The 72,089-nt window shown below is 45.1% G+C and overlaps 4 protein-coding genes across 4 annotated transcripts; all 4 read right to left on the bottom strand.

Moving 5' to 3' along the window:
* Positions 1 to 41,861: 41,861 nt before the first annotated feature.
* LOC123452060 (protein TsetseEP-like) lies at positions 41,862 to 42,640 on the bottom strand. Its single transcript, XM_045128633.1, has one exon. It carries the CDS (start codon positions 42,539 to 42,541, stop codon positions 42,095 to 42,097), a length of 447 nt encoding a protein of 148 aa, XP_044984568.1. The 5' UTR covers positions 42,542 to 42,640; the 3' UTR covers positions 41,862 to 42,094.
* A 4,442-nt stretch (positions 42,641 to 47,082) lies between these two features.
* LOC123452059 (protein TsetseEP-like) lies at positions 47,083 to 47,857 on the bottom strand. The gene has a single exon (XM_045128632.1). It carries the CDS (start codon positions 47,774 to 47,776, stop codon positions 47,321 to 47,323), a length of 456 nt encoding a protein of 151 aa, XP_044984567.1. The 5' UTR covers positions 47,777 to 47,857; the 3' UTR covers positions 47,083 to 47,320.
* A 4,721-nt stretch (positions 47,858 to 52,578) lies between these two features.
* LOC123452062 (protein TsetseEP-like) lies at positions 52,579 to 53,248 on the bottom strand. The gene has a single exon (XM_045128637.1). The coding sequence runs from the start codon at positions 53,182 to 53,184 to the stop codon at positions 52,777 to 52,779; it is 408 nt and encodes a 135-aa protein (XP_044984572.1). The 5' UTR covers positions 53,185 to 53,248; the 3' UTR covers positions 52,579 to 52,776.
* A 7,018-nt stretch (positions 53,249 to 60,266) lies between these two features.
* Positions 60,267 to 60,988, bottom strand: LOC123452061 (protein TsetseEP-like). Its single transcript, XM_045128634.1, has one exon. It carries the CDS (start codon positions 60,897 to 60,899, stop codon positions 60,474 to 60,476), a length of 426 nt encoding a protein of 141 aa, XP_044984569.1. The 5' UTR covers positions 60,900 to 60,988; the 3' UTR covers positions 60,267 to 60,473.
* Between the last annotated feature and the right edge of the window lie 11,101 nt (positions 60,989 to 72,089).

The raw sequence follows: 72,089 nt of genomic DNA, 5'->3' as shown, positions 1-72,089 counted from the left end.
GGTCTCTCTTCCACATGTTATTGGAGAGTGAGAAGAGAAGGTGCCCTCGCGCACTCCTCCTCCCCTGCCCGCCGCGTCGTGCCGTGGGAATGAGCTGAGCCGAGCTCATACCTACGCGCTTATTTTTGCCGGTCAGGAACGGAGAATACGTAACGGACAAGGCACGATCCGAGACGTCGGATCGTGGCCGTTACCGACTCGGACGTGGGTTTGGCCCACGTCTCTCCACCCAGCCGCCTTTATAAGCACGCGATTGCCTACCCTAGCCGTCACAAAAATCATATCACATCTGCCTCACGCGTTCGTTCCTTGAACTACTGCTGCCGCCGGCGACTCCGTCCCGTTTAGCGCGTACACGGTCGACGGGAGAGCAGGCCTCCGAAACCTCGCCTCTCCGGTTCCTGTACGGGAGAGGGGCGATTAGGTTTTTGGGGAGCGATCACGCGACTGCTCGCCTTCGTCCGTCTACTTCGTCTACGTCCGCGTCGCCCTCGTCATCGCCATGTCTTCACCAACCGAAGCTGACCGTCTCCGCGAGGAAGCCGAGAAGAAGACGGCAGAGGATACTGCCGCCGCCGCCGCTGCTGCTACGGCCAACTGGCCGATTGGAGGGTATGACTCGTTTATCCTCATGTTCGTATTCATCCTAGCAGTACTACTTGTTAGCATAGATGTATCCACTATATGCGTAGTATGTGCTAGGTTAGCTCAACATCAGTATGTCATTAGTCTAGTCAATGCCATGCTAGTTATTATTTCGTGGATTAATATACTCGGAAAATTGCCTATTTACTCAACAATCCAAAAACCTTATGTCTGTAGGAATTTTTTGAGTAATGGTTTTGCTGCTGCACTGAAACCGGATAAGTTTACCGGTACTTTTTTCAAGCGTTGGCAAACGAGAACCACCTTATGGCTCACGGCTATGAACGTGTTCTGGGTAGCCGGTGTCACTCCTACGGAAACTATCACTCCTGAACAGGAGAAGATGTTTAAGGAGGCCACCGTCCTATTCCTTGGAGCAGTCATTAGCGTGATCGGAGATAAGCTGGTTGATGCATATTTACATATGCATGTTGCCAAGGACTTGTGGGAGGCGCTCGAATCTAAATTCGGGGCCACCGACGCTGGGAGTGAGATGTATGTTATGGAGCAGTTCCACGATTACAAGATGGTTGACAACCGTTCTGTATTGGAACAAGCTCATGAGATAATATGCATAGCTAAGGAACTTGAGGTTCTTAAGTGCAATTTGCCGGGCAAGTTTGTCGCAGGCTGTATAATTGCTAAGCTCCCTAATTTCTGAAGGAACTTTGCTACTATTCTGAAACATCAGAGGCGTGAGTTCTCAGTAGAGGACATCATCGGCCATCTGAGTGTTGAGCAGAACTCGAGAGAAAAGGACTTCAATGGAAAAGCGGTGGAAAGCTCTTCTGCTGCCAATATGGTACATCAGAGGAACTTCAATTCTCACAAGCCCAAGGGAAAGAACTCTGTCCAACAGAATACCGACTTCAAGAAGAAGGGGAAGAAGCCCTTCAAGAAGAATAAGAAGGGAGATGGCTGCTATACTTGTGGTTCAGAGGAACATTAGGCGAACAAATGCCCAAACAAGTACAAGAAGCCGGCGCAGGACTCCAAGTCTGCAAACATGATTGTGGGCAACAATGAAAGTGGTGCATCTGGGTACGGTAATTTACTTACTGTATTTACAGTTTGTCAGTCCACCGATTGGTGGGTGGACACGGGTGCAAATATTCATGTGTGTGATGACTTATCATTGTTCTCTTCTTATCAGGCCACCGGTCGCGGGTCCGTATTGATGGGGAATGGCGCGAGTGCTTCTGTTCTTGGTGTTGGCACGGTCGATCTGAAGTTTACTTCGGGAAGGATCGTGCAGCTGAAGAACGTGCAGCATGTCCCCGCCATCAAGAAGAATCTCGTTAGTGGCTCCCTTTTGTGTAGAGAAGGGTTTAAGTTGGTGTTCGAGTCTAATAAAGTAGTAGTTACGAAATATGGACTTTTCGTTGGAAAAGGTTATGAATGCGGAGGTCTGTTCCGCCTTTCTCTAGCAGATTTTTGTAATAAAGTCGTGAACAATATTCATTCGAGTGTTAATGAATCTGAAGTTTGGCATTCACGTCTTTGTCACATAAGTTTCGGTGTTATGTCGCGGCTAGCAAAACTGAATTTAATCCCAACTTTCACTTTAGCCAAAGGTTCTAAGTGCCACTCGTGTGTGCAAGCAAAGCAACCTCGCAAGCCTCATAAGGCTGCAGAGGAGAGACATTTGGCACCATTAGAACTCATACATCCTGATCTTTGTGAGATGAATGGTGTGTTGACTAAAGGTGGAAAGAAATACTTCATGACATTGATAGATGATTCCACTAGATTTTGCTATGTGTATCTGTTAAATACTAAAGATGAGGCTCTACACTACTTTAAAATCTATAAGGCAGAAGTTGAGAATCAACTTGAAAAGAAAATTAAACGAGTCCGGTCTGATCGTGGTGGAGAGTACTTCTCAAACGAATTTGATTCATTTTGTGCGGAACACGACATTATTCATGAGAGGACGCCTCCCTATTCACCCCAGTCAAACGGGGTTGCCGAGCGGAAAAACCATACTCTAACTGATTTGGTTAACGCCATGTTAGATACATCGGGTTTATCCAAGGCATGGTGGGGGGAGGCTATATTGACCGCGTGTCATGTCCTGAATAAAGTTCCTACAAAAGATAATGAGGTCACTCCCTACGAGGAGTGGTCGAAGAGAAGGACGACACTCTCGTACTTACGTACTTGGGGCTGCTTGACGAAAGTCAATGTACCGATCCCCAAGAAGCGTAAGCTTGGACCAAAGACTGTGGATTGCGTTAATTTGGGATACGCTAAGAATAGCGTAGGCTATAGATTTCTAGTAGTGAAATCTGAGGTACCTGACGTGAAGGTCGGTACAATAATGGAGTCGAGGGATGCTACATTCTTTGAGGATATATTTCCCATGAGAGATATGCAAAGCACTTCTAGACAGGAATGTGAGATAACTCCTGAGCCTGCCATTCCTATGGAATATTATGAACAAACACATGATGAAAATCCTGAGGAGGATGACGAGGAAGCCCGTGGTAGGGGCAAGAGACAAAGGACTGCAAAGACCTTTGGTGATGATTTTTTCGTATACCTCGTGGATGATAATCCCACTTCTATTTCAGAAGCGTATGCTTCCCCAGATGCCGATTACTGGAAAGCTGCGGTCCGTAGCGAGATGGACTCCATCATGGCTAACGGGACATGGGAAATCACTGATCGTCCCTATGGTTGCAAACCATTGGGATGCAAGTGGGTGTTCAAAAAGAAGCTTAGGCCCGATGGTACGATTGAAAAGTACAAGGCTAGGCTTGTGGCCAAGGGCTATGCCCAGAAAGAAGAGGAAGATTTCTTCGATACTTATTCACCTGTGGCTAGACTGACCACCATTAGAGTACTACTCTCATTGGCGGCCTCTCATGGTCTTCTCGTTCATCAAATGGACGTTAAGACGGCTTTCCTGAATGGAGAGCTAAATGAGGAAATCTATATGCAACAGCCAGATGGCTTTGTGATAGAAGGTCAGGAAGGAAAGGTGTGTAAGTTGCTGAAATCTTTATATGGTCTGAGACAAGCACCTAAGCAATGGCATGAGAAGTTTAATACAACTCTGACATCTGTTGGCTTCGTTGTTAATGAAGCTGACAAATGTGTATACTATCGCCATGGTGGGGGCGAAGGAGTTATATTGTGCTTGTATGTTCATGACATACTGATATTTGGAACCAACCTCAAAGTAATTGAGGAGGTTAAGTCTTTTCTGTCTCAAAACTTTGAGATGAAGGACCTTAGGGTGGCTGATGTTATCTTGAACATCAAGCTGTTGAGAGATGATGAGGGTGGGATTACACTTCTGCAATCCCACTATGTTGATAAGATTTTGAGTCGCTTTGGATATTCAGACTGCAAAATTTGTCAAACACCATATGATCCTAGTGTGCTTATTCGAAAGTTTAAAGGCACAGCTATAGATCAATTGAGATTCTCTCAAATTATCGGTTCACTTATATACCTAGCTAGCGCAACGAGGCCTGACATCGCGTTTGCTGTGAGCAAACTTAGCTGGTTTGTTGCAAACCGGGCGATGTTCATTGGCGTGCTGTTGAAAGAATTATGCGCTACTTGAAAGGTACTGTCAACCACGGGCTTCACTATACGGGATTCCCATCGGTACTTGAAGGGTATAGTGATGCGAATTGGATCTCTGATGCTGATGAGATGAAGGCCACTACTGGGTATATGTTTACTCTTGGGGGTGGTGTTGTTTCCTGGAAGTCTTGCAAGCAAACGATCTTAACAAGATCGACAATGGAAGCAGAATTAACAGCATTAGACACATCTGGTGTCGAAGCAGAATTTCTTCGAGATCTTTTGATGGACTTACCTGTGGTTGAGAAGCCGGTTCCGGCTATCCTTATGAACTGCGATAATCAGACGGTTATTGTTAAAGTGAAGAGTTCAAAGGACAAAATGAAGTCCAACAAACATATAAGAATGAGATTGAAGTCTGTCGGACGTTTGAGAAACTCCGGAGTGATAGCGTTGGATTATATCCAAACGGCTAAGAATCTGGCAGACCCATTTACTAAAGGGCTATCACGTGTTGTGATAGATAATGCATCGAGGGAGATGGGTATGAGACCCACATGAGTTGCCATGGTAGTAACCCAACCTATATGATCGGAGATCCCGTGAAGTAGGACCTGGGAAAACAAGCCAGTGGTGAACTGAGGAGAGTAACTTTACTAACCCACTCCGTTGGAGATGCAATACTCTCGGATACTGTACGGTAGGATGACTACTGTCTTAATGTGTTCTAAAGCTTATATGTAAGCAAGATGCTGTACTACAGAGCGATCTTTGGAGGAACACACCTATATGAGCTTGACTGCTGGTCACAGTCTATGAGGTTTGGGTGATCTCTAGTAAACTCATGAATAGGCCAGGAGTGTGACTAATATGCTCCACCCGAGGGGTCACCTTCGGCAGTCTAGTACTAGTAAGACTTGTGGTGAAGCTCTTTTACGCCAAGCTGACAATTCAAGGCATAGTCCATTGTTCAGTTGTAAAGGAGTGTAGCTACTTGTTCTAGGTGAAGCTCAACCTTAATAGGTCTTCACTGAAATGCTGGTATATTAAAACAGTGATTGGAACGAGGGAACACGATGTGCCCTTGAGATATGGTGGGGATTGTTGAAATTTGGAGGTGGGCCTTAGGCCCACTAGAGAATTTTAGAAAAATCTACAAGGGCCCATGTAGGTGGTGGCATGACAAGGTGGTGGGAGTTTAGTCCCACCCCGCTAGTGGAGGAGAGTTTGGACCCCTTTATAAGGGTCTCTCTTCCACATGCTATTGGAGAGTGAGAAGAGAAGGTGCCCTCGCGCACTCCTCCTCCGCCGCCCGCCTCGCCACGCCACGCCACGCCACGCCACGCCTCGTCACGACGCGCCGCGCCGCGGGTTGCGGGAATGAGCCGAGCTCATACCTACGCGCTTATTTTTGCCGGTCAGGAACGGAGAATACGTAACGGACAAGGCACGATCCGAGACGTCGGATCGTGGCCGTTACCGACTCGGACATGGGTTCGGCCCACGTCTCTCCACCCAGCCGCCTTTATAAGCACGCGATTGCCTACCCTAGCCGTCACGAAAATCAGATCACATCTGCGTCACGCGTTCGTTCCTTGAACTGCTGCTGCCGCCGGCGACTCCGTCCCGTTTACCGCGTACACGGTCGACGGGAGAGCAGGCCTCCAAAACCTCGCCTCTCCGGTTCCTGTACGGGAGAGGGGCGATTAGGTTTTTGGGGAGCGATCACGCGACTGCTCGCCTCCGTCCGTCTGCTTTGTCTACGTCCGCGTCGCCCTCGTCATCGCCATGTCTTCACCAACCGAAGCTGACCGTCTCCGCGAGGAAGCCGAGAAGAAGACGGCAGAGGATACTGCCGCCGCCGCCGCTGCTGCTACGGCCAACTGGCCGGTTGGAGGGTATGACCCGTTTATCCTCATGTTCGTATTCATCCTAGCAGTACTACTTGTTTGCATAGATGTATCCACTATATGCGTAGTATGTGCTAGGTTAGCTCAAGATCAGTATGTCATTAGTCTTGTCAATGCCATGCTAGTTATTATTTCGTGGATTAATATACTCGAAAAATTGCCTATTTACTCAACAGCTGTGAGCTCCCTTCCTTCTCCTCTCTCCCATGGCTCTCTGCGTAGCCGTAACCGCCGCTACCACCAGAGCCGGAGCTCAGCTTTGTCGCGCTGCTCGTCGCCGTCGTTGTTGTCGCCGCTGTTGCACTCGGCACAGGACATAGACGCGCTCAGCGTGTCCATAGGAAGCTAATGCGCACGCGCACGCCTTCCCTCGTGCACCATAGTACCGTCGCGATGCACCTCGTCGGCGCCCTCCGGCCCTACTCGTCGCCGGCGACGAGTCCGACCACTCCAGCCGCTGCCATCACCGCAGGTCGACGTCCGGTGAAGCGCACGTTCGATCCCGCCTAGTCCCGTGCCAAATGACCCTGTATGGCGAAATTCTGGCGAGGCACGAGGCCGCTCCGCCGTAGAATTAGTGGCCATAGTTGTTCCCGCGCCACCCGTTGACCTTGGTGACCTGGGGCCACCCCTAGGGTCGCTCCAGGTGGACCCCTCGGCGCATGTTGACTGGGTTGACCCCAGTCAACTGCTGACTGGGCATCCTTGAGTCACTGACTGGTGGCCCCTTCACTAATTAGCTATTTTAGTTAATTAAAATAATTGATTTAGATTAATTATCATATGGGCCCTCTTAGTTAATTAGTTAATTAGATTAAAATAAAACCCTGGATTAAACCCGTTGTCTATGACACGTGGGGCCGAGCTGTCAGGTTTGACACGAGTCAGCTCGGTTGGTTGGTGACATCATGCTGATGTAATAAATTTTTAAATTTAATTAAATCTGCAAATTCTAGAATATTATTAAAACTTTGAAAAATCATATAAATTAATTTATAACTCGGATGGAAATATTTTATATATAAAAGTTGATCAAAAAAATCCAAAAAATCTTAATACATTATCCGTTCATCTCTCACATGCCTTTAGCATGATGACCATGTAACTTCTTCCTCCATTCATGTGTTCGATAAATGCCTCAAACCCGGGAAATATCTTCGGATATTTTTCGATCCATCTGCAACGTGCAATACTGCTTTAGGTCACCCCTAGCTGTGCATATTTTCATGTCATGCATTGTGATGCATATGTTTGCTTTATATTGATTGTTTCTTCCCCCTCTTCTCTCTGGTAGACACCGAGACTGACGCTGTTGTCGTGTATGACTACGCTTGTGACGTTCAGCCACTTGCAGCAGAGCTACCAGGCAAGAAACCCCCCTTGATTATTCCGATCTCGCCCAATTCTTTCGCCCTCGTGCTTGCATTAGAATTTTGCTATTGTATTTGATTGATTCTATTCTGATGCATAGCCTGATTTTGAATCCTCCTATTGATACCTGCCTGCTTATCCTATGTTCTTAGTATAGGTTGGTTAGTGTACCATCGGTGATCCCACACTTTGTCCCTGTTGCCCCTGCTTCATCATCGATGACTCGATCAACATGATCGACGTCCTGATCCCGACACATCACATCAGCCCCCCTTAGTTGTAAGACTCTGCTGAGTTACTATCGAGTGTCGAGGGTGATACCTCGTTAAGCATTCCCGATGACAACTCCATAGTGTAGCTAGTCGGTCATGGATTACGGAGGGTGATCCTTCCTTCACCACTCTCGACAACGACACTGTCGTGCAACACCTCAAGGTGAACCCTCGGGGGTGATTCCTCCTAGGTTACCTTGAAGGTTACATCGAGTGGGATCCATCGAGGGTGATTCCTTGGATTCTCCCATGATGACTGCTACTGCAACAAAAGACCTTCCAACGGCGCCAGAAATAGGTGTGTTGACGGCACGAGGAATCCTTCTGCTACAGCTATGCCTTAAGGGACTTCCTAGGCAAATATGCAAAGGATTTCCCCCATGGCCTTGGAGCCTTGCGTTGGTGTTCCCTCGAAGCGGAAAGGGTGATGTAGCACAGCGGTGGTAAGTATTTCCCTCAGTTTGAGAACCAAGGTATCGATCCAGTGAAGGAGTATCACAAGAGCGTGCACAAACACAAAAAGCTTGCTCCCAACACTATGAAGGGGTTGTCAATCCCTTATAGATTGTTCGCCAAGTGAGAACTGAAAGCAACAAAGTAACAAAGCAAAGTAAAAGCGAAAGTGGAAACGATAAGTGTGAATAGACCCGGGGGCCGTAGTGTTTACTAGTGGCTTCTCTCATGAAAGCAAGTAGACGGTGGGTGAACAAATTACTGTCGAGCAATTGATAGAACCGCGCAAAGTCGTGACGTCATCTATGGAAATGATTATATCTATAGGCATCACGTCCAAAACAAGTAGACCGATACTTTCTGCATCTACTACTACTACTCCACACGTCGACCGCTATCCAGCATGCATCTAGTGTATTAAGTCCAAAAGAATAGAGTAACGCCTTAAGCAAGATGACATGATGTAGATGGACAATCTCATATCTACGACAGAGCCCACCTTGTTACCCTTGATGGCAACTACACGATGTGTGCCTTGCTGCCCCTACTGTCATTGGGAAAGGTCACCACACGGTAAGAACCCAAAACCAAGCACTTCTCCCATTGCAATAATCATATGTGACGTGAATGTTCAGATCCATTAGATTCAAAACAATAGTTTGCTATTGACGTGGAAACAATAATAATTCAAGCAAACTAGCAAGGTAATCATGAACTTTCAAAATAACAAGGCCAAAAGAAAGTTATCCCTACAAAGGCATATAGTCTGGCTATGCTCTATCATCATTGCACAATGAATTTAAATCATGCACAACCCCGGTATTGGCCAAGTAATTGTTTCACACTGTTACTTTCTCAAACCTTTTCAACTCTCACGCAATACATGAGCGTGAGTCATGGTTTTAGCACTATAGATGGTGTGGAGTGTGGTGGAGGTTGCAAGACAAAACAAGGAGAAGATGGTCACATTAACTAGGCATATCAATGAGCTGTGGAGATGCTCATCAATAGATATCAATGTGAATGAGTAGGGATTGCCATACAAATGATGCACTAGAGCTACGAGTATGTGAAAGCTCTTAAAGAAAACTAGTGGGTGTGCATCCAACTTGCTTGCTCACGAAGACCTAAGGCAATTTTGAGGAAGCCTATCATTGGAATATACAAGCCAAGTTATATAATGAAAATTTCCCACTAGCTATATGGTGGTGACAAAACAAGAGACTCTCAACCATGAAGATCATGGTGCTTAATATGCACAAGTGTGGAAAAGTGGTAGCATTGTCCCTTCTCTCTTTTTCTCTCATATTTATTTATTTATTTGGTGGGCTCTTTGGCCTCTTTTTATTTATTTATTTATTTTGGTGGGCTTCTTTGGCCTCTTTTATTTCCTCACATGGGACAATGCTCCATCAATGATGATCATCACACTTTCAACTCAAAACTTAGAGCAACGATGACTCTATATGGAATGCCTTCGGTAGTGTACCGTGGCAATGATCTAGCATGGCATAGACATTAATGGAAACATCATGCTAGCTATCTTATGATCATGCAATGGCAGTGTAGACGTGATGGCACATGTCATGGTGGTAGTTGCATGGCAATATATCTCGGAATGACTTTGAAAAAGCCATAGTAGGTAGGTATGGTGGCTATTTTGAGGGAGGCTAATGGTGGGTTTTGTGCACCGGCGAAAGTTGCACGGCACTAAGAAGATAGTGATGTTGGAAAGTGAAAGTGCATCTAAACCATGGACTCAACATTAGTCATGAAGAACTCATATACTTGTTGCAAAAGTTTTATTAGTAATCGAAACAAAGCATTCAACGCATACTCCTAGGGGAAGGGTTGGTAGGTATAAACCATCGTGCGATCCCGACCGCCACGCAAAGGATGACAATCGATAGAATAATCATGCTTAGATTTCATCACACAGCGGTTCACCATACGTGCATGCTACAGGAATCACTAACTTCAACACAAGTATTTCTAGATCCACAACACCTTACTAGCATAACTTCAATATTACCAAAACCACAACTCAAAACTAATTGAGATGAAACAAACTTCTCTAACTATTCAATGCACATGAAGGTGGTAGTTTTCGTATCCCTTTGGATAACTACCCCTTTTGAGACTACTTCAAAGCATAGATCAACTACCAAGCCACGCACCGCTGTGCTCTAAAATATATAAGTGAAGCACATAGAGAAAAAGTATCTAGCTCAAAAGATATAAGTGAAGCACATGTGAGCTGAATTGTCTACCAAAAGATATAAGTGAAGCTCGAAAAAATCACGGTGAGTGCATGTCTCTCTCTCTAGGTGTGCAGCAAGGATGATTGTGACACAACAAAAATAAAAGACTCCTACGATACAAGACGCTCCAAGCAAAACACATAACATGTGGTGAATAAAAATATAGCCCCAAGTAACGTTACCGATGGATTTGAAGACGAGAGAGGGGATGACTTCCCAGGGCATCCCCAAGCTTAGGTTTTACGGCATCCTTGAATCTCTTGGGGTGCCTTGGGCATCCCCAAGCTTGAGCTCTTGCCACTCTTTATCTCTTTGTCCATAAGAACTTCACCCAAAACTTGAAAATTTCACAACACGAAACTTAAACAGAAACTCGTGATAACATTAGTATGAGAAAGCAAACCACCACTTCCTTAGGTACTGTAGCAAACTTAAATTCTACTTATGCTGATGTTGGGTTACTGTATTTTCAATCTTCCATGGCTAATACCCCCCGAGACTATCCATAGTTTCGTCAAAATAAGCAACCAACACAACAAAAATAGAATCTGTTAACAGCAGGCTAGTCTGTAGCAATCTATATATTTCGTATACTTCTGTTACTTCAAAAATTCTGAAAAATTATGATAGTCTGAAGAATTTGCGTAGCAATCAGGAGCAAAAAGAATCAACTCAAAAGCTCTTACAAAAAAAATGAAAATTCTTTTCGTGAGTAGAAAATTTCTGTCTTTTCTAGCATGACCAAACGATCGTCCCCAAGACTAATCATAACGGTTTTGCTTGGCACAAACGCAAAAAGAAACACAAAAAACACAATCATAACATAATTATGAAAGTGTGGAAAACACAAAACAGAAAGAAAAAGGATAGATTCGTTGGGTTGCCTCCCAACAAGCGCTTTTGTTTAACGCCCTTAGCTAGGCAAAAGGTGATGGAATCACGTATAGTCATCTTTGGTGCTCAAACCATAAGTAGCCCTTATCATAGATTCATAAGGCAATCTTATTTTCTTTCTAGGAAAGTCCTCCATGCCCTTCTTTAAAGGAAATTGAAATCTAATATTCCCTTCCTTCATATCGATGATAGCACCAATAGTTCTTAGGAAAGGTCTACCAAGAATAATGGGACATGAAGGATTGCAATCTATGTCAAGTACAATGAAATCCACGGGTACATAGTTCTTATTTGCAACAATAAGAACATCATCGATACTTCCCATGGGTTTCTTGACAGTAGAATCCGCAAGATGCAAATTAATAGAACACTCTTCAATCTCATGAAAACCAAGAATATCACATAAAGACTTTGGAATCGCGGAAAAACTAGCACCCAAATCACACAAAGCATTGCACTCATAGTTTTTGATCTTGATTTTGATAGTAGGTTCCCACTCATCATGAAATTTTCTAGGTATAGAGACTTCTAGTTCGAGCTTCTCTTCAAGAGATTTCATCATAGCATCTACGATATGCGCGGTAAAGGCTTTGCTTTGGCTATAAGCGTGTGGAGAGTTTGCAATGGATTGCAAAGAAATGCATTCAAACAAGGAGCAATTATCATAATTGAATTCCTTGAAATCCAAAGTGGGAGTTTCATTACAACCCAAAATTTTGATTTCTTCTACTCCACTCTCCACACCTTTATCATCAAGATGGGTGGACTCCAAATCATTGGGGCCTCCAAATCAACTTTCAACCAAAGTGGATTCATATCCAGCCCCTCCATAAATAGGTTTGACCCGCGAAAACAAACATTCAAGAGGAGACACACCAAGCACTTTAAGATCTTCGTGATTTGCATCACTAGAACGCACCCTTTTAAACCATTCATGCCTAGCGCGAATTTGGGTGGTTCTTTCTTTGATCTCATTCATGGAGACACGCATAGCTTTCAAAGTTTCATCCAAGTTGACCTTGGGAGGAGCGCATCTAACTTTCAAAGCATCAATATCACAAGACATCCTATCAACGCTCTTAGCCAAATCGTCAATTTTGAGTAATTTTCCTCTATGGACGCATTGAAAATCTTTTGAGAGTTGATGAACTCTTTGATATTACTCTCTAAATCAGAGGGTAATTTGTTGTGATTTCCATAAGTGTTGTTGTAGGAATTGCCATAGTTGTTAGAGGAGTTACTAGGAAAAGGCCTAGGAACATAGTTTCCTCTAAAAGCATTGTTGTTGCCAAAATTGTTCCTACCAACAAAATTCACGTCCAAACTAGCGTTGCTACTCTCAATCAAGGAAGATAGTGGTATGTAATTAGGATCTACAGTAGCGTTTCTACTAGCAACCAAATTCGTCAACTCGTCCATCTTAGCACTAAGCGAGTTAATCTCTTCTATAGCGTGTACCTTTTTGCTAGCAGGCGACCTTTCAGTGTGCCACTGAGAGTAGTTGGTCATGATATTGTCTAGGAGTTTTGTAGCGTCTCTAACGTGATTTCCATGAATGTTCCACCTGAGGCGGAGTCCAAGATATTGCGAGAAGCGAAATTCAAGCCAGCGTAAAAGATTTGTATAATCATCCACAAACTCAAGCCATGAGCGGGACAATTTCTAATCATAAGCTTCATCCTCTCCCAAGATTGTGCAACGTGTTCATGATCAAGTTGCTTGAAATTCATGATATCGTTACGTAAGGAAATGATCTTAGCCGGCGGAAAATACTTGGATATGTAAGCATCTTTGCACTTATCCCAAGAATCGATACTATTTTTAGGCAAAGAAGAAAACCAAGTTTTTGCGCGATCTCGCAACGAGAAAGGAAAAAGTTTCAACTTAATCACGTCATTATCCACATCTCTTTTCTTTTGCATATCACAAAGCTCAATGAAGGTATTGAGATGGGATGCGGCATCTTCACTAGGAAGGCCAGAGAATTGCTCTTTCATAACAAGATTCAGCAAATCTGCGTTGATTTCATACGATTCCGCACTAGTGGCGGGAGCAATCGGAGTACTAATAAAATCATTATTATTGGTACTCGAGAAGTCGCAAAGTTTGGTATTTTCAGCCATGATGACTTTAACAAACAAACAAGCACACAACCAAGCAAGAAAACCGGCAAAGGAAAACGGCAAAGGCAAAAGAAAACGGCAAAGGAAAAAGGCAAATGAAAATGGCAAATGTGAAGTGGGGGAGAGGAAAACGAGAGGCAACTAGCAAAAAAGTAAATGCAAGAGATGAGTTTGTGAGACCTACTTGGATAGATCTCTCCTTCCCCGGCAACGGCGCCAGAAATACTTCTGCTACTGCAACAAAAGACCTTCCAACGGCGCCAGAAATAGGTGTGTTGATGGCACCAGGAATCCTTCTGCTACGGCTACGCCTTAAGGGACTTCCTAGGCAAATATGCAAAGAATTTCCCCCGTGGCCTTTGAGCCTTGCGTTGGTGTTCCCTCAAAGCGGAAAGGGTGATGTAGCGCAGCGGTGGTAAGTATTTCCCTCAGTTTGAGAACCAAGGTATCGATCCAGTGAAGGAGTATCACAAGAGCCTGCACAAACACAAAAAGTGTTGGGGAACGTCGCATGGGAAACAAAAATTTTCCTACGCGCACGAAGACCTATCATGGTGATGTCCATCTACGAGAGGGGATGAGTGATCTACGTACACTTGTAGACCGTACAGCAGAAGCGTTAGTGAACGCGGTTGATGTAGTGGAACGTCCTCACGTCCCTCGATCCGCCCCGCGAACAATCCCGCGATCAGTCCCACGATCTAGTACCGAACGGACGGCACCTCCGCGTTCAGCACACGTACAGCTCGACGATGATCTCGGCCTTCTTGATCCAGCAAGAGAGACGGAGAGGTAGAAGAGTTCTCCGGCAGCGTGACGGCGCTCCGGAGGTTGGTGATGACCTTGTCTCAGTAGGGCTCCGCCCGAGCTCCGCAGAAACGCGATCTAGAGGGAAAACCGTGGAGGTATGTGGTCGGGCTGCCGTGGAAAAGTCGTCTCAAATCAGCCCTAAAACCTCCGTATATATAGGTGGGAGGGAGGGGACATTGCCTTGGGGCTCAAAGAGACCCAAGGGGGTCGGCCGAGCCAGGGGGGGAAGGTCTCCCCCCCCAAACCGAGTTGGACTTGGTTTGGTGGGTGGGAGTCCTTCCTTCCCTTCCCACCTCCTCTTTTTTTTCTCTTTGATTTTTCTTCCAATGCGCATAGGGCCCCTTTTGGGCTGTCCCACCAGCCCACTAAGGGCTGGTGCGCCACCCTCAAGGCCTATGGGCTTCCCCGGGGTGGGTTGCCCCCCCGGTGAACTCCCGGAACCCATTCGTCATTCCCGGTACATTCCCGGTAACTCCGAAAACCTTCCGGTAATCAAATGAGGTCATCCTATATATCAATCTTCGTTTCTGGACCATTCCGGAAACCCTCGTGACGTCCGTGATCTCATCCGGGACTCCGAACAACATTCGGTAACCAACCATATAACTCAAATACGCATAAAACAACGTCGAACCTTAAGTGTGCAGACCCTGCGGGTTCGAGAACTATGTAGACATGACCCGAGAGACTCCTCAGTCAATATCCAATAGCGGGACCTGGATGCCCATATTGGATCCTACATATTCTACGAAGATCTTATCGTTTGAACCTCAGTGCCAAGGATTCATATAATCCCGTATGTCATTCCCTTTGTCCTTCGGTATGTTACTTGCCCGAGATTCGATCGTCAGTATCCGCATACCTATTTCAATCTCGTTTACCGGCAAGTCTCTTTACTCGTTCTGTAATACAAGATCCCGCAACTTACACTAAGTTACGTTGCTTGCAAGGCTTGTGTGTGATGTTGTATTACCGAGTGGGCCCCGAGATACCTCTCCGTCACACGGAGTGACAAATCCCAGTCTTGATCCATACTAACTCAACTAACACCTTCGGAGATACCTGTAGAGCATCTTTATAGTCACCCAGTTACGTTGCGACGTTTGATACACACAAAGTATTCCTCCAGTGTTAGTGAGTTATATGATCTCATGGTCATAGGAACAAATACTTGACACGCAGAAAACAGTAGCAACAAAATGACACGATCAACATGCTACGTCTATTAGTTTGGGTCTAGTCCATCACGTGATTCTCCTAATGACGTGATCCAGTTATCAAGCAACAACACCTTGTTCATAATCAGAAGACACTGACTATCTTTGATCAACTGGCTAGCCAACTAGAGGCTTGCTAGGGACAGTATTTTGTCTATGTATCCACACATGTAAATGAGTCTTCATTCAATACAATTATAGCATGGATAATAAACGATTATCTTGATACAGGAATTATAATAATAACTATATTTATTATTGCCTCTAGGGCATAATTCCAACAGTCTCCCACTTGCACTAGAGTCAATAATCTAGCCCTCACATCATCATGCGAATTACATTGTAATAAATCTAACACCCATACAGTTCTGGTGTTGATCATGCTTTGGCCGTGGAAGAGGTTTAGTCAGCGGGTCTGCTACATTTAGATCCGTGTGCACTTTGCATATATTTACGTCCTCTCCTTCGACGTAGTCGCGGATGAGGTTGAAGCGTCGTTTGATGTGTCTGGACTTCTTGTGAAACCGTGGTTCCTTTGCTAAAGCAATGGCACCCGTGTTGTCACAGAACAAGGTTATTGGATTCAGTGCGCTTGGCATCACTCCAAGATCCGTCATGAACTGCTTCATCCAGACACCCTCCTTAGCCGCCTCCGAGGCAGCCATGTACTCCGCTTCACATGTAGAATCTGCTACGACGCTTTGCTTGGAACTGCACCAGCTTACCGCACCCCCATTAAGAATAAATACGTATCCGGTTTGCGACTTAGGGTCGTCCGGATCTGTGTCAAAGCTTGCATCGACGTAACCTTTTACGGCGAGCTCTTCGTCACCTCCATACACGATAAACATCTCCTTAGTCCTTTTCAGGTACTTCAGGATATTCTTGACCGCTGTCCAGTGATCCACTCCTGGATTACTCTGGAACCTTCCTGCCATACTTATGGCCAGGCTAACGTCCGGTCTAGTGCACAACATTGCATACATGATAGAACCTATGGCTGAAGCATAGGGGACGGAGCACATATGCTCTCTATCTTCATCAGTTGCTGGGCACTGAGTCTTACTCAATCTCGTACCTTGTAAAACTGGCAAGAACCCCTTCTTGGACTGTTCCATTTTGAACCTCTTCAAAACTTTGTCAAGGTATGTGCTTTGTGAAAGTCCTATCAGGCGTCTTGATCTATCCCTATAGATCTTAATGCCTAGAATGTAAGAAGCTTCTCCTAGGTCCTTCATAGAGAAACTTTTATTCAAGTAATCCTTTATGCTCTCCAAAAACTCTACGTTGTTTCCAATCAGCAATATGTCATCCACATATAATATTAGAAACGCCACAGAGCTCCCACTCACTTTCTTGTAAATACAAGATTCTCCAACCACTTGTATAAACCCAAATGCTTTGATCACCTCATCAAAGGGTTTGTTCCAACTCCGAGATGCTTGCACCAGTCCATAAATGGATCGCTGGAGCTTGCACACCTTGTTAGCATTCTTAGGATCGACAAAACCTTCGGGTTGCATCATATACAATTCTTCCTTAAGGAAACCGTTAAGGAACGCCGTTTTGACATCCATCTGCCAGATTTCATAATCGAAAAATGCAGATATTGCTAACATGATTCTGACAGACTTAAGCATCGCTACGGGTGAGAATGTCTCATCGTAGTCAACTCCTTGAACTTGTGAAAAACCCTTTGCCACAAGTCGAGCTTTATAAACGGTCACATTGCCGTCAGCGTCCGTCTTCCTCTTAAAGATCCATTTGTTCTGAATAGCCTTGCGGCCCTCAGGTAGTACCTCCAAATTCCACACTTTGTTCTCATACATGGATCCTATCTCGGACTTCATGGCTTCTAGCCATTTGTTTGAATCTGGGCCCACCATTGCTTCCTCATAATTTGCAGGTTCATTGTTGTCCAACAACATGATTGATAAGACGGGATTACCGTACCACTCTGGAGCAGCACGTGGTCTCGTCGACCTGCGTGGTTTGACAGAAACTTGAACCGGAGTTTCATGATCATCATCATTAACTTCCTCCTCAACCGGCATCGCAACGACAGAGGTTTCCCCTTGCCCTGCGCCACCATCTAGAGGGATGAGAGGTTCGACAACCTCGTCAATTCTATCTTCCTCCCACTCAATTCTCTCGAGAGAAACTCCTTCTCGAGAAAAGCTCCGTTTTTAGCAACAAACACTTTGCCCTTGGACTTGAGATAGAAGGTGTACCCAACTGTCTCCTTTGGGTAACCTATGAAGACGCACTTTTCCGCTTTGGGTTCCAGCTTTTCAGGCTGAAGCTTTTTGACATAAGCATCACATCCCCAAACTTTAAGAAACGACAACTTTGGCCTTTTGCCATACCATAGTTCATATGGCGTCGTCTCAACGGATTTTGATGGTGCCCTATTTAAAGTGAATGCAGCTGTTTCTAATGCATAACCCCAAAACGATAACGGCAAATCGGTAAGAGACATCATAGATCGCACCATCTCTAATAAAGTACGATTACGACGTTCGGACACACCATTACGCTGTGGTGTTCCACGCGGTGTTAACTGTGAAACAATTCCACATTGTCTTAAGTGAGCACCAAACTCGAAACTCAGATATTCACCCCCACGATCAGACCGTAGGAACTTGATCTTCTTGTTACGATGATTTTCAACTTCACTCTGAAATTGCTTGAACTTTTCAAATGTTTCAGACTTGTGCTTCATCAAGTAGACATAACCATATCTACTCAAATCGTCAGTGAAGGTGAGAAAATAACGATATCCGCCGCGTGCCTCCACGCTCATCGGACCACATACACCGGTATGTATGATTTCCAACAAGTCACTTGCACGCTCCATTGTTCCGGAGAACGGAGTCTTAGTCATCTTGCCCATGAGGCATGGTTCGCACATGTCAAGTGAATCAAAGTCAAGTGACTCCAAAAGTCCATCAGCAAGGAGTTTCTTCATGCGCTTTACACCAATATGACCTAAGCGGCAGTGCCACAAAAATATGGCGCTATCATTGTTAACTATAACTCTTTTGGTCTCAATGTTATGTATGTGTGTATTGCTATCAAGATTCAATATGAACAATCCTCTCACATTGGGTGCATGACAATAAAAGATGTTACTCATAGAAATAGAACAACCATTATTCTCTGACTTAAAAGAGTAACCGTCTCGCAATAAACAAGATCCAGATATAATGTTTATGCTCAACGCAGACACTAAATAACAATGATTTAAGTTCATAACTAATCCTGATGGTAACTTAAGTGAAACTGTGCCGACGGCGATTGCATCAACCTTGGAACCATTTCCTACGCGCATCATCACTTCATCTTTCGCCAGCCTTCGTCTATTCCGCAGTTCCTGTTTCGAGTTGCAAATATGAGCAACAGAACCGGTATCGAATACCCAGGCACTACTATGAGAGCCGGTTAAGTACACATCAATAACTTGTATATCAAATATACCTGATTTTTCTTTGGCCGCCTTCTTATCTGCCAGGTACTTGGGGCAATTGCGCTTCCAGTGACCCATACCCTTGCAATAGTAACACTCCGTTTCAGGCTTAGGTCGAGCTTTGGGTTTCTTCGTCGGATTGGCAATAGGTTTGCCGCCCTTCTTTGAATTACCCTTCTTGCCTTTGCCGTTTCTCTTGAAACTAGTGGTCTTATTCACCATCAACACTTGATGCTCTTTACGGAGTTCAGACTCTGCGACTTTCAGCATCGCAAACAACTCGCCGGGAGACTTGTTCATCCCTTGCATGTTGTAGTTCAACACAAAGCTTTTATAGCTTGGCGGCAGTGATTGAAGGATTCTGTCAGTGATAGCCTCTTGCGGGAGTTCAATCCCCAGCTCAGCTAGACGGTTTGAGTACCCAGACATTTTGAGCACATGTTCACTGACAGACGAGTTTTCCTCCATCTTGCAAGCATAGAATTTATCAGAGGTCTCATACCTCTCGATCCGGGCGTTCTTCTGAAAGATAAACTTCAACTCCTGGAACATCTCAAATGCTCCATGACGCTCAAAGCGACATTGAAGTCCCGGTTCTAAGCCATACAAGACTGCACATTGAACTACTGAGTAGTCCTCCTTACGTGCCAACCAAGCGTTCTTAACATCCTGATCAGCCGTAGCGGGTGGTTCATCTCCTAGCGCAGCATTAAGGACATAATCCTTCTTCCCAGCTTGTAAGATTAGCTTAAGATTACGAGCCCAGTCTATAAAGTTGCTTCCATCATCTTTCAACTTAGCTTTCTCTAGGAACGTATTAAAATTCAGGGTGACTGTTGCGTGAGCCATGATCTACAACACAAATATATTCAAAGTGGACTTAGACTATGTTCAAGATAATTAGAGTTTAACTTAATCAAATTATTCGCTAAACTCCCACTCAAAAAGTACATCTCTCTAGTCATTTGAGTGTTTCATGATCCACTTACACTAGCTCAAGTCCGATCATCACGTGAGTTGAGCATAGTTTTAGTGGTAAGCATCCCTATGCTAATCATATCATCTATATGATTCATGATCGACCTTTCGGTCTCATGTGTTCCGAGGCCATGTCTGCACATGCTAGGCTCGTCAAGCTTAACCCGAGTGTTCCGCGTGCGCAACTGTTTTGCACCCGTTGTATGTGAACGTTGAGTCTATCACACCCGATCATCACGTGGTGTCTCGAAACGACGAACTGTAGCAACGGTGCACAGTCGGGGAGAACACAATTTCGTCTTGAAATTTTAGTGAGAGATCACCTCATAATTCTACCGTCGTTCTAAGCAAAATAAGGTGCATAAATGGATTAACATCACATGCAATTCATAAGTGACATGATATGGGCATCATCACGTGCTCCTTGATCTCCATCACCAAAGTACCGGCACGACCTTCTTGTCACCGGCGCCGCACCATGATCTCCATCAACGTGTCGCCATCGGGGTTGTCGTGCTACTCATGCTATTACTACTAAAGCTACATCCTAGCAAAATAGTAAACGCATCTGCAAGCACAAACGTTAGTATAAAGAGAACCCTATGGCTCCTGCCGGTTGCCGTACCATCGACGTGCAAGTCGATATTATCTATTACAACATGATCATCTCATACATCCAATATATCACATCACATCGTTGGCCATATCACATCACAAGCATACCCTGCAAAAACAAGTTAGACGTCCTCTAATTTTGTTGTTGCATGTTTCACGTGGTGACCACGGGTATCTAGTAGGATCGCATCTTACTTACGCAAACACCACAACGGAGATATATGAGTTGCTATTTAACCTCATCCAAGGACCTCCTCGGTCAAATTCGATTCAACTAAAGTTGGAGAAACCGACACTTGCCAGTCATCTTTGAGCAACGGGGTTACTCGTAGCGATGAAACCAGTCTCTCGTAAGCGTACGAGTAATGTCGGCCCAAGCCGCTTCAATCCAACAATACCGCGGAATCAAGAAAAGACTAAGGAGGGCAGCAAAACGCACATCACCGCCCACAAAAACTTTTGTGTTCTACTCGAGAAGACATCTACGCATGAACCTAGCTCATGATGCCACTGTTGGGGAACTTCGCATGGGAAACAAAAATTTTCCTACGCGCACGAAGACCTATCATGGTGATGTCCATCTACGAGAGGGAATGAGTGATCTACGTACCCTTGTAGACCATACAGAAGAAGCGTTAGTGAACGCGGTTGATGTAGTGGAACGTCCTCACGTCCCTCGATCCGCCCCGCGAACAATCCCGCGATCAGTCCCACGATCTAGTACCGAACGGACGGCACCTCCGCGTTCAGCACACGTACAGCTCGATGATGATCTCGGCCTTCTTGATCCAGGAAGAGAGACGGAGAGGTAGAAGATTTCTCCGGCAGCGTGACGGCGCACTGGAGGTTGGTGATGCCTTGTCTCAGCAGGGCTCCGCCCGAGCTCCGCAGAAACGCGATCTAGAGGGAAAACCGTGGAGGTATGTGGTCGGGCTGCCGTGGAAAAGTCGTCTCAAATCAGCCCTAAAACCTCAGTATATATAGGTGGGAGGGAGGGGACCTTGCCTTGGGGCTCAAGGAGCCCCAAGGGGGTCGGCCGAGCCAAGGGGGGAAGGTCTCCCCCCCAAACCGAGTTGGACTTAGTTTGGTGGGTGGGAGTCCTTCCTTCCCTTCCCACCTCCTCTTTTTTTTTTCTTTCTCTTTGATTTTTCTTCCAATGCGCATAGGGCCCCTTTTGGGCTGTCCCACCAGCCCACTAAGGGCTGGTGCGCCACCCTCAAGGCCTATGGGCTTCCCCGGGGTGGGTTGCCCCCCCGGTGAACTCCCGGAACCCATTCGTCATTCCCGGTAACTCCGAAAACCTTCCGGTAATCAAATGAGGTCATCCTATATATCAATCTTCATTTCCGGACCATTCCGGAAACCCTCGTGACGTCCGTGAGCTCATCCGGGACTCCAAACAACATTCGGTAACCAACCATATAACTCAAATACGCATAAAACAATGTCGAACCTTAAGTGTGCAGACCCTGCGGGTTCGAGAACTGTGTAGACATAACCCGAGAGACTCCTCGGTCAATATCCAATAGCGGGACCTGGATGCCCATATTGGATCCTACATATTCTACGAAGATCTTATCGTTTGAACCTCAGTGCCAAGGATTCATATAATCCCGTATGTCATTCCCTTTGTCCTTCGGTATGTTACTTGCCCGAGATTCGATCGTCAGTATCCGCATACCTATTTCAATCTCGTTTACCGGCAAGTCTCTTTACTCGTTCTGTAATACAAGATCCCGCAACTTACACTAAGTTACATTGCTTGCAAGGCTTGTGTGTGATGTTGTATTACCGAGTGGGCCCCGAGATACCTCTCCGTCACACGGAGTGACAAATCCCAGTCTTGATCCATACTAACTCAACTAACACCTTCGGAGATACCTGTAGAGCATCTTTATAGTCACCCAGTTACGTTGCGACGTTTGATACACACAAAGTATTCCTCAAGTGTTAGTGAGTTATATGATCTCATGGTCATAGGAACAAATACTTGACACGCAGAAAACAGTAGCAACAAAATGACACGATCAACATGCTACGTCTATTAGTTTGGGTCTAGTCCATCACGTGATTCTCCTAATGACGTGATCCAGTTATCAAGCAACAACACCTTGTTCATAATCAGAAGACACTGACTATCTTTGATCAACTGGCTAGCCAACTAGAGGCTTGCTAGGGACAGTATTTTGTCTATGTATCCACACATGTAAATGAGTCTTCATTCAATACAATTATAGCATGGATAATAAACGATTATCTTGGTACAGGAATTATAATAATAACTATATTTATTATTGCCTCTAGGACATAATTCCAACAAAAAGCTTGCTCCCAACGCTATGAAGGGGTTGTCAATCCCTTATAGATTGTTCGCCAAGTGAGAATTGAAAGCAACAAAGTAACAAAGCAAAGTAAAAGCGAAAGTGGAAACGATAAGTGTGAATAGACCCGGGGGCCGTAGTGTTTACTAGTGGCTTCTCTCATGAAAGAAAGTAGACGGTGGGTGAACAAATTACTGTCGAGCAATTGATAGAACTGCACAAAGTCGTGATGTCATCTATGGTAATGATTATATCTATAGGCATCACGTCTAAAACAAGTAGACCGATACTTTCTGCATCTACTACTATTAGTCCACACGTCGACCGCTATCCAGCATGCATCTAGTGTATTAAGTCCAAAAGAACAGAGTAACACCTTAAGCAAGATGACACGATGTAGATGGACAATCTCATATCTACGACAGAGCCCACCTTGTTACCCTTGATGGTAACTACACGATGTGTGCCTTGCTGCCCCTACTGTCACTGGGAAAGGTCACCACACGGTAAGAACCCCAAACCAAGCACTTCTCCCATTGCAAGAATCATAGATCTAGTTGGCCAAACAAAACCCATGACTCGGAGAGACTTACAAGGATATCAAATCATGCATATAAGAAATCAGCAAAGACTCAAATATATATCATAGATAATGTGATCACAAATCCACAATTCATCGGATCTCGACAAACACACCGCCAAAGAAGATTACATCGGATAGATCTCCTTGAAGATCATGGAGAACTTTGTATTGAAGATCCAAGAGAGAGAAGAAGCCATCTAGCTACTAACTACGGACCCGTAGGTCTGAAGTGAACTACTCACATCCGGCTGGGCACCGGGAAGGGTCTCCAGATGAGATCTCGCGGAAACGGAAGCTTGCGGCGGCGGAAAAGTATTTTCGTGGATCCCTTGATTTTTTTTCTGTATTTTAGGGAATATATAGGCGAAAGATCTAGGTCAGGGGGCGCCAGGGAGGCCACAAGCCTGCCCACTGCCGCCCCACTGGTGGTGGAGAGGGGGCTTGTGGGCTCCCTGTAGCCCTCCTGGCTTGGTCCACAAGCCCCCTGATCTTCTTCCGTTCGGGAAAAAATCATTTCGGGGATTTTATTCCCTTTGGACTCCGTTCCAAAATCAGATCTGAAAAGATACAAAAACACAGAAAAACAGGAACTGGCACTTGGCACAGAATTAATAAGTTAGTCCCAAAAAATATATAAAAGGTACATAAAACATCCAAAGATGACAAGATAACAACATGAAATCATCAAAAATTATAGATGCGTTTGAGACGTATCAATGACAAGGACACACATTTACTTTTAACTCTTCCCCCTTTTACTAATGTGGTGGTACCACCCTAGTTGAGGTGGACCTGAGTTCCCGGCACTCTGTTGTGATCGGTCGGCCAAGAAGGGTACCCGTGAAATAATTACGAGGTGCGACCGGGCAGGCAAACCACCCAGGAGAGGGATGGGCCTGACCCTGCCGCAAGTCCTTGAGAAGGGGTGAGAGGATCGTTGATCGTCACCGTAGCTAACAAAACATTAATGGGTTTGGATATGTGATCTGAGTAGGCCTTTGTACTTTTCACACTAACCATCGTGCGATAATAAGTATGGGCACTCTTCGTCGTACATTCGCGTGAAAGCTCTTGTGGTGTCACAATGAGCGACACGCATGTGGGTGGCCCACGTAAGCACCGTATTTGTATTAAGAGGTGCCAGGAATGACACCGGTCGTCCTCGTAACACACAGGAGTGCAAAGGGCAATGGATCCAAGACCCCCTAGCACTTAGGAGTAGACCGATGTGTTGGCCTCTCTACTGAGCCTAGGTAGGACTACGACGCGTCGATCAACCGAGGACGGGGATGACCCAGGAAAGTGTGTTCGACCAGAGTTAATCGAGCGTGTTGGCCAAGTTGGTGCACCCCTAGAGGGAAGTACATCTATTCGAATAGCCATGTCCACGGTAACGGACGCTAACAGAGTATCTGTTAGAGCTTAGTACCGCCTTCCTAGCGGTTTTACTTCGACGAACCTTTTTGCGAAGACTTTCTTGGCGGTGGTTGGCCTGATAGTGCTTATGCAGTACCATGGGCCCAGCGGTAGTACCGCTGCAGCCAGCGGTAGTACCGCTCGACACGGGCTGTGAGTGGGAAAACGGTTGGATCCCCCCCCCACTATGTAAGGGGTTCTTCTAGCTGTGGAACCCTATCTCTTACCCTCCCAAGCTCCATTGTTGCTCCCTAAGCTCAAAAGTGCCCGATCTCTCTCCCTAGCCAATCAAACTTGTTGATTCTTTAGGGATTGGTTGAGAAGGTCTAGATCTACACTTCCACCAAGAGAAAAGTTGATTCCCCCACCAATCCCTTGCGGATCTTGTTACTGTTGTGTGTTTGAGCATCCTAGATGGTTGAGGTCACCTCGGAGCCACATTCCATTATGGTGAAGCTTCGTGGTCTTGTTGGGAGCCTCCAAGCTTTGTGTGGAGTTTGCCCCAACCTTGTTTGTAAAGGTTCGGTCGCTGCCTTCAAGGGCACCTATGGTGGAATCACGGTACCTTGCATTGTGTGAGGGCGTGAGGAGAATACGGTGGCCTTAGTGGCTTATTGGGGAGCATTGTGCCTCTACACCGCTCCAACGGAGACGTACTTCCTGTCAAAGGGAAGGAACTTCGGTAACACATCCTCGTCTTCATTGGTTCCACTTGTGGTTATCTCTAACCTTTACTTTGTGTATGCTTATGTTGTTGTCTATCTCTTACTTGTCTTAGTAGCTCTTGTTGTTAGCTTCATTACGGTGCACCCCGTTGTTGTTATTCTTGTGAACCCGTATGTTGTTTACCCTAACTTGCTAAGATTAATTAAAAAGTGGTCGTTGCCTATTCACCCCCCCCCTCTAGTTAACCATATCGATCCTTTCAATTGGTATCAGAGCCACGTCTCTTTATTAAGGGTTTAACCACCCGAAGAGTATGGAAGATGATGAGGGAGTTCCCCGTGCACAAACCGAGGGCATGGAATTGACTTCGATCACAAGGGACGACTTGAATACGGCTATGGCCGCACTCAAGACGTCCATGACGAACGAGGTCAAGACCATGCTTAAAGAGTTAACTGAGGGAATTAGAAACTCTCTCGAACCGGCATTGGTGGTTAAACCCACCACCATGGATTCGGAGGCCAATTCCGTCAGGGAAACGACTAAAGGTATGCAACCTTCCCAACCTCTCGAAAATGATGGGAATGGGATGTATGCATCTATTCCACCACCCTTAGTCTATGGGGGACCGGTTCCCGCACCGCGTCTTAATCCTGTTGGTCCTTCTCCTAAGCTTTTAAAAGGTGATTTTGCTAACTGGGTATTTTCTATTGAGTCTCATTTGAATCACAGCTCAACAAATTTGTGGAGAATCATCGAGCAAGGATATTATCCCCATGATCCAAGCAACCTCACTCCAAGAGAAGATGCGGACAATCAATACAATCACTCTGCTTTGTTTATTCTCTAGTCCGCAGTGCCACCTGAAGATCTTCCTCACTTGCGTCCCTTCACTTTGGCCAAGGATTGTTGGGAGCACATTATGGTGTTGTACAAGGGAAGCTCAAGCATTCAACGGTCCGACTATGAAGTGATACTTGATAAGGCCGATGAGTTTGTGATGAAGGAAGACTAGGACCCTCGTGATCTCTATCGGAGGGTGACTGCTATTGCTGTGGCGCTCAAGGACCATGGGAGCAAGGATGTGGATGATACATGGGTCAAGCGCAAGTTTCTCAAAGCCATCATGCCTTTCAATAAAGCCATGTCATCCGTCATTCGTCAGCGACCAGACTTCCACTCCTTGTCTTCCAGTGAGGTGTTGGATGAATTCATTGCAATGTCAATCATGAACGAAACAGCTGACAATGCACTTGCTCGTGTTCTCTCAAAGACAGCTTCTCCCAACCTTGCGTTAAAGGCAAAAGCAACGTTTGAAGAAGAAGAAGAGGATGAGGAAGAGGAGAGCTGCCCTGAAGACACGAAGTATGCCTATCATGAGCACATGGCTCTTGCATCAAGGCAATTCTTGGGCAACAAGAGGAACTCAAGACCCACCTTCACCAAGAACAACTCGAGTGGGTTCAAACCCAAGCAACGAGTGAGGACATGCTATAACTGTGGTAACGTGAGTCACTTCGTGGCCGAATGTCCCTATGAGAAAAGGGAAGACAACGGGGGCAAGCTCATTCCCAAAGACAAAACCAAGTCATTTCCAATCAAGAACAACTTTGTGAAGAAACCTCACCCAAAGGGGATGGTGGCCCTTGAAGAGTACCCTTCCGATGATGATGATGATGATGATGATGATGATGATACAGTGGCAACGACAACTGTTGCTATTTCCACTCCCTCTCCCCAGAAGGTGTCTCTCTTCAACGCCCCCAACGAGAACCACATCACCAAGTGCCTCATGGCAAAAGGTATCAATCAGGTAACCCCCATCATTAAGACCAACATCGCTACCGCTCCTTCATTGTTAAATTGTGTTGATGATAGTGATGTTGGGGAACTTAATGAGCATGATCTTGACAAGTTTCTGTGCACTATTAAGGGAGAATCCAAGAAGCACTTTGTTGCTCTCTTGGAACAACTGGGTGAGGCCAATGACCTCATCGAGTCTCATGAGGAGACCATCTCCGAGCTTCAGGGACACAGTCGTGAATATGCCGATGAAATTGCTGAATTATCTATTGCTCTAGAAAAGGAGCGCACTCTTCGTTTGGCTCTTGAGGAGCCATACAACGATGACTGCGCTAAAATGCAAAAGAAACTAGATCATGATACTGTTCTTACTCGTATGCTTAAGTCTGAGAAGTATGCTCTTGGGGTTGGCCATGACAGACTCAAAGTGGAGTTTGACACACTTGACAAGGCTCACAAGGTCTTAAAAGGTGTTCATTTCTCTCTGAAAGAGTCTCATGATCAACTCCAAGCAAAGCTTACCAAGGAGATCTCTACCTGTCCTCCCTTTGTGTTAATTGATAATGCTTGTACAACTAATCCTTGTTGTGAGCATGTACATCTTATGGAGGAAAATGCCAAGTTAAAGGAGAAACTTAAGAAGGGCCTTGTGGCATACATACAAGGTGAGAAGAGCCTGAACGACCTCTTGAGCACTCAAAAGGGTGTTGTAGGAAAGGAGGGACTTGTACTTACCTCCAAGTCAAAAGGAAAAAGGAGGAACAGGAACAAACGATCCCCTACCCTCATGGACATCTTTGTCAAAGAGGGCGAAGGGACTCAGGAGGTGAACAGGAACAAGGTGGACGATGGTAACGTCAAGAAGGGCAAAACCATTCCTACTAACAGAGGCGACAAACTCAATTCTTCCTATGTCTTATGTCGTGCTAGTGATGGGCATGTTTATGCTAGATTTGTTGGTTCCTACTATGAGTCCATTGAATGGGCGATCTGGGTTCCTAAGACCCTTGTCTCTAACATGAAAGGACCCATTAAAAAATGGGTACCTAAAACCAAGCCTTGATCTATTGCAGGAGTTTGCTTCCGGTGGGGTGTCATGGTTGCTCGATAGTGGAGCAACAAATCATATGACCGGAAGCAAGGACTTAGTGGTGGATGTGCATCCTTCTCCATCTATGCCCACCCATGTCCAATTCGCCGATGCATCATCGTCAAAGGTATTGGGATTTGGTAAGGTGGTCATCTCTCAAGAGTTATCTATTGAGAAGGTCATGCTTGTTGAGTCTCTTTCCTACAATTTACTTTCGGTTCGTCAACTTGCAATTATGGGTTTTTCCACATTCTTTAATCTTGATACTGTGGTCCTCCTGTGGATCAAGACTCTTAAAGTATCCTATGTTGGATATGTCAAAAATGGTCTTTATGTGGTGAACTTCTCAAAGCGACCCACTAAGAATGCGACGTGTTTAATGGCTAAAGTTGATGTGGGCTGGCTTTGGCATCGCCGACTAGCTCATGTCAATACGAGATGTTTGCAAAGTCTTCTAAAAGGGGACCATATTCGTGGACTAACAAATGTGAGTTTTGCTAGAGATCGTGCTTGCAGTGCCTGCATTGAAGGAAAGATTCATGAAACTGCTCATCGTCCAACGACTCTCATTTACACTAAGAGGCCATTGGAGCTCCTCCATATGGATCTTTTCGGCCCTCCATCATTTGATAGTCTTGGAGGCAGAAAGTACTGCTTGGTGATTGTTGATGACTACTCAAGATACACCTGGGTATATTTCTTCAAAAGGAAGAGTGAGACTCAACAAACTGTCATCAACTTTGCTAATGAAGCTCAACGTCAACATGAAGCAAAGATCTTGATGATTAGAAGTGACAACGGCACCGAGTTCAAGAACTACACCTTGGATGAGTTTCTAGGTGATGAGGGAATAAAACATCAATATTCAGCACCATATACCCCTCAACAAAATGGCGTGGCAGAAAGGAAGAACCGGACCTTGATGGACGCTGCAAGGACAATGATGGCGGAATTCAAATCTCCATATAACTTTTGAGGCCATCAACACAGCATGTCATGCGTCCAATCGGCTCTATATCCGCAAAGGCTTGAACAAGACTCCATATGAGATTCTCACTGGAAACAAACCCAATCTCAAGTACTTCCGGGGTATTCGGTTGTAAGTGTTTAATTCTCAAGAAAGGTGCACGTTTAGCTAAATTTGATTCTAGAGCACATGAGGGCATCTTTGTTGGTTATGCTACAAACTCTCATGCTTACTGTGTCCTCAACAAGTCCACCGGACTCATTGAGGAGACGTGTAACGTGGAGTTTGATGAAAATAATGGCTCCCAAGTGGAGCAAAGTGGTCTTTGTGATGTAGGTGATGAAATTCCTCCCCAAGCCATAAGAAGAATGGGGATTGGTCAAATACTCCCCATTGAGGAACCCCTTGTGGACGAAGGAGAAGGACAATGCTCTACTCAAGTGGAGCCATCACCCCCACAAGCCCCACATGCTTCCGATGAACAAAGAGAAGACTCTCAACAAGATGAACAAGCTCAAGGTCAAGATAAATTGCCCAAGAATGATGATGTGTCCCATGATATTCAAGCACTTACCCAAGGTTCCGAACCTGCTCATGATCAAGATCAAGTGCAACCACAAGATCCAGACCAAGTAGAAGCACAAGATCAAGATCAAGAGCAACCACAAGTACAAGGACAAACAAGTGAACCTGCTCAAGTCAAAAGTCAAGATGATCAGGATACTGTCTCGCAATTCCCTTCTGCAGCACCAACAGCCGGTGCCAAGGGAGGCTCAAGACGCAAGGGCAAGCAAACTAAACAAGTTGATGCTCCCCAGTTATCCAATGAAGAACTCTTAGAGCGTCGAGCAGCCAAGATTGCGAACAAGCTGAGAGTCAAGTCACATCTTAGGAAGAATGTACTTGGCAGTTTAAAAAGGGGAGTATCCACCCGTCAACAGATTTGGAATTATTGTGAGTATCACACGTTTGTTTCGTATTGTGAACCTCAACAGGTACAGGAAGCGCTCGATGATGAGGATTGGCTTATGGCCATGCATGAAGAACTTAACAACTTTGAGCGTAACCAAGTCTGGGATGTAGTGCCAAGACCAAAGGAGGAACATAATGTCATCGGGACCAAATGGATATTCAAAAACAAGCAAGATGCCAATGGGATTGTGATTTGAAACAAGGCAAGATTGGTGGCTCAAGGCTACTCCCAAGTCGAGGGTATCGACTACGGTGAAACCTTTGCCCGTGTTGCTCGTCTAGAATCTATTCGCATGTTGCTTGCATTTGCTTCTCATCATAATTTTAAATTACAGCAAATGGATGTGAAAAGTGTCTTTCTTAATGGTTCTTTAAATGAGTTGTTCTATGTCAAACAACCCCCGGGATTCGAACATCCCAAGCTCCCCAATCATGTGTACAAACTTAATAAGGCACTCTATGGCCTTAAACAAGCCCCACGTGCGTGGTATGAGTATCTTACCGAGTTGTTACAAGATCGTGGGTTTGAAATTGGGAAGATAGATCCCACTATTTTTACTAAGAGGGTTAAAGGGGATTTGTTCATATGCCAACTATATGTTGATGATATTATCTTTGGTTCTCCTAACATTTCCTTCAATGAAGAATTTTCTACACTAATGACCAAGAAATTTGAGATGTCCATGATGGGAGAGTTGGAGTTCTTCCTCGGCTTCGAGATTAAACAAGGCCTAGAAGGGACCTTCATCAAACAAGCCAAGTACACTCAAGACATGCTCAAACGGTTCGAGCTTGAAGATGTCAAGCCGATCAAGTTCCCCATGGCAACAAGATGCAAGATTGACAGTGATCCCAATGGTAAAGCAGTGGATCAAAAGGTATATCGCTCCATGATTGGATCCCTCCTTTACCTTTGTGCATCTAGACCAGATATTATGTTGAGTGTAGGGATATGTGCACGGTTTCAATCTGCACCAAAAGAAAGTCATTATATGGCTGTTAAGCGAATCTTTCGATATTTGGCTCATACCCCAAACTTTGGCCTATGGTATCCCAAAGGAGCAAACTTCAACCTAGTAGGCTATTCTGACTCAGATTGGGCAGGAGATTGTGTGGAGAGGAAGTCAACTTCTGGAGGATGCCAATTCCTTGGTCTCTCACTGGTAAGTTGGTCTTCAAAGAAGCAGAATTGTGTCTCACTATCATCCACCGAAGCTGAGTATGTGGCAGCTGCAAGTTGTTGTGCACAATTGCTATGGATGAGGCAAACTTTAAAGGATTACGGCGTCACTTGTGACAAAGTGCCTCTTCTATGTGACAATCAAAGTGCTATCAAGATTTCCCTCAACCCAGTGCAACATAGCAAGACCAAGCATATTGATATTCGCCATCACTTCATTCGTGAACATATCAAGCTAGGTGATATTGAGGTTCACTTCATCCACACTGAACAGCAACTTGCAGATATTTTCACTAAGCCCCTAGATGAAGCAAGGTTCCGGGAGTTAAGGCATGAGCTAAATATCATTGATTCAAGTAATGTGGATTGAAGCTAGGCACGTTGCACCTCACTATGCATTCGATCTTGTTCTAGATGTAGGCATGGACATAGGGGGAGTGTTGTTCTCTCAATGAACTTTTCCTCCCCCCATTATGCATAAATTGATCTAGTCTTTCACTTTAGCCATTACCAAATGGCACTTGTGCTTCAAAGACGAGCGTTGGTCATGAACCCAAGGATAATTCTTCGCGGTGTCATACCTTTGTCTCAAACATAGGTGGCCTCGGCCACCGCCCCCACCTTTCTCTCATATGGAAGAAATGATACAAAATGACGAGTCAGTATATTTTGCTGGTGCTATCTTCTTTTTTACACTGACTTGTCGTGTGCCCACGTCTTTCTCATCTCATATGTCTTGTTGAGCCATTTGCAGTGGTACTACCACCAGGGGTAGCGGTACTACCGCCAGGACCCCAGCGGTACTACCGCTAGGGATAGCGGTACTACCGCCAGGACCCCAATCTACCACGACCTGACTAGGACTTTTTAGGGCTATCTCAAGGGGGAGCGGTACTACCGCCAGGACCCCAGCGGTACTACCGCTGCAGGCAGCGGTACTACCGCCAGGGTAGCGGTACTACCGCCAGGACCTCAGCGGTACTACCGCTGGCCCATACCCCTTGGGCTATATAAAGGAGGGGGAGCCCGTTTTTCCTGCCTCTTTCTTCTTCCTCGTGGCTCTTCCCTCCCCAACCCCGAACTCCCCCTATTTGGATCTCTATCCGTGGAGCCCCTTCTCTCTATTGAGTTGGAGGGTTTTCTCCACTCCTCCTTGCTCCACCAAGTGCCATGGACTCTGGTAAAGCTCCTCCCTTTATTCTCTTGGTTGATGTTTTCTTGTTCTAGGGTTAGGAGCATTGGTGATTTGGATCCATGGCTATGGTATTGTGCTTTGTTCTTGGATGGCACGAAGGAGATATTCTAGGGGGGTGTAGGCCCTATGATTCATTGCGTTTATATTGTCGTGCCCTAGGTTCTTCATGTTTTAGATCAAAGCACTTCTTCTCTTATTTTGGATTAGATCTAAAACTTGAATCCTCTTGACCCGGCATGTCTTTATTTAGATGATTCTTGAGATCCTCATGTGTTTAGGGCTATGGTGGTTTTTGTAGTGAGTATATGCAGTACCCATGGCCCTCGTAAATCCAATCTAGCCGTTCCTATGGGTCTTTTCTTATTTAGATCTGAAAGTCAACCCCTAGCGGTACTACCGCTAGGACCCCAGCGGTACTACCGCCAGGAGGATATTTATTTTATTTTATTTTCTTGGCAATGTGAGTTTACTTTTATGCCTCTTTTTGTTCATTGTCTTGACTCCTTCTGTCGCTCTTTTTCGGTGTGTGTCTTGTGTGCCACAGGTGGTGCTCGCCGCTCGAACCCCCCACGGGACACCCAGTCGAAACAGTATCGCAATCCAGAGGATCCAGAGGGCTCCGCCACTTCCGGTCTGCAACCCAAAAAGAAGTCTTTCAAGAAAGCAGCTCACAAGGACAAGGGGGTCAACGTTCGCACTATGCCCCCTAAGGATTTTCTGCGGTTCCGCACCAAAAACCACTATCTCCAAGAGAAGGCTGTGATCAAGGATGTCGAGCATGTTTGGTCAAAGGATCACTGCAAGATCTATCGCGACATCATCAAGAATTTCAAGAAGAGTTTTATTCCAGTTCAGTGGATTGACTTGGCTCACCTTCAGCGGAACCCGGATTACTTTGGTGATGCTCTCTCTTTGATTGACAAGCTTGGCATTAAGGAGATCATGTCCTTCAAGAAAGACTTTGATCCAGATGTTGTCGCCCAATTCTATGTCACTGTTCACTTCTCGCCTGATGACGAGCGCACCATGATTTGGATGACTGGTACTCAGAAGATGACAGGTTCCTGACGTGAATTCATGGAGTTTCTCAAGGTCGACTTTTAGGGAGCCGACAATCCTATTGGGTCGCGTCCTCATGCTCCAGCTTTATGTGAAGAAAGGTGTGCTCCCCAAGCATCTGGATATCATGCATCAGATCTTCCGCAACACCCTCTTTCCTCGCATTGGCAACTTCGACGAGGTGCATGGTTCTCTGGCTGAGATGCTTCTGCTTTGTGAGGAGGCTATGACTAAGGAGTCTGCCCCTCTCGATATTTCTGACGTGATGTTCACTGAGCTCTGGAACTGCATCATGATGCGCAAGGTTCCCATCTACGGGCCCTACTTTGTTAGATCATATATCTCCATATGTGGTTTTGGTAATTGATGACAATTCCTATGGACTAATGGTTGCTTTAAGTTACATTTATAGGATTTGTCCATAGGCACTTCTTGAAGTCCATCTGTTGGGTTCAAGGAGTTTATATGATGACCAAGATGGTATTCAAGGTATTATCCAAAGAATGTTCATAGAGACACATGGTTGATCAAGATCTCAGACAAAGAGCAAATCAAGATGATCAACACACAAAGCGTACAAGATGTACCGAGAGGGATCAAGTGATCCCATGGTATGGTAAGCATTGTCCATTACGTGTTTGTGTACTAACCCATGGTCTTCGTGAGAGTTCTATGTGGGGGTTAGGTGTGTTTCCATGGGCTTGCGTCAAAGGGAAGATCTCATACAACCCATGAAGTATGACGTCAAGTTGTGATCGTCATCAAGATTGTGATGTGCAAGTTCAAGTGGATCAGCACGAAGATATCATGCTTGAAGCTTGCCGTCCATTGTGGTGGCAATGGACTTGTGAAGATATGCTGAAGAGTGGCTCACCCATAGTGAGTATGGGGGTGCAATCAACTAGTCTTCATCAAGCCAACACAATCAAGAAAGGTGGTCCATCTTGAGGAAGCCAAGATCATCATCATCTAGCTCAAGAGGACGAGGTGCAAGGTATAGGTTTGCCCTTGATAGGTTTTCTGTTTAGGATAGATTGTTGTACTATCAAGGGGGGCTCTCAAGTGAGTAGCTTGATCGTATCGTTCGTTGAGAGATCAAACCATTTGCATCCTTGCATCATACTTCTTGGTTCTTGTTTGGTGTTTCTCTTTGTGAGTTTTAGAGCTTATGGTCATCTTCGTGACAAGCTCGAGTTCATCGAAAACGGAGTCCATATGCATCTACTATGATGTTTTCGATGTTGGAGTTTTTGTCGGTTCTTCATTCATAGAGGACTCACATCTCTATATCATTGGCATTTTCATATCTGCATGGTCTTAAGATTTCCATGTTGTTGGATAGCTCTTGCCGTCCTGAATCCAACAAGCTTGGGTTTGCTCGATTCGGAGCTCGTATCGAAAGTTATGGCTGTTTCAGTGGCGAGCGGTAGTACCGCTCGACCTAGCGGTAGTACCGCTAGAGCTGGCGGTAGTACCGCCCTTGGCCAGCGGTAGTACCGCTCCAAGTTTTTAGTACCGTCATCTTTGCGGTTGTACTGCGTCGGACATTTTTGCGAAGACTTTCTTGGCGGTGGTTGGCCCGGTAGTATCTTTGCGCTACCATGGGCTCAGCGGTAGTACCGCTGCAGCCAGCGGTAGTACCGCCGGAGGGTCAGCGTAGTACCGCTGGAGCCAGCGGTAGTACTGCTGGGCTCGGGCTATAAGTGGGGGTAACGGTTTGATTTCTTCCCCCACTATATAAAGGGGGTCTTCTTCCCCCTTGGCCTGATCTATCCGTTGAGCTCTTGTTCTACCTCCATTGTTGACATTCTTAGAGCTTGCTTACTCTCAATCCCTCCAATGATTCTTGCTTGTTCTTGAGGGAGAAGAGAGAGGAGATCTAGATCAACATCTCCACCAATCACTTTCTCCTCTATGTGAGGGGAACCCCTTGGATCTTGATCTTGGAGTTCTTTGTGAGCTCCTTGTTCTTCCTCTCATATTTCTCCATAGCTTTAGTTGTTGTGGAGGGATTTGAGTGTGAGGGACTTGACCACTTCGTGTGTTCTTTCCATTGCATTAGTTGCATCGGTTTGAGTTCTCCACGGTGATACGTGGAAGTGAGAAGTTGAGAAGCTTACTACCTTTGGTACTTAGTACCCTAGATATTGTTCTTCGTGGATGCTTTGGCATCCTAGAAGCTTGGTGGTGTCTCGGAGCTCAATCATTGTGGTGTGAAGCTCCGGGCAAGCGTCGGGGCCTCCAATTAGGTTGTGGAGATAGCCCTGAGCAATTTGTCCGGGTACCGGTAACCGCCCCCAAGGGTTGCCACGTGTACGGGTTCGGTGACCGCCCCCAAGGTTTGCCATTTGTACGGGTTCGGTGACCGCCCTCAAGGGTCCCTTAGTGGAATCACGGCATCTTGCATTGTGCGAGGGCGTGAGGAGATTACGGTGGCCTTAGTGGCATCTTGGGGAGCATTGTGCCTCCACACCGCTCTAACGGAGATTAGCATCCGCAAGGGTGTGAACTTTGGGATACATCATCGTCTCCCCGTGCCTCGGTTATCTCTTACCCGAACCCTTTACTTATGCACTTTGCTTTGTGATAGACATATTGTTTATTGTAATATATCTTGCTATCACTTAGTTGTTTATCTTGCTTAGCATAAGTTGTTGGTGCAAATAGGTGAGCCTAGTTGTTTGTAGGTTTTGTGCTTGACATATTAAACGTTAGTTTTATTCCGCATTTGTTCAAGCCTAAACCTTAATTATTTTAAAGCGCCTATTCACCCCCCCTCTAGGCGACATCCACATCCTTTCATATTTGTTTGCCTATATTCGCCAGAAGTGGCACGACACCTATTTTCTTGAGGAGTTCCACCTTCAGGCTGATTACTTTGTGCACGATCCTATCAGGCTCCGCATCAAGGACAAATGGGCCAACTCATCAACTTCATCTCAGCACATGGACACTGACACAGAGATTGCTGCTGACAGAGGCACCGCTTCTCAGTCCCGCTCTTCTGCTATGCCATCTTGGGCAGTGAAACTGAAGGATAAAATGAAGACTCTCTTCTGTATGCAGGCCAAGGGACAGTATCAGACTCATGTGGCCCAAAAGGAGAACCGTCAGAGGCACAAGCGTGTCCCGAGGACACTTGATGTTCATATCTCCAACGGCTCAGAGGACGAAATCACTCCAGAGTCTGCTTGGATGCGGGCTCAAGGTTATCAGTGGTCTGATGCAGAGGAGGAGGTGTCTGAGGAGGACAATGAGGAGGAGCAGGACGATCGAGATGCCACGGACGGGTCTAAGGCTGATGAGGATGAGGAGTGACCACCTGTGTCATTAGGTGTGCCCCTTTTTGGTGTCTTGTGCCAAAGGGGGAGAGAGTCTAGGAGCTGGATTTGAGAGTTGAACTTTGCTTAGCTTTGCTTATCTTTCGTGTTTGCTTTGAACTTGGTTTGCTTTTATTTGCTATCTTTGCTTTGTGTGATGTGAGACTTGAACTAGTGTGAGATTTATTTCCATCATATGCTGTGAGTCATATGCTCCTTATTTTTATATATCTCTATCTTTATGTTCACATGCTATTCACTGTGCAAATCCGGTATTGTCATCAGTCCACCAAAAAGGGGGAGATTGTTAGGGCATAGTTTATGCCTAAGTAATTTTGGTGATTGATGACAGTACTGCAAAGGACTAATCGTGTGTGTTAAGATTTCAGATAACACATGTCAACGGCACAAGACGACTCGCCCCTCTTTCCATGGAACAGAAACACAGTGTACTCTACGGTTCTCTTTCTTTGAGTCATAGGAACGCCGTACTATTAAGAGGGGACCCGTAGTGGAAAGGTTTGGGTGGAATCAATTTTGCACGCACTCACTTTATCTTCCTTCCCCTTACCTGCAACTTTGGAGTGGCTCCCGCCTCTGTGCTCATCTCATCTAAGCAAATGGTCCCTTGGCGGTAGTACCGCTTTGCCTAGCGGTGGTACCGCTAGCCCTAGCGGTGGTACCGCTTTGCCTAGCGGTGGTACCGCTAGCCCTAGCGGTAGTACCCCTAGCTGGCGGTAGTACCGCCCCTGGTCAGCGGTAGTACCGCTCCAGGAGCTTAGTACCGCCTTCCTAGCGGTTGTACTTCGACGGACCTTTTTGTGAAGACTTTCTTGGCGGTGGTTGGCCCGGTAGTGCTTATGCACTACCATGGGCCGAGCGGTAGTACCGCTGCAGCCAACGGTAGTACCGCTGGAGTGCCAGCGGTAGTACCGCTAGGCACGGGGTGTGAGTGGGAAAACGGTTGGATTCCCCCCCCCACTATATAAGGGGTTCTTCTAGCTATGGAACCCTATCTCTTACCCTCCCAAGCTCCATTGTTGCTCCCTAAGCTCAAAAGTGCCCGATCTCTCTCCCTAGCCAATCAAACTTGTTGATTCTTTAGGGATTGGTTGAGAAGGCCTAGATCTACACTTCCACCAAGAGAAAAGTTGATTCCCCCACCAATCCCTTGCGGATCTTGTTACTCTTGGGTGTTTGAGCATCCTAGATGGTTGAGGTCACCTCGGAGCCACATTCCATTGTGGTGAAGCTTCGTGGTCTTGTTGGGAGCCTCCAAGCTTTGTGTGGAGTTTGCCCCAACCTTGTTTGTAAAGGTTTGGTCACCGCCTTCAAGGGCACCTATAGTGGAATCACGGTACCTTGCATCGTGTGAGGGCGTGAGGAGAATACGGTGGCCTTAGTGGCTTATTGGGGAGCATTGTGCCTCTACACCGCTCCAACGGAGACGTACTTCCTGTCAAAGGGAAGGAACTTCGGTAACACATCCTCGTCTTCATTGGTTCCACTTGTGGTTATCTCTAACCTTTACTTTGTGTATGCTTATGTTGTTGTCTATCTCTTACTTGTCTTAGTAGCTCTTGTTGTTAGCTTCATTACGGTTCACCCCATTGTTGTTATTCTTGTGAACCCGTATGTTGTTTACCCTAACTTGCTAAGATTAATTAAAAATTGGTCGTTGCCTATTCACCCCCCCCATCTAGTCAACCATATCGAGCCTTTCAGTATCCTCATCTTCTATAACTAGAACTGGATACTTGTGATATTAAATTGAAATGTTGGCTCTGGGATTGCTTCCTCGCAAAGAGTCGAGGAAGGATCTCTGGGACTTGCTACTACATGTGTGTATATATTATACTAATCTGAACTCTTCTAATGCTGCAAGACATTGAAAATGTTAGTCTTTGATAGGACTAGGTCTTTCCTCTCTCTTCTGGCATTTCTGCATCTCAGGCCAAAGATATAGTCACATTCCTTTGATACTGATGCATATTTTGTGTAGTTCTGATGTAAGTCTTACGAGTACTTTGGATGAATACTCACCGCTGCTTTGCTCCCCTTTTCCTTTTCTATACGATTGTCGCGAGCAGATTACAGAGCCAAGGAGCCAATTGACCCCGTTGGCGACTACTACTATCCCAATGGAGTCTACTACTACGTGGAGGCCACCGGCGACCAGGAATAGTTAGGAGGCTCTCAGGCATGAGGCCTTGCCTTTTGGATCTATGTTCCTTTTTGTGCTAGCCTTCTTAAGGCAAAACTTGTTTGACATATTTGTACTCAGATAATGTTGCTTTCGCTGACTCGTATGTACTCGAGCTGATGTATTCGAGCCCTCGAGGTCCCTGACTTGTAATATAAAGCTTGAATTATTTTATTTGTGTCTAGAGTTGTGTTGTGATATCTTTTCGTGAGTCTTTGATCTTGATCGTACGCATTTATATGTATGATTAGCGTACGGTTAAGTCGACAGCGTCACATGTGACAAGATAAGAAGGAAGTATTTTATGGGAAACTAATTAATCCACCCTGCAATTTCGTACAGGAAGATTGGGAAGAAGAAGAGGAGGAGATCCAATCTGGATTGGTTTGACAATTATTCTAATTCGCTAGAGTATAATAAGAAGGAGCACAAAGTCTATTGCTAACACTACTATTTGTTTAGGGATAACACTAAAGAATGATTTGCGTAACAAAATTGATGATTATTATTTGAGCCATATTCCAATTTGCTTCTTGGAGAAGGAGATCTTGGACACAATTACTAACTAAGTGATTGTTGGTCGTTTCCGTAAGATAAAATATCATCATGGAAGGAATGTAATGTAATGATCTAATCTTTACCTATTAATAAAGCACCTATTGCTTCTGTGGTACGTCATGGAAATTGCCCCTGAAGTTTGCATAAATACCCACCATGCCACCGGTAAGTAATAGAAAACGTTTCACAAAGCGAAAAATCTCGGACTGGGCCGGCCCATGTAAAAACCTCCTATATTATGCTCTGCACCCTCGGAGAATATCCAGCACACCGTATGGGTCGGCCATGCACATGCGTCAGTTTTTTTAGTTCCATTTATTTATTTATTTATTTATCTTCAGTTCCATTTTATTTTTCTATTTTAAATAATTTAGAACTTCAAATAACCTTTAAACTTTTAGTAAACTTAAAATTTTAAATGAACATATTTTAAAAATTAAAATGTTTGTGACTTCAAAAACTGCTCGGAATTTTTGTAAAAAATGCTCGCATATACAATAAAATGTTTGCAAGTTTGAAAAATGTTTGTAAAATAAGAAAAGTCCATGATTTCAAATCAAACTCCATGTATTAAAAATTATTAAAAGCATTTAACAAAATGCTTTCTAATTCAAAATATGTTAATGCATTCATAAAATGTCCTAAAATTTTAAAAATAGCTAATGTCTGTTTTGATAGTTTCTTTTTTATTTCAATTTTTCCGTTCCATTTTTTTTATTTCTAATTTAAATAATTTAGAATAAAAAAGCATTTGCATATTAAAAAATAGGAATTTTGAATTAAAATGTTGATGAAAACATAAAATATTTGTGGATTCAAAAAAGGCGCCGTTTTTTTTTGCAAATTCCAAAACAATGTCCGTGAATTTAATAAATATATTACTGACTTATAAAAATGTTTGTTTATTCAGAAAAACTTCATGTGTTTCAAAAATGTTTGTGAATTTAAAGTAAAATCCTCCAACATAAAAAATTATGTGCATCCTTTCTAGAATTGGTCGCCAATTCAAAAGAAAATATTTAAACCCATTTGAAATATAAAAATATTCACGATTTTTAGTAAATTTTTGTAAATTGTAAAACATGTTCTCGATTTTAAAATTGTCCTGATATTTGTAAAATTGTTTATGAAAGATATAATGTATGTAGTTAAACATTAATGCTTCTAAGTCTTTGTGAAAATATACCCTTGTGATTTTTGAAGAATTAAGTGTTGGATGGATCGGATTATTATTGTATGTTTTCTAAAAATAATTCTTGAAATTAAGAATAATTCTTTGAGTTACCAAGATTTTTGACAACCATGATTTTTTTTTTTTTGAAAATGTAAAGGTTGCTTCAACTGGTGAATAAATTTAAAAGAAGAAAGATTTTCTTGGATTTATGCATAAAATTTCGAAATCAAGTGATGATGTGTGAACATAATGTGATCATCATCATTGAAGATTATGTTTTTTTCTTACGTTGCAACGCACGGACCATTTTGCTAGTACCTTATAACTTTTCTATGTTTACCATTTAAATGGCTAGTCCAAATACGTGTTTAATCTTCACAGTTAACGTCATTTATCGTAGAGACATATATTCTCTTTTGCAAGCTATGAAACCATTGTGATATAGAGAGACCTCTCGTAAGGTATGTTCCGTTTAGTGGTAAGCTTACCGTGTTACTGTTGGATGAAGTATCTTTTGTTTAGAACGTGGAACATTGATGAGCTATCTCATCATTTATAAAAGAAAAGTGTTAAATACTTTTTTATGGATGAAAAGTGCTAGACGTTTATGAGATTGTGAAAATGTGTTTGTGAGTTTTTCATACATGGATGTCCCCAATCAGTTTTTATCCTGGCTCCGCCCCTCACTGTTGTTACTCGTGTAGAGAAAAACAACATAGACTGCGACCCCCTGGACAAAATATCTCAATCATGCGAATGGATAAAATCATGCATAGATACACAAAAAGAGCAACGGGCCACGTACAAAAATGAACATATACCAACAAGTAAATAATAATTACAGAGTAGTAGGAGTAATACTCATCATGGGTGCATGGAAAGAAAAACTTTTTAAAAGGAACGGAATGCATAGAATACAGAAAGATGCATGCATCACTATCGAGCTAGCCGGATAGAATGACATTGTTACGACACCACTTATTCTAGAAGCAGCACGACTGTGGCTCCGGCAATGATCTCCTCGTTAGTATCCCATCAATTGTAAGCTGTTGGCGGCTTGTGCTTCGGTGGTGGCTCTGGCTTGGGCTCTGGCTTGGGCTCTGGCTTAGGCATAGGTTGCGGCTTAGGCTCTGGCTTAGGCATGGGTTTGGGCTCTGGCTTCGGTTCGGGTTTGGGCATGGGTTTGGGCTTGGGCTCAGGTTTTGGCATCGGCTTCGGCATTGGTTTGGGCTTGGGCTCAGGTTTTGGCATCGGCTTCGGCATTGGTTTGGGCATAGGTTTGGGATCCGATTTTGGGTGCGGCGTAGGTTCTGGTTTCGGCATAGGTTTGGGCATTTGCTCTGGTTTGGGTTTCGGCTCCAGGTCCGCAAACTTCTCGACGGCGGCTAGGCCCCGGCCAGCGGCGGCCGATTGGTGGAAAGTGGAGGCTGCCACTACGCCGACGAGGAGCATGAGCACGGCATGGAGGCTATGCCTCGCCATTGCTGCCTGCTCCTTGTGCTCGCAGCTAGGGGTGCACTTGTTTCGCCGCTGCTGCTAGCCTGCGTGGATGGATGGATGGATGGATGGGATGGGTGTGCTCTGTGTGGAGAAGTGGAAGGTACACACGGTGTGGCTTTATAGGGTGGAGGAGCCAAGCACACCCGGACGCGTGTGCCACAATCCCTGTAAACCAGTGCCGTCGGTGGGAGCATGGATCGGCACATCAACATGTCTAACAGTATTTCAACTCTGTTAGTTGCACCCGGCAGGCAATCAGAAGCTTTTGTTAGTTGCCGTGTCCCTTGCTCACACCACACATCCGTCTATGTAAGGGCACCCAGGCCATACCTAAGCTGTATAGATGTGATATGTATTGTTGTGGCGTGCTGAGCATGCAGTTGCCGGTAGGTACAGACCGACATGCATACAAACATATACTTCCTTCGTTTTTAAATATAAGTTTTTTTAGAGGTTTCATTAAAAAACTACATACGGATGCACTGACGAATCTTGAAAGAAAATGAAGGAGGGGCTCAATGTTAAATGTACGTAGAAAAATGCACTAACTTTTAGTTTTTAGTTCAAACATTATTATTATTTTTATGATGAATACTACTAAATATTACTCCCTCCGTAAACTAATATAAGAGCATTTAGATCACTATTTTAGTTATCTAAACATTCTTATATTAGTTTACAGAGGGAGTATTTTTCAATTTTTGGAGGGGGGCTCAAGCATGTTGAAGCACCCCCTTGGATTCGCCACTGTATGAATGTATATGTATAGATTCACTCATTTTATGTTGTACGTAATGAAATATCTAAAAAGACTCATATTTAGAAACGGAGCGAGTAGTACATATGATAAAGACAGTAGTGGAGTAACGTAAATAGGGAGGGCCAGCTCTAGCTACGGGTATCCTCTTGTCACAAGGACTAGTGTGGTGCACACGATAATGACTCCCCATCCGTTTGCCATAGCATGCGTGCACCATGGACTTTTCCACCCATCACTCCCTCGCCAATTATTTTGATTGTATCAGTAGGGAAATAGATCCCAGCCCCGCGTATGTTCTCAGTCGATTAGCGTGGTTGGAGTGCCGTACGTACACCCTGCGGCTCACCCTTTCCTTTTTCTTTTACGTGTCAACCTGACACGTCTCTTTTACTAATTTCTACGTACCTCGTCGACCCAACCAACAGATCTAGTAAATTTAAGCTAAGTGCAACAGCACTGCCTTCTTTCTTGCTGTTTTAAAGGTGGTGAAAACGCTGGCCACTGCGTTGACACACCCATCTGTCGCGCGGTCTTCATTCATTAAGAGAGGAAAAACCCCAATACATCATAAGAGCTGTAACATCATAAACAGAGAGTTTTTTACTATACAAATATAGAAGAAAAAAAAGAGAACCGTTCCCCTTCTTCTCGATCGCTACGATTGATTGATGGTTGGTTGTCGCTTTGGAAAGAAGGGAACAACAAAATTTCCAGTGTCAAGGTATCTTGTGGATATTTTTATCTTTTTTTTAGGGAATGTGGACATTTTTGGATTTCAAAGGAAATAGTGAAGCCTTTGATCATTTGACGGGGAGCTCCTATCGGGCTCTTCAGGCGTCGGCAAATACTACAGCCCGGCCCATTAGCGTGCTCACTCCCCTCGGCCACTTCTCTCACTCACCTGCTGGCCAGCTAAAATAAAAAACCAAAAAAGCAATAGGTACTTGTTTAGTAATCAAACCAACTTCATATTTTCTTATAGATTAAAAAACGCATGCATTCAAATAAAGTTCATTTAAGAGAGCAAGGCCCATGCCTGGTGTCTGAGTACACTTCATGCATCTACAACACCAGACACATACGAGCAAATAACCCAAGACCACATAATACAATAGAAAAAATAAGAGGTATATACATCAGTGGTGATTGAACTTGCCACAGATGTTCACTTTAATACCTGAACTTGAAAAATACGTCGAACTGGTTCTACAACTTGGCATAGACGTGCAGATACGGTGATAATCCATTCATATACGTAAAGTGCGGCGACGTGGCACCGTATATAGGTTACATGGCATGAGGCCCATTTATACATTCGAAACATGATTACTAGATAATATATGTCTATGACTAATGGGTCCCGCTTGTCAGGAAAATTTAAATGAAAAACAGCGACAAAACGTACTTGAACCATCAAACCTCAAGCTAACGCGCAGCCGGTGCTTGCCACCATGCAAACTACTTCCTCCGTCTCAGTTTACAAGTCCGCCACATGTACTTAGGTCGTCAATTTGACCAACTTAATAAAAAGCATATATAACAAAAAATATATCATTAAAACTTTAAATATTCTATTTTTTAATGATACAATTTTTAAGTTAAACAATATATTTTATATAAGTCAAATTGACGATCTAGATACACGTGCATGCCTTCTAAACTGTGACGGAGGGAGTAGTAGATCTTATTGTCAGCAGTCGCTCCTTAAGCTTAAGATAAATGGAAACGGCTGGGGTCTTTAAATGGATTATGATCTTTGACTGTATATTTTAAATGTTTGTATCAAGTAACATTTTTAAGCACTCATGGATTATTTTTAAAATAGTATTTTATGAATAATAGGTGAATATTTCAAAACAATCACATACACATTTTTAGTAAAATATTTTACTGCAAACCACTATATTTATTTTATGTGCATACGAATATTTGTGTACCATGAGGTTATTATTATGTACCACAATATTCATAACCGACGTCCTGGTATGGAGCCTTGTTTGTGTCTTTTTTAAGTAATAGTATATGTACACACGGATGTTTGTTGACTATGAGGTAATTATTAATAGCACATGAATATTCAAACCTAACTTTTGTTATTATGATTATTATTTACATTTTTATGGGTAAAACTAACTTTTGACCATCAAAGTCCATAGTTTGTGGGGTACAAACAGGGTCATGGGGTTGAACATATTTCTTATTTTCAAAACGAATTAAGTTCAGCCCATTTAAGTACCACAACTGTTTTCATATAGGCTTCATTAAGCGTTGAGAGTTTTATTTGGCAAAAATACCAAGTTGGCGTGATGGCCAGCATAGGCTGCTATTTAGCTTTATTTTAGTCCTTTCTACACTGTTTTTCATTTTAATTCACGTGACAGGTGGGCCCGCTAGTCATACATACATATAAGTATTCAAATATCATGTTTTGTTGTTACAAGTGGACCCATGCCTGCCACGTCAGCCATCACTAGTAGGAAAAATCTTATAGGTAGGAGCCTAGTAGTAGCGCTGAAAAATAGCAGGCGATGCTGCTACTTAGCAGTAGCGCTGGAAATACCACGCGCTACTGCTAACTACCTAGTAGTAGCGCTGGCTGCAGTTCCAGCGCTACTGCTAAACAGGGCCCAATTAGGCCACCCGCAGTATTTGTAGTAGTAGCGCTTGACTGTAAAAAGCGCTACTATTACGTTCCATAGCAGTAGCGCTTCCTTGGAAGCAACGCTACTGCTAAATGGGGCCCAACGAGGTCACCAATGTTGCACATTATATATCGTTGAATTAATCAACTTTCGATGCAGGTACATAGATCGGAGATGGCAAAGGGTTGCTACGTCGTATTCATTGGAAGGGTTCCAGGAGTGTACGACCACTGGCCAGAGCCCACGTGGACAGGTACCCGGGAGCTAGCCACAGAGGGTTCGAGAGCAGAGCCGAAGCGGAAATGTGTTACTTGAGGTGGATAATGCTACGACAAGAGTCAGAGCGAAACCGGTGCCTCAAGAAGTACTACATAGTCACGCTCTTGCTCATGCTGACCGCTCTTCTCTTATACGTGATGGTTTAGATAGGGACGATGAAACTCGTGTGTGTGCCATGACTCGTGTGTATCGCTATTTTCGAGATTTGATGATATTTGTGTTGGATAATGATGATGATGATGATGATGATGGTATAAATGAAGAGACTACTTTATGTGTATGATGTGATGCAAATTATGCATGTTTATTATGATATGATGAAACCACTGTATAGAACATGCACAAATACATAGGGAAGACATAAATACAACGCGAATTAAATATTAAAAACATGAATATTATCAATAGCGCTGGAATATAAGCAGTAACGTTGTATTAGCAGTAGCGCTTTATTTATACACACGCTACTGCTATTGTGTATACCAGTAGCGCTTCTAGTTTCAACGCTACTGCTAACAGATTAGCTGTAGCGCGATCGCAGTAGCGCTGGTGCCGGCGCTACTAGTAAGGATATAATTAACGCTACCGGTAGCCATTCTCCTACTAGTGCATATCCGGTGCCATGTCGGCACACTTGACGTATATGGATGGCATTAGCATCGTATTTGTATGTCTGTGCCAAGTTTTAGAACTAGTTTGACGTATTTTTCAAGTTCAGGTACTAAACTAAACATCTGTGGCAAGTTCAAACACCACTGGTGTATTTACCTCAAAAAATAACAAAGATTGCATCACATAGAAAAAAACAACATAGACTGCAGCCGACTGGACAAAATCGCTCATTCATGCAAATGAATACAATCATGCATTAATACTCAAAAGAACAACGGGCCACATACAAAGTAGATGAACATATAGCAACAAGAAAATAGTAATCACAGAGTACTAATTCTCATCACACGTGTATGGAACAATAGAAAGAAATTGAATACAGGGAATACTACACCACTTATTCTAATAATAGCACACTGTGGCTCCGTATTGGGTCTCCTCCGTCAAGTGTCGTATATAAGTATCCCATCAATTATGTGTTGCCGGTGGTTTGCACTTCGGAGGCGGCTTCGGTTTCGGTTCAGGTTTAGGCTTGGGCTCCGGCTTTGGTTCGGGTTTCGGCATCGGCTCGGGCTTAGGACCTGGCTTTGGTTTGGAGCAGGGCTCGGGCTTTGGTTTTGGCATTGGCTTGGGCTTGGGTTCTGGTTCGGGCTTCTCTCCGGGCTTTTGTTTAGGCTTTGGTTTGGGTTTTGGCATCGGTTCAGGTTTGCAGGGCTCTGGCTCTGGTTGTGGCGCAGGTTTGGACATTGGCTCTGGTTGTGGCGCAGGTTTGGACATTGGCTCTGCTTTGGGTTCTGGCTTTGGCTCTAGCTCTGCAAAATTCTCGACAGCAGCAAGGCCTCGGCCAGCCGCAACAACTTGGTTGAGAGTGGAGGCTGCAACTACCCCGATGAGGAGCACGGCGAGGAGGCGATGCCTCGCCATTGCTGCCTACTTCTTGTGCTTGCAAGTTGTGTTGCACCTGTTGTGGTTTGTGTGTGTTTGTGTATGTTGTGTGGAGAATGGAGATACATATGGTGTGGTTTTATAGGCAGGGTGAAACAAAGCAGATCTAGATGCTGCATTAATTAACATTGCAGCTAGCTAGCTGGAGTGACAAGTAGTACTGCGTAACATGGCAATGGAGCTATATTGGTCGATTAGTTGATTACAAATGAAGCAACCAACGTAGCTAGAGGTGTTAATAAGCACAGCTGGATTTTGCGTGTGTGTCTCTATGTGATGATAGTGGGGTGAGTAACAATATTTTTACTCTATTGGTTGGCCTCCTGGTAGTAATAGAATCATGTTAGTTGCCTTGTCAGTCCTGTTCACACGTCCATGTGACCGGCCATCATTTAGAAATCAAGATCGATGCTGTACACGTTAGTGCCATTACAAAGTAGAAAAAGAAAAAGAAAAAAGCAACCGCTTCAGTTCAATTCACAATTCCAAGTTTTTGCGCACTCGTGTTTTCTCAAGCACTCTATCTAGCCCGGTATAGTTGGGCAGTTTCAGAATTGTAGATACCAATGAGGATTTTATCATGCTTATTGTCTCAAATTATTAAATCTTATAACTCTCTGATAAGCTAGGTTATTTTGACGTTGCATGCCCCTCATTCTCCAGTCTCATGCATGCGTGTGCTTTAGACTTTAGTTATGCATGTATGATTTTCCAAAAAGGGTTTCATGGAGACGGAGCTCCAAAACGAACTGGGTTGGTGAGTTTAGCACCGCCATATATTCTGATAGAGTAAGGATTATATTGTGGTAATGTTCTTTCCCTCCGTTTGTCATATTTTGAATCAAGAGGGTTTCATTGTAATTCTTAGTTATAGGAGTTATTTTATAATTTCTTGTATCTATGATCGAAGCATTGTATCTATGATTTTGTTGAGTTTGAATAAAGTCACATGCCCTTCTGAGCCACGCGGAATACCGCACCACCAATCGCGCTCACGCTTGAGACCGCCGTCGCCGGTGGCTGATCTCCCTCCTCTGGTCGCCTCCGGCCCAGCCAAGTACAGATCCGGGACCCTCCCGACGTCCTCTCTCCAGCCATCCCGAAGTTTGGCACCGTCTTCACCGGTTCTCTCCCCGCTGAGCGGCTCGAGTTGGGCCCTCCACCTCTCCCGGTCCCGGTCACGTGCGGCTGCGCGGCCGCATCGGGGCGCCCCTGTGGGCCCGAGCAAGCCCCCTGCGCCTTTCTATTCTCTCGCCTCCGCCGAAGCCGTCGCGGGGCAAAATCCTGGCAGCAGGACCCCTCGGTCATCGTTCTCGAGCGTGGGGGCGGCGCTACTCCAGGCGGTGATGCTCCGGTGTCAGGGGATCCTTCCTTGGCTTGTGGAGCTGCGGTGGCGGCGGTGAGCCACAATTTTGGATGGCGGCGCGGCGCCGTCGTTTAGGCCGGTGTCTCCGGTGGTCGTGGAGGTGCTGGTCGTCCGGTTAGAGGTGACGAGGTCATGGCTGATGCTGGAGGATGTGGCTGGAGCTGATGCGGGGTGTGCCGTTGCTACTACGGGGCGGATCTAGCAGGCTTGCCGTGGTGGGCGCCAGATCCGACCGGTTTGGCTGGCTCCGGCTCGCCGGCTTTTGCAGGCGGTGAGGTTGATGGCTCCTGCGTGAGGGTGGCGTCGTCGTCGCGTAGGAGGTGTGTGGTACAGCGGGCTTGCAGACCAGTGGTGATGCGCCACCGGTTGCATGTGTGGGGGGGGGGGCTCAGCGAGGTGGCTCCAGGCGAAATCCTAGACGGCACGACGTCCGTGAACGTCGTTTTTCCTCCTTGGGGGTCGTTGTGGAGCCCTTCCTTGCCCAACACCTTCGAACCATGGACGCCCCCCCTTGGGGGCGTTGCCTTGAGGGTCACTGGTCTCTTCCGTGCTTTCCGGAGCTGGACACACACGACATCGGGGTCGGCAGGTACCCGTCTGGCGATGTGGTTGGCGCGACTTCTTGTGTGGTGACGATGGCGGCTTCAAGCGAAGTTGGTTTGCTGTTGAGTTTTGGTAGTCGGTCTCATCCCGCGTGTTCGAGGGGTTGCCGCGCCTCACTTTGTCTTCCTGGAGTCGGAGCTGCTGAGGCGGGGCCTTGCGACGACGATGACGCGAGGCGGGTGGTCGATTGTGGCGCTGGCTCGGCTCAGGCTCAGTTGTTTTCTCCTACAATGCTCGTCGACAGAGTTGGAACTGCTTGGTAGTTGGCGTGTGCGGTTGACTGTTTGGCAGTGGCCGGCATGGGCCTCGGTGTTTGCTTGTGGTGAGGGCTGTTTTGATGGTCATCGATGATGTAGTCGGAGTCGCCCTTGTGTAGGTGTGATGATGATGACACCGGGTTGCAGCCTCGACGGTGTTCTCTCTTCGGCGACGTGTGTGCGTTCTTATGTGGGTTGTCACGTCGCCATGCGTATCCTGTATGGACGTGGTGTAGCAGGTTTCACTCGGTTTTTCGTTAATTAACCCAGCAATTCTCTTTTTCTTAATTAATGGGATGAGACAATGCTTTTGCCTGCGTTTAAAAAAACACTAGCTAGCCGACAGTTTGTTCAATGCGTGCTGTCATTTTGCACAAATGCCTATGTCTCTACCTACTGTGAGGCGCTCACTTGTTGGGATGTGGTGCGGGCTGTGGTCCGGTTGCGGTGGAGGAGTAACATTAGTTTGTTTCGTGCAATTTTCAAAACATTTCGTCGGAGTTTTTTTCCTGTTTTCTTTATTGGGTTTCTTTTTTTTCATTTTCCCTTTTACTTTTTCTGTTCATTTATTTCATGTATTGTTTTGTATTTTATTTTTCCATATTTCAAATACAGCTTGATTTTTTTTTCAAAATAGTAAACATTTTAAAGTAACCATAGAATATTTTCTAATACATGTTTGAACGTTTTATAAGTACATGGTGAACAATTTTTATATACAATGAATATTTCTCTAAAAACTGCAAGAACACATTCTGTTTATTTAATGAACATTTTTATATTGCCATGACCAATTTTATAAACATGCGAAAAAAATTAAAATGTAGTGTTTTTTTGGAACAATGCGAATATGAATTTTAAAACTCTGGAATAATTTTTAAGACAAGTTGACATTTTTTATTTTTTTACGAGAAAACTTCGGATGTATTTATCCATTGTCATGTTAGTATAAGAATACCAGAACTAACATAACTTACATTCAGATCCATAGACCATCTAACGATGTCTACAATCACTTGATCAAGCCGAAAGTGCACCATGATCCTCACTCCTCCCTCATCGGAGTCGGACAATGTCCAGTCATGTTTTTTTTACAAACTGTTAATCATGTATGAATTTTTCTATTGTGTATTTCAAAATTATCATGGATTTTTAAAAAATATTGTGCATTTTTAGAAAAACTGTTATTTCAAAGGTTCATCATGTATGAAAAGAAATCTTCATCATAAATTGTTCAAATTGTCCACAGTGTATAAATTCAGAAAAATATGAAGACTTTTTAATTCTATGTGTATTTGAAAAATGTTTAATATTTTGAAACGTTTTATAAATACACGATGAATATTTTTAAGTATATTAACAGCTATTATACTGCATGATCACCTATCAATAGTACAAACCCATATATTTTATACGCGATGAAAAAATCTGTTAATAATAATTTTCATGGTGCCTTTTCTTGGAAATCTTGACCTAGGGTGTAGTTACCTTTCACACATATCCGATATATATTTAAGTAAGTCATCCCATTTAAATGCACATGCATGTCAATCACATTATGAAGGGTATGCAACCAATAAACTTCCACTTACCACTTTTCATCACATGCAGGTCCTCGATATCATCAAGCGTGCATGTAATCATTCGACGTTTCACTTCTCATCATATGCAAGTTCCACATCATCAAACACATGAAAGCTCTTCACCTCATTATTTTTTACTATTTATTTTTTAGCAACAAATAATTGAACTTGAAGGTCACAAGAAAATATATTATGCGTGCACCCTCTAGTTACATCTAGGTTTTCTATTGCCATATGCTGAGAATGTTGTGTGGTATTATTCCTACATATGCTATTTTTCATAATTTCATTGCTATAAATTTTCGTGACAATGTGTGTGACGTTTACCTAGTAGTAGCAGAGCCAGCTTACTCACACAGCCTGGGCATAAATATAACAGCGTGCCTAGAACTTATCTAGACCAGATATAATTTAGTCGCATTCATCTAGAAAATCAAAACAGATACAAAGTAGTACTACAACTCACGTCGGCACACGCACATCTTATAGTCACATCCAATGACTATAAAAGATGAACGAGACATAACTAAAATTCAGTTAGATGAGTTTTAGCAAAACCGTAAATATAACGCACTCGGTCGGGACTTACTTCGTAGGTGAAGGGTAGAGAAGAAGGCCACTGTCTTGCGTGTGAGTGCACTTTATACATCTAGAACACCAGACACGTATACATATGTGATATGTCTGCTGCTAGGAAGTCATTCTCTTCTCTTTTGTTGACATTAGCTTTCCCCCCAAAAAAGACCATATAATATGAAACAATCACATAGAGAGAAAATAACAGGGACTGCACCCCATAGAGAAAACAACATAGACTGCAGTCCACTGACAAAATAGCTCATTTATGTTTTGTTGTTTGGAAAAGGAGGTTCAAACCCCCGGCCTCTGCATCAATCGATGCATACGGTAGCTCATTTATGTGAATACAATCATGCGTAGATACTCCAAAGAACAACAAGTCGAGTCACAATGTCCCATACAAAGTAGATGAACATATACCAACAAGCAAATACTAGTAATTACAGAGTACTAGTACTCATCACGCGTATATGGAAAAATAGAATGAAATGGAATACAGGGAATACTACTACACCACTTATTCTAGAAATAGCACAGTGGGGCTTGGTACGGGGTCTCCTCCTCCATCAACTCTCATATATAAGTATCCCATCAGTCGTGAGCTGCCGGTGGTTTGCACTTCGGAGGTGGTTCAGGTTTAGGCTCGGGCTCCGGCTTTGGTTCGGGTTTCGGCATCGGCTCGGGCTTAGGATCTGGCTTTGGTTTGGAGCAGGGCTCAGGCTTTGGTTTTGGCATTGGCTTGGGCTTGGGTTCTGGTTCGGGCTTCTCTCCAGGCTTTTCTTCAGGCTTTGGTTTCGGCATCGGTTCAGGTTTGCAGGGCTCTGGCTCTGGTTGTGGTGTAGGTTTGGACATTGGCTCTGGTTTGGGTTCTGGCTTTGGCTCTATCTCTGCAAAAATTTCGACAGCAGGAAGGCCTCGGTCAGCCGCGGCAGCTTGGTTGAGAGTGGAGGCTGCAACTACCCCAATGAGGATCATGGCGAGGAGGCGATGCCTCGCCATTGCTGCCTACTTCTTGTGCTTGCAGCTAGTGTTGCACACCTGCTGTGCTTTGTGTGTGGTTGTGTGTGTTGTGTGGAGAACTGGAGATACATATTGTGTGGTTTTATAGGCTGGGTGAAACAAAGCAGATCTGGAGGCTGCATTAATTAGCATTGGTTGATTAGTTGAGTACAAATGAAGCAACAACCAACGTAGCTAGAGGTGTTAATAAGAACAGTTGGATTTTGCCTGAGTGTGTCTCTAATGCGATGATAGTAGGGTGAGTAACAATATTTTTACTCTATTGGTTGCCTCCCGGTAGTAATAGAATTCTGTTAGTTGCCTTGTTAATCTTGTTCACACGTCCTTGTTAGTTGCATCATTTAGAAAAATCAAGATCGACAGTGTACACGTTAGAGTAATGCACTACAAGTAAAAAAGCAATCGCTTGAGTTCAATTCACAATGAAAAGTGAAGGTAGTCTTTGAAGAGGAACTGGCTTGATCGTACGTGCACGTCGTGTGTGAGCTTCACCACCTGTTGGAAACCCTCAAGACTCCTTGGTCTGCTTCCTCGACCGAGTTTTCACGAACTCTGCTGTGTTTTCTCAAGTGGTTTTCAAGAAGGTGGCGTTGGATTAATCCATGCACAAGTTTTGCCAGATTATGCTGAATGATATAACAAAAGTGAAGGTGTACATCATTTGATGTCGATGACGGGGTTCCTCCTTTAACAAATAAGTGTTTTCTCAAACACTCCCTCTGGCCGGTATACTGGGCACAGTTCCAAAATTGTAGATATCAATGAGGATTTTATCACGCTTATTGTCTTAAATTATTAAATCTTATTAACTCTCCGACAAACTAAGAGCAACTCTAACAGATCGTGTATTCTATGAAACTGTAGATGTGATTTATAGTTCGCACAGCAGGATCTATACAGGCTGAAAATTACAGCGGTAGAATAGAAACCGTAAAAGAAACTCAAATTTGCTTGTTGGCTTGATGACGTGAGTCTCGCCGCCTCCTTCTCCCCTAATAATAAAGCAACTAACGCTTCGGTCGTCCGTCGTCGCCGATCGCAGGACGTTTTGCAGAAAGGCTCCTAAGGTTTTAGGTATTCAACCCGCGGTCCCTTTTAAGTGGTATCTGAGAAAACGTTTCAGTTTTGCAAATTAACCACTGCATCTCGTGAGAATTCGATCCGCACTCCTTTGTTCTATCTTCTCTAGTGGTGGAGAAGGTGGAAGGGGAATAACTTCAGCTCGGCTCGTCGGCGAGCGTGTTGCAGGAGGCCGACGAGGAGGCCAGTGGGCGTTGTGCGCTTACAGGGGAGCGGGTAGGCCGGAGGTGGAGGGGATGGCCGGAGGCTGAGGGCAGTGGAGAGAGAGGCCGAGAGAGTCGGCCCGAGGGAGGGGGGACTGAGAGAAAGAGAGAGAGAGTGTGTGTGTGAGCCGGAGAGGGGCGGTCGCCGGAGCCGGACCTCCAGAACAACGACGCAACAATCTGGATGGCACAACGGCTTTGATCCCGGAGAATGGTGATTGATGGCTGCCAACAGACGGATCCGGGCGAAGGAGGCTCTGAGAGGCGCATGGAAGGCTGTCAAGGTTGGGGGCGCCGGATCCAGAGTTCGCATGGTGAGAGATGGGGAGAGGGTAGAATCTTGCTAGTATAAGACGAGTTAGAGAAGCGGCAACGCCTGCAGAACAGAGCATGAAGGCAGCTCCTTTTGAGGAGGCGACGACGGACGACAGAGCTCGTGACTGCGACCTTCTCGGCTCCTGCCGGCGTGGTCACTCAATTCGCTCCACGGCGCGATGGCCCATTGCCGGCAAGGCAGCGTTCTGCAACGCACCAGCCTGCAATGGAGGCGGTGTCCATGGTGCAGCCGTGGCCTTCAGCGCACACCGCGGGGGAAGTGCTACCGGACACCGGCTTGGCCCCGATGCTGCTCCTCCCAGACGGTGGTACCCATGGCCTGGCCCACTAGCCCCCGACTGAGCTCCCAGCAGAGGCGCACATCGATGGAGGCTTCGAGCAGGCCGCTCTGCCATGCTTGTGCAATGGGGGTCTGCCCGCGTGCTGGGGTGGGGATGCACGGATGGACAGATCCTGGCAGTGGCTGCCACGGTGGCCGGGCACTAAGTACCGGAGTGATTCGTGGGTGCAGCACGGACAGCTGTTGTGAGGAGCACAGCCAGGCATCAGCGCTGGTCTCCTCTTCTCTGTAGCTGCAGGAGGAATGGTGATGTTTTGGATAAGGGTCACGTAGTGCGCAGTTAGGTGAAGATTTAGTGCCTATTGCTATTTTTTGATCAATAGTTGTTGGTAGATGTACACGGACTTAAGCTGCTGGATACTTCGGTGCTCATCCCGTTGGATTTATATGCGATTGTTCGTGACGTTCCAACAAATTGTTATTTGCTAGATGTTCTTTTTCACATTAGTTCATTATAATTATTTGATTGTACCGCCTTATAGAGCATCTACAACCGGACTTAACAAATCTGACCTCTCAAACGTTCATGGAAACGTCCGGACGCATCTGCGGACGTTGATCAATTAAGCCTCAAATAACGAATTCTACAACCGGATACTTTAAATTAGAAACCTCAAATATATATTATTACATGCAACATAAATCTAATATTAAGCGTGGCTCGTTTGGGTCCGCCCTGTCCATGTCGAAAGGCTAGATATGCCCTTCATAGTGTCCGTCCGATCGTTAGCAAGGTAGAGTAGGACATGGGACACTGGCCGGTTCATGGAAGTCGAGTTTCCGTCGTCTTCCATGCCCAATTCTTCCTTAAATTTATCACTTAGTGTTACTACAGAACAATCCAACCGTCAACTGCAAAGTTAGTATACGGAACTACATGATCAGCTTCAAGGAGCATGTCTACGTGCTCCAACACTAGCGCATTCATGAATATTTGTTTATAATTTGTACAAAAACTTATTTGGACTTATTTAAAATTGTAAACATTCTAATGATCCTATTTTATAATGTTTGTATAAGTAAAATCAAATTTCATGGCTAAAAGAAATACTCAGTGTAACCTTACTTCTAAAGCTTGCAAAAATTAGATTAAAATAATATTGCATAATGACACAGGAAGAAAATTATATTTAACATTTCGGCCGGTGCAACGGCACGGGCATTTGTATTAGTAGATGTCTATGACAGCAAGGCACGAACTTGTCACTCCCCGTAGGCATATTACCAGTGCCACCCATTCGTCGAAGCATGTTAAATGTTAGCGCACTAATTTATAAAAAAATAATTTGTGCATTTACTTTTGTTGTCAGTTTTAGGATTAATATAATGTTGCTTAAAAATATTTGTCGGGTGCTGAAAAAAGGGGAAAAGGACGATCAATTTGCCAACTTCACACAAGGGCTCTCAAAATCATAGAGCCGACCCTGCCAGCACCATGTGACTTGTGAGAGATTATTATGGCTTCTCGTATGTTGTGTAGCACTATCATTAAGAGCAATTCTAGCAGACCCTGCATCCGCCCCCGATCTGCAAAATAACCGCTAAAATGCGGGTACGGACCGAAAAGCCTGTCCGACCAGACCCTGCATCCCATCCCGGCCCGTAAATTTTTTTCAGGGGCGCGGCAAATTCTCGACCCCAACCCGGGAAAACACGGGTTTCCCCCTCGCGGCTGCGGTGCCCTGCATCACAGAGAAGCAGTTGGCGGGAGGGACATTTCAGCCCGTGCTCTTTTCCCCCTCCTTCCGCCGCCGCCCACCCTTGCTTCCGCTCGCCCGCCGCCGGCGATTCCGGCCATATCTGCAGGCGAGCCGCTGCATCGCCCCTCCAGATCCGGCGAGAAGAGTCGCCCCCCCCCACCGCCGGGGATCGACCACCGTCAAGCGCACCCCCTCGTCGCCGCCCGGGATCACCCGCCACCGGTTAGTCCCCTTTTTGCGATTTTTGCGAGCTGTGCGAGAAGATGGAGTTGACCCCGTGCGAGAAGTTTTTACTATCCGATTCGTCCGATTCGGACGACTCGTATGTTGAGACCATGCTTGCGATCTTTCGGCAGCAAACATTAGTCATGGCGCTTGCCGTGAAGGAGCATGAAGACGAGCACTGGAAGAGGAGGCGAGGATCGATTGTCGGGCGCTTGTGCATTCCTCGAAATCGCCATCTTGGGAACGAGATGTTGATGCAAGACTATTTCGCGGAGAATCCTACATATCCTCCGCACCTCTTCCGGAGAAGGTACCGAATGCGCCGATCCCTCTTTGTGAAACTTGTTCAAGCTTGCGAGGCAAATTGCCGGTATTTTACTCAAAGAAGGAATGTCGCGGGCTGAAAGGCTTGGTTGTTGTTGTTGTTGTTGTTGTTGTAAGGAATGCCGCGGGCTTAAAGGGATTTAGTGCATATCAAAAAATCTCCGCACCTATGGGGGGTGATTGCATATGGCGTTCCGGCTGACTATGCCGATGAGTATCTTCGTATTGGTGAATATAGCACAATTGAGTCTGTGCGTAGATTTGCGAAAGTGATCATCCGTGTCTTCGGTCCTGAGTATCTTCGGGCACCCAATGAAGGACACAAAGAAATTGATGGCATCTGATGAGAGGAGAGGTTGGCCTGGCATGCTAGGTAGCATTGATTGTATGCATTGAAATTGGAAAAATTGCCCCAAGGCTTGGCAAAGAATGTATTGTGGCAAGTCTAGTGATGCAACAATTGTGCTAGAGGCCGTAGCATCTGAAGATTTATGGATTTGACATTGCTTTTTTGGTATGTCGGGAACTCTCAATGATATCATTGTGTTGCAACGGTCTCATTTATTTGCTAGGCTTGCTAGTGGTGATGCTCCTGCTTGCAACTACATTATCAATGGGCATGAATACACAAAGGGGTACTATCTTGCAGATGGTATGTACCCTCCTTGGTGCACATTTATCAAGAGCATCAAAGAACCCAAAACAAAAAAACAATGTGAATTTGCAAGGGTGCAAGAGGCAGCCCGCAAAGACATTGAAAGAGTATTCGGTGTTTTGCAATCTAGGTTTGCCATTGTCCGTGATCCTGCTCGTTTTTGGGATAAGAAAACCTTGAAGAACATCTTGACATGTTGTGTTATCCTGCACAATATGATTCTTGAAGATGAGAGAGGATTGGACTTAGAATTATTTTACGACAATGTGGGTAGCCGTGTTTAACCAGCTAGAGACCCAAACCACATTAGAGATTTTCTTCAGACATACAAGGAGATTGAAAATGCAGACACGTACTTTCAACTTCAGGAAGATCTCATTGAGCACCATTGGCAAAGGGCTGGACAGTGACTTATTTTTGTATTCATTTGTATTTGCATTCATGACAAGTTTTGTATTGCACTATTTAAGTTTGCTACGGTTATTTGAATAATTATTTATAATGCGGATGATTATTGTATTATGTTTGATTCGAATAATTTAGTTTGTTTTCGATTGTTGAATTATGTTGTATTTGATACTTGCGGGTTGATGATATGCGGGATGTAGCGGCGCAAAGAGCAGACCCCGCAAAGCCGACCCGTTAAAAAGTATATTCCACGAATGTATTTTTTTACGGATCCGTTTGGGGGGTCTGCATATGTGTCAGCCTGCAAAAGCTGTTTTGCGCGAACTGCAAACGCGTGTTGTGGACCGGCGGGATGTGGGGTCTGCTAGAGTTGCTCTAAGAGATTTTTCTTCGTGCGAACTGAGTAAGAGAAAATCTTTTAAAATAACTTTCATGGTGCCTTTTCTTCGTAATCTTGACCTATGGGGTGTAGTTACACGTAATCTTTGTAATCTTGTTGGCAGCGCAGGTGGTGGCGGCAACGCAGGACGGCCGGCGGGCGAACGGGACAGAGCAGCATCGAGTGGCCACCCCTAGGATTGATTTGGGGACGTTGTTGGATGGTCTCACATGTCAGATCCAGACCCACATCCATGCGGTTCCACATGTAAGATCCGGACCCACTATCACTAACGCCGGCGGACGGAATGGACTCAAAACTGCCCGTTTGGCCTCGTCATAGTAGTTGCGCACGGGCTAGAGGCAAAACTGAGCACGATTTGCAACTGAGGGCAAAAGTGAGCATATGGACACCACTGAGAACAAAAAGATAATTATCCCTATTAAATAGTGGTGCTTTTTCTACGAATATAATCAATTCCATAATGCTATCCGCTTTGACCATCCTATTACCCTAAATGGAAAGCAAAGTAGGTTATTCAGCACACCATAACTTCGTTCCTTGGTTGACTGCCTGGCCTTCAAGAAACTAGAAAAAATGTAATAACTCACTTCACTATGAGCGGCTCCCTCCCCACCAATTGGGTAGATGGAAGCTATATACGTATAGAAAAAAGTAAACCACAATGAGAAACATACTTGCCCCATTAGCATCCATATGACGGAGCAACCAGCCCCCTTCAACATCTTTCATAATGTGTTCTACGCTGTTGAAAGCTAGATCCACATGAGGTGTGTGATGCATAATACACCTCAATGTGTGCTGCTATTTAGGGAGTCCTTCTCGGGAGGGGCGTTTTGGCTCCCGGGTACAAATGCTCCTGGGTGAACAGTAACGCAAAAATTATTAGAAAACAATTTAAAAAAATCTGAATTTATTTGTGGGTGTTCGTGTTAGTGTCACAAACATGCCTGCCAAATTTCATGCAAAACGAAGCAGTGCTGCTTCGTCGGTGAAAAAAACAAATTTGGATGACATTTTGAGATAACATTTGGTGTTTTAGTTTGTTTTTTCTTTTACACGGGCAAAAAAAATTAAGCTTTTTGCCTAAAAAATTTCAGGTAGCATTTGGATGTGAGAAAGAACACATAAAAATTGTGTTATGATTATTTGACATTTCAAAAATTATTTTCCATAGGCAGGTGCACGTGCACCCAGGAGCCGAATTGCATTTCCGGTCCTTCTCTTCTTTTTAGTTGGCATCATCTTTGCCCCAAAAAAGACCACATAAAATGAAACAATCCCTTTTAGAAAATAACTGAGGCTGCACCACATAGAGAAAACAACATAGACCGCAGTCCACTTATAAAATAGCTCATCCATGTAAATGAATACAATCATGCGCAGATACTCAAGAGAACAACAATTCGACTCACATACAAAGTAGAGGAACATATATCAACAAGCAAATAATAATTACAGAGTACTAATACTCATCACACGTGCATGGAACAATAGAGAGAAATGGAATACAAGGAATATTACACCACTTATTCTAGAAATAGCAAAGTGTGGCGTATGGGGTCTCCTCCATCAACTGTCATATATAGGTATCCCATCAATTGTGTGCTGTCGGTGGTTTGCACTTCGGAGGCGGCATCGGTTTCGGTTCAGGTTTAGGCTTGGGCTCCGGCTTTGGTTCGGGTTTCGGCATCGACTTGGGCTTAGGCTCTGGCTTTGGTTTGGAGCAGGGGACGGGCTTGGGTTTTGGCATCGGCTTGGGCTTGGGTTTTGGTCCAGGCTTCTCCCCTGGCTTTTGTTCAGGCTTTGGTTTGGGTTTGGGCATCGGTTCAGGTTTGCATGGCTCTGGCTCTGGGTGTGGCATATATTTGGGCATTTGCTCTTGTTTGGGTTCTGGCTTTGGCTTTACCTCTGCAAACTTCTCGACGGCAGCAAGGTCTCGCCCAGCCGCAGCTCCTTGGTTGAAGGCGGAGGCTGCAACTACCCCGACGAGGAGCACGGCGAGAAGGCATTGCCTCGCCATTGCTGCCTATTTCTTGTGCTTGCAGCTAGTGTTGCACCTGCTGTGTTCTGTGTGTGCGCGCGCGTGTGTTGTGTGCATAACTGGTTGTACATATTGCGTGATTTTATAGGATGGGTGAAACAAAGCAGATCTGGAGGCTGCATTAATTAACAAAGCAGATCTGGAGTACTAGTCGGAGTGACAATTAAGTAGTACGATAAACATGGCAATGGAGCTATATTGGCTGATTACTAATGAAGCAACCTAGGTACGTACTAGGAGGTGTTAATAAGAACAGCTGGATTTTGCGTGTGCGTCTCTTTGTGACGATAGTTGGGTGAGCAACAATATTTTTACTCTATTGGTTGCCTCTCGGTAGTAATAGAATTCTGTTAGTTGCCTTGTCAATCCAGTGCTCACACGTCCATGTGACCGACCGTCATTTAGAAATCAAGAACGGTGCGTACACGTTAGTGCAATTACAGAGTGAAAAAGGAATAGCTTTTCTTCAGTTCACAATGGCAAGGGAAGGTCTCTGGAAAGGACCGATCGTGCAGCCACCTCGTGCGTGAGCTTCACCAAGGCTCGGTCGCCTGCTTCGTCGACCGAGATTTCGCCGACTAATGTTTTCTCAAGCACTCCCTCCCGGGTATACTAGGCACAGTTTTAAAACTGCAGATGCCAATGAGGATTTTAACATGTTTATTGGTTCAAATCATTAAATCTTGTAACTCGCCGACAAACTAACCTATCATGACGTTGTATGCCCCTCATTCTCCAGTCATGCTCATCGTGAAGAGTAACATATAGTAGTATCATGCATATGTTACTATTGTATGATACTACCTTCATAGTGCATAGTATCATAAACTAGTATGATAGGTGATCTCATTTATTGACATGCATGACACATAGCAGCATAGCATTTAACATGTTACGGTATCTATCTATGTTACTCTAATCCTCTCTCTCTTCTTTAATTATTTGCCACATCATCATGTTTGCTAGTCCCAAGACTATGTTACTAGCTATGTTACCCCCACTATGGCCAGCCTAAGTTATGCAGGTATGATTTTAACTGCTAGGGCTACATGCATTGGCTAATCATTATACTCAGCTAGAGTTTTCAAAAAAGTAAATCCGAAAAAGGCTTCATGGAGCCGGAGCTCCAAAACTAACGGGGACACTGAATTTAGCACCACCATATATTTGGATAGTGTAAGGATTATATTGTGCGAATGTTTTTGCCTCCGGTTGTCGTATTGTCAGGTTTATCTAAATTATCACATTTGTTGTTGATCTGCCTAGTAGGATTTCGAGCCCAGTTGGGATTCCTTACTGGCAGTATTAGAGTATTTTTCCCATCTAGTTAAGCATAACATTGTTAAAGCACGGTCTTACCCTATGTTTTGATACAAGCTAACGGGTTTACTTGTACAATAGTCAAGGTCAAGGACCTAATTGACATGACACAAAATGTTTGTGCCCTAGGGATCACTTGCACGCATAGAGTCGGTAGAATATATGCCACACTTCCAAATTATGCTTTGAAAGCTCTTGAGTAGCATTTTTAGTGCTACTCTAGTTTTGTCATCGGACTCGACGGACAGGCACTTCAATGAGAGTTAGGGGGTGTTTGGTTACAGGGACTTATTAGGGACTTAGAACTTATAAGTCCCTTTAAGTCCCATCTAAACCAAACAGGAGGGACTTATAGGGACTTAAAGTGGGCATTTGGGACTTATTAAATAAGACCCTCAAGGAGGGACTTATAGTTGTAATATGGTCTTTTAGTCTATGTTAAGTCCTAGGAACCAAACAAGTAGGGACTTATGACTTATAAGTTGGGACTAAAAAAAGTCCTAGGACTTATGAACCAAACAGGGCCTTAGTAAAAAAGATGTACAATAGTATAATACAGGCATGATGGATGGGAGAGGTTGCCACCACAGGGAGGAACTTATGCCGGTGGGAGATAACTCCATCCTCCCCTATGCTTCACTTTTCCTTAAGAAAACATAGCGAGGTCCGTGATTACGCTCCCCCGTTAGGGTGCGTTTGGTAGCCATCTCACCAGGCATGGTTATTCTCAGATATGATATGTTGTGTGGACATGTTGAGTGCATACAACTAAACTCTGTTTGCTACCTAGTTACCTGATCCGCAATTCGTTCAGTTCGTGATACAAGTTCGCAGTTCAAGTTCGCTACTTCTATGAATCGGGTTCGATCGGGGGTATACATCTCCGATTAGCGAATCGGAGATCTAGTTTGTGAACTTGATATCTTCGGTTTGAAATAGCTTAAGGTTCTCATTCAATAATGGCCATCAAGGATCCTAGATGTATATAATAAATAAAATAGGGATAATATGGTGGTTTGTCCATCCCAAACACACCCACTAGGACATGACTTGCTGCTGCTCCGCTCCTCCCGATAGCCTCCTTCTAAAGTCTTAATGTAATCCATCACCGCCACCTCGTGCGCTTCAACATATCTTCCTTGTTCCTTCTCCTGCTCAACCTCCACATGTGCAACCGCAGCAAAGAGGAGGGGATGTTGTTCCACGATAACAACGGGCCAACCACCAGCTCTCCGCCACCATCCACTGCGTAGCACACCATGTGAGTTCTATCATCCACTCACCAGCCACCACCTCTAGCCACTGAATCCATTTTTCTGGTTCGATTAGAGTTTTGGCGAATTGGGAAGCGAATTGAGTGAATTCGAACTCCTATCTGATTCGTTTGATCTAGATTGGGGTTTGAGGCCTTTCTGAGTGAATCGTGTAACTATAGTTTCCTAGCATGTATGCGCTAAGACATGTTGGGATGAGACTTTCTTTGTCAGCATGTATCTACCGAGGCCTGTTGTACTGTGATTTTGTTTGACAACCTATATGAGGTAAATGTGATTACTTCCTTTCTGCGAAGGTGAGGATTGTTGGAATTATGCCCTAGAGGCAATAATAAATATAGTTATTATTATAATTCCTGTATCAAGATAATCGTTTATTATCCATGCTATAATTGTATTGAATGAAGACTCATTTACATGTGTGGATACATAGACAAAACATTGTCCCTAGCAAGCCTCTAGTTGGCTAGCCAGTTGATCAAAGATAGTCAGTGTCTTCTGATTATGAACAAGGTGTTGTTGCTTGATAACTGGATCACGTCATTAGGAGAATCACGCGATGGACTAGACCCAAACTAATAGACGTAGCATGTTGATCGTGTCATTTTGTTGCTACTGTTTTCTGCGTGTCAAGTATTTGTTCCTATGACCATGAGATCATATAACTCACTAACACCGGAGGAATACTTTGTGTGTATCAAACTTCGCAACGTAACTGGCTGACTATAAAGATGCTCTACAGGTATCTCCGAAGGTGTTCGTTGAGTTAGTATGGATCAAGACTTGGATTTGTCACTCCGTGTGACGGAGAGGTATCTCGGGGCCCACTCGGTAATACAACATCACACACAAGCCTTGCAAGCAATGTAACTTACTGTAAGTTGCGGAATCTTGTATTACGAAACGAGTAAAGAGACTTGCCGGTAAACGTGATTGAAATAGGTATGGGGATACTGACGATCGAATCTCGGGCAAGTAGCATACCGAAGGACAAAGGGAATGACATACGGGATTATATGAATCCTTGGCACTGAGGTTCAAACGATAAGATCTTCGTAGAATATGTAGGATCCAATATGGGCATCCAGGTCCCGCTATTGAATATTGACCGAGGAGTCTCTCGGGTCATGTCTACATAGTTCTCGAACCCGTAGGGTCTGCACACTTAAGGTTTGACGTTGTTTTATGCGTATTTGAGTTATATGGTTGGTTACCGAAGGTTGTTCGGAGTCTCGGATGAGATCACGGACGTCACGAGGGTTTCCGAAATGGTCCGGAAACGAAGATTGATATATAGGATGACCTCATTTGATTACCGGAAGGTTTTCGGAGTTACCGGGAATGACGAATGGGTTCCGGGAGTTCACCGGAGGGGGGCAACCCACCCCGGGGAAGCCTATAGGCCTTGAGGGTGGCGCACCAGCCCTTAGTGGGCTGGTGGGACAGCCCAAAAAGGGCCCTATGCGCATTGGAAGAAAAATCAAAGAGAAAGAAAAAAAAAGAGGAGGTGGGAAGGGAAGGGACTCCCACCCACCAAACCAAGTTCAACTCGGTTTGGGGGGGGGGAGACCTTCCCCCCTTGGCTCGGCCGACCCCCTTGGGGCTCCTTGAGCCCCAAGGCAAGGTCCCCTCTCTCCCACCTATATATACGGAGGTTTTAGGGCTGATTTGAGATGACTTTTCCACGGCAGCCCGACCACATACCTCCACGGTTTTTCCTCTAGATCACGTTTCTGCGGAGCTCGGGCGGAGCCCTGCTGAGACGAGATCATCACCAACCTCCGGAGCGCCGTCACGCTGCCGGAGAACTCTTCTACCTCTCCGTCTCTCTTGCTGGATCAAGAAGGCCGAGATCATCGTCGAGCTGTACGTGTGCTGAACGCGGAGGTGCCGTCCGTTCGGTACTAGATCGTGGGACTGATCGCGGGATTGTTCGGGGGGTGAAAGGATCGATATGGTTGGCTAGAGGGGGGGGTGAATAGACAACGACCACTTTTTAATTAATCTTAGCAAGTTAAGGTAAACACTATGTGGGTACACAGATAATATGACAAAGAGATGACCCGATAGAATCTAACCACGAGAGCTATTAAGCCGACTGAGATAAAGTCACAATGCTAAAGCAAATACAAAGTAAATGATAGAAATAACCACAAGTGGAACCGATGGAGACGAGGATGTGTTACCGAAGTTCCTTCCCTTTGACAAGAAGTACGTCTCCGTTGGAGCGGTGTGGAGGCACAATGCTCCCCAAAAAGCCACTAAGGCCACCGTATTCTCCTCACGCCCTCGCACGATGCAAGGTACCGTGATTCCACTATAGGTGCCCTTGAAGGCGGCGACCGAACCTTTACAAACAAGGTTGGGGCAACTCCACACAAAGCTTGGAGGCTCCCAACAAGACCACGAAGCTTCACCACAATGGAATATGGCTTCGATGTGACCTCAACCGTCTAGGATGCTCAAACACCCAAGAGTAACAAGATCCGCAAGGGATTGGTGGGGGAATCAACTTTTCTCTTGGTGAAAGTGTGGATCTAGGCCTTCTCACCCAATCCCTAAAGAATCAACAAGTTTGATTGGCTAGGGAGAGAGATCGGGCACTTTTAAGCTTGTGGAGCAACTATGGAGCATAGAGAGGTAAGAGATGGGGTTCCTCAGCTAGAAGAACTCTTTATATAGTGGGGGGAAAATTCAGACCGTTTTCCCACTCTCTGCCCGAGATCCAGCGGTACTACCGCTGGGAAGGAGCGGTACTACCGCTGCCTGGCGGTACTACCGCTGGATGCAGCGGTACTACCGCTCGGGCTTCCAGCGGTACTACCGCTGCCACCAGCGGTACTACCGCTGGCCCTTGGTAGTGCAAAAGCACTACTACCGCCGAGAAAGTCTTCACAAAAGGGTCCGTCCACGAACTACCACTAGGTAGGTGGAACAGGGCACCTGGAGCGGTACTACCGCTGACCCGGGGCGGTACTACCGCTGGCCAGCGGTACTACCGCTGACCAGGGGCGGTACTACCGCGAGCCAGCGGTACTACCGCTGGCTGCAGCGGTACTACCGCTGGCAGTCCAGCGGTACTACCGCTGGGGACCATTTTGCAGAGAAGTTAAGAACAAAACGGCGAGGGCCGCTCCAAAGATAAAGGAAAGGGAGAAAGAGAGGTGTGCGTGTGCAAAGATAGATTCCACCCAAACCTTTCCACTACGGATCCCCTCTTACTAGTACGGCTTTCCTATGACTCAAATAAAGAGAATCTAGGAGGGCGCCGTGCTTCCGCTCCAGAAGAGAGGAGTCGTGTCGTCTTGTGTCGTTGACGAGTGTTGCCTGAAACCTTGACACACACGATTAGTCCTGTACGGTACTGTCATCAATCACCAAAATTACTTAGGCATAAATTATGCCTCAACAATCTCCCCCTTTTTGATGGATTGATGACAATACCGGATTTGCATGGATAATAATATGAGAGTAAAAAGATAGAGATATATGACATATGACTCACAGCATATGATGGAAATAAATCTAATCTCACATAAGAAAGATCATGTCTCACACAAGATAGCAGACGAAGCAAACCAAGTTCAAAGCAAATCATACGAGATAAAGCAAAGCAATGCAAAGTTCGAATGAAATCAAATCCCTAGACTCTCTCCCCCTTTGGCACAAGACACCAAAAAGGGGGCACACCTAATGCCACAGGTAGCTACTCCTCGTCTTCAGGATCACCAGACTCGTCGGTCCCCTCCTGGTCAGTCTCCTCCTCCTCTTGCGCCTCATCACCCGACCACTGATACCCCTGAGCCTGCATCCAAGTAGCCTCAGGCGTGATGTCGTCCTCTGAGCCACTGGAGATGTCCACATCCAAGGTCCTGAGAACACGCTTATGCCTCTGGCGGCTCTGCTTCTGAGCCACGTGTGTCTGATACTGACCCTTGGCCTGCATACAGAAGAGAGTCTTCATCTTGTCCTGCAACTTGATAGCCCAAGATGGCATGGCAGACGAGCGGGACTGAGAGGCAGGTCCTCTACCAGCAGTTGTCTCTGTATCAGTGTCCATGTGCTGAGAAGATGAAGATGGGTTGGCCCACCTGTCCTTGACGCGCAGCTTGATTGGGTCATGCACAATGTAGTCAGACTGTGCGTAGAGCACCTCATCCGGATACGCCTGTTGCCACTTATGGCAGATGTATGCAAACAGGTAAGGCCCGTAGATAGGGACCTTAAAGTTGATGATGCAGTTCCATAGTTCTGTGAACATCACATCTGCAATATCCAGTTGAGCAGACTCCACAGACATAGCCTCCTCACACAGTAACAACATCTCAGCCAAGGAGCCATGGACCTCATCGAAGTTACCACTCCGAGGGAAGAGGGTGTTCCGAAAGATGCGGTGCATGATGTCCAGGTGCTTGGGAAGCACCCCCTTCCTCAGATATAGTGTCTGCAGTCTGTCCTTTGCGAGGCCCTTATCAGTGGGGGCTGGAGCGTGAGGACGCAGCCCAAGAGGGGTGTCAGCACCCTGAAAATCAACGTGTAGGAACTGCATGAACTCTGTCCAGGAACCAGTCATCTTCTTTGACCCAGTCATCCATATCATGGAGCGTTGTTCATCATGGGAGAAGTGAACTGTGACATAGAACTGAGCAACTGCCGTAGGATCAAAATCCGTCTTGAAGGTGATGATGTTTTTGAGGCCCATCTTGTCAATCAAAGCAAGGGCATCACCAAAGTACTCTGTGTGCCGCTGAAGGTGTGCCAGATCAATCCACTGGACAGAGACATAGTTCTTCTTGAAGTTTGCAATGACATCTCGATATATCCTGCAATGGTCCTTAACCCAGACATTTTCAACACCATCGATCTTCTCCCTCTCCTGGAGATAGTGGTTCTTGGTGCGAAATTGCAGAAAGTCCTTGGGAGATATTGTGCGGATATTCACCCTCTTGTCCTTGTGAGCGACCTTCTTGAAGGACTTCTTCTTAGGGGGGAGACCAGACGTGGCAGACCCCTCGGGCGCCTCTGTGTTGCGAAACTGTTTGGATGCCGTGTCCCGTGGGGGGTTCGAACGGCGAGCAGAGCCACCTGTGACACAGACCACAAAGCGAAAAGGAGGCGACAAGAAAAGTCAAGGCAATGGATCTTGAAAGAGCAGAAAACGAAAACATGCATTGCTAAGCAAAAGAGAAATACACCGTGAATGCTTCTGGCGGTAGTACCGCCACCCCCGGCGGTAGTACCGCTGGGGCCTGGGGGTAGTACCGCTGGGGGTCATAGCGGTAGTACCGCTACCCCTGGCGGTAGTACCGCTGGGGCCTAGCGGTAGTACCGCTACCCCGTGGCGGTAGTACCCCTGGGGGTTTGACTTTCAGATCTACACATATAAAACTCGTTTTCGAGGGCATGGACTGAATATGAACATTAAGGCGTACACCCCAGCCCTAATGACAAGAGGAACACATAGTAATACGAGGTACAAACATGCCTAGGCAAGAGAGAGCACGTTTTAGATCTAATCCAAAAGTTTAAATATTCGATCTAAGACGGTGAAATCCTAAACCATGGCAGCAATCATAACAACAACCATTGGACCTATACTCCCCTCAAAAATTTCCTTCATGCCATCCAATAACTAACCATAGGATCAACAAGATGAATCCAATCCCCAATGCTCCTAACCCTAGAACACGAAGAACAACCAAATAGAAGAAGGGAGGAGCTTTTGTTACCGGGATTCATGGCTTTGGAGGAGGAAGAAGAAGTGAAGCAGCCTTTACACACCAACGGGGAGAAAGAGCTCCACGAAGTGAGATCCAATCGGGGGATTTTCGGGGTAGGGGAGGGAGGAGCCGCGAGGAAGAAGAAACAGATTGAAAATCGGGCTCCCCCTCCCTTTATATAGCCCAAGGGGTACGGCCGGCGGTAGTACCGTTGTGGTCCCGGCGGTAGTACCGCTACCTGGCGGTACTACCGCTGGTTGCAGCGGTAGTACCGCTCCCCCTGGCGGTAGTACCGCTCCCCCTCGAAACCTTAGAAATATTCCAGCCGGCCGAGTTAGATTTTGAACTCTGGCGGTAGTACCGCTGGGGTCCTGGCGGTAGTACCGCTACCCCTAGCGGTAGTACCGCTGCAAATTTCGCAGCGCGGCTTTAAGAAAAGAGAGGGACTTGGGCATATGACAAGTAAGTAAAAGATGAGATAGCATTTAGAAAAATGTACTCACTTTTCATAGTGCATCCTTTCTTTTATACAAAAAGAAAGGATGGAGGGGCGGTGGCCGAGGCCACCTATGTTTGAGACAGTGGTATGACACCGCGAAGAATTATCTTTGGGTTCATGACCAATGCTCGTCTTTGAAGCACAAGTGCCATTTGACAATGGCTAAAGTGAAAGACTAGAGTGATTTATGCATAATGGGGGGAGGGAAAGTTCACTGTGAGAACAACACTCCCCCTATGTCCATGCCTACACCTAGACCAAGATGGAATGTGAAGTGAGGTGCAATATGCCTAGTTTCAATCCACATTACTTGAGTCAATGATATTTAGCTCATGCCTTACCTCCCGGAACCTTGCTTCATCTAGTGGCTTGGTGAAAATATCTGCAAGTTGCTCTTCAGTGTGGATGAAATGAACCTCAATATCACCTAGCTTGATATGTTCACGGATGAAGTGATGACGAATATCAATATGTTTTGTTTTGCTATGTTGCATTGGGTTGAGGGAAATCTTGATGGCGCTTTGATTGTCACATAAAAGAGGCACTTTGTCACAAGTGACACCATAATCCTTTAAAGTTTACCTCATCCACAGCAGTTGAGCACAACAACTTGCAGCCGCCACATACTCAGCCTCGGTGGATGATAGGGAGACGCAGTTCTGCTTCTTTGAAGACCAACTTACCAAAGAGCGACCAAGGAATTGACATCCTCCAGACGTTGACTTCCTCTCCACACAATCTCCAGCCCAGTCTGAGTCAGAATAGCCAACTAGATTGAAGTTTGCTCCTTTGGGATACCAGAGGCCAAAGTTTGGGGTATGAGCCAAATATTGAAAGATTCTTTTGACAGCCATGCAATGACTTTCTTTTGGTGCGGATTGAAACCGTGCACATATCCCTACACTCAACATAATATCCGGTCTAGATGCACAGAGGTAAAGGAGGGATCCAATCATGGAGCGGTATACCTTTTGATCCACTGCTTTACCATTGGGATCACTGTCAAGCTTGCATCTGGTTGGCATGGAAACTTGACTGGTTTGACATCTTCGAGCTCGAACCGCTTGAGCATGTCTTGAGTGTATTTGGCTTGTTTGATGAATGTCCCCTCTAGACCTTGCTTAATCTCGAACCCGAGGAAAAACTTCAACTCTCCCATCATGGACATCTCAAACTTCTCAGTCATTACTGCAGCAAATTCTTCATTGAATGAAATGTTAGGAGAGCCAAAGATAATATCATCAACATATAGTTGGCATATGAACAAATCCCCTTTAACCTTCTTAGTAAAAAGAGTGGGATCAATCTTTCCAATTTCAAACCCACGATCTTGTAACAACTCAGTAAGGTACTCATACCACGCGCGTGGGGCTTGTTTAAGGCCATAGAGTGCCTTATTGAGTTTGTACACATGATTGGGGAGCTTGGGATGTTCGAAACCCGGGGGTTGTTTGACATATACCAACTCATTCAAAGGACCATTAAGAAATGCACTTTTCACATCCATTTGCTGTAATTTGAAGTTATGATGAGAAGCAAATGCAAGTAACATGCGAATAGATTCTAGACGAGCAACAGGGGAAAAGGTTTCACCGTAGTCGATACCCTCGACTTGGGAGTAGCCTTGAGCCACCAATCTTGCCTTGTTTCGAATCACAATTCCATTTGCATCTTGCTTGTTCTTAAATATCCATTTGGTCCCAATGACATTATGTTCCTTCGTTGGTCGGGGCACTAAATCCCAGACTTGGTTGCGCTCGAAGTTGTTAAGTTCTTCGTGCATGGCCATAAGCCAATCCTCATCATCGAGCGCTTCCTGTACCTGTTGAGGTTCACAATACGAGACAAACGCGTGATGCTCACAAAAATTCCAAAGCTGTTGACGAGTAGATACTCCCCTTTTTAAGCTGCCAAGGACATTCTTCATAAGGTGTGACTTGACTCTCAGCTTGTTCGCATTCTTGGCTGCTCGACGCTCCAAGAGTTCTTCATTAGATAATGGGGGAGCGTCGCCTTGTTTCACTTGTTTGCCCTTGCGTCTTGAGCTGGTTTGTAATGCCCCAAGTGCAGGTTTTTCCCTTTTTGTAACCTTCCTTGTGGGGCAACCTTGTCAGAGATTGTGATGTTATTATTTTGTGCCATGATTTCATGTGTGGCCCTAGTGCTTACTTCACTTGCATGCATGCACCACATATCATCCCTTGCCATGCCTTATGTTTGTATGTCAGGATCATGCTTGCATATGCTCTTACTAGGGTGAGTAGTGGGTGTTATATTTCATGTGATCTTGTGTTGTGTGCCTTGTGTGGAGTGTAGCATGTGTAGCAAGTGCTCATCTATATTTTTCTTTCCTTTC

The sequence above is a fragment of the Hordeum vulgare genome, chromosome 5H, assembly GCF_904849725.1.
Source record: "Hordeum vulgare subsp. vulgare chromosome 5H, MorexV3_pseudomolecules_assembly, whole genome shotgun sequence".
In the NCBI taxonomy this organism is placed as follows: Eukaryota; Viridiplantae; Streptophyta; class Magnoliopsida; order Poales; family Poaceae; genus Hordeum; species Hordeum vulgare.
Note: the sequence above shows the minus strand (reverse complement) of the source record. Positions and strands in the feature narration are given on the sequence as shown.

Coding starts and splice junctions, on each gene's coding strand:
- LOC123452060 (XM_045128633.1), bottom strand. CDS start 42,541: ATGGCGAGGCATAGCCTCCATGCCGTGCTCATGCTCCTCGTCGGCGTA.
- LOC123452059 (XM_045128632.1), bottom strand. CDS start 47,776: ATGGCGAGGCATCGCCTCCTCGCCGTGCTCCTCATCGGGGTAGTTGCA.
- LOC123452062 (XM_045128637.1), bottom strand. CDS start 53,184: ATGGCGAGGCATCGCCTCCTCGCCATGATCCTCATTGGGGTAGTTGCA.
- LOC123452061 (XM_045128634.1), bottom strand. CDS start 60,899: ATGGCGAGGCAATGCCTTCTCGCCGTGCTCCTCGTCGGGGTAGTTGCA.